We start from the raw sequence: 60,948 nt of genomic DNA, 5'->3' as shown, positions 1-60,948 counted from the left end.
AGTTCTACTTCCACCAGCCACATGGCGTGGTGCGGAGCTGTTGCTGTTGCTGTCTCTGGCCCAGGGCTAGAGAACCCCCTGGGACTGGCTTGTTGCATCTGTCAGTAGTTGATTCCTCTTTGCATGCACATGAGTGTGCAGGTGCTTGGGCCCATGATCACACATTCAAAGGCCAGAGTAGGACATTGGGTGTCCTCCTCTATGACTCTCTGACTCATTGCCTTGAGACAGAGTCTTTTGCTTAACCGGAAGCTCACCGGTTCAGTGGGTCTGGTCAGCTCATGCCCCTTGTTGCTGGGCATGTGGCCCAGTCTTGCCATCTGTTTAAACATTCACTTGTTATTGAAAGGTTATTGATTATGAATAAAACTTCAGTGAATATTCACACATAGGTCTTCACATAAACATAGATGCTTATGAATTCATGGGGGACACTCAAGAGAAAGGAATCCACAGAGCACCCCCTTCTAATGCTCTCAAAACCACCTCATCCTCTTGATTTTGCTTTTTGAACAGTACTGATTTTAAATGTAACTTTATCATATTTTAAAATGTATTATTGGAGGAGGCACGTGCATGCTATGGTACATGTGTGGAGACCAGATGACAACTTGCTTCATGTGGGTCTTGGGGATTGAACTAAGATTGTCAAGAACTTTTACAAGCTGAGCCATCACAGGGGTTTTGCACTTATACATCTTTAAGCAATCAATGGCTGTGCTTCTAATTATTCATATAGTATCATGTAGGGAAAAAAAAACAAAGTTTACCTGCACGTATCAGAAAACAAATGTATAGCAAACATCCTAGCTATGCATTGAATTACCTTCTAGGAAATGAAAACGTTTAAAACTTGTGTAGTGTAACACAAAAGCTTTCATTAACAGACAAAAAGCAAGAAATTTCCAGAGGAAATGTTTATTGGAATTTGTTTGTTCTGGCCATAAAAAGTTTATTTTATTTTAGAAAATGCGATTTTGACACAGTCTTTTAAATTATTGGCTACATAAAACAAATAAAAACAAAAACAACTTACATATGGTGTCATTGTTATTGCAGACAGTTTATATCTAAGCAAAAAACTATAACAGGACAAATCTTAGTTTACAATGATAGTCAACGGAGTACTGGAGGGAAGGCTCAGTGCATAAAGCACTTCCTGTGCGAGCATGGGAACCAGAGTGTGGACCCCCAGAGCCCACATAAAATCCAGGCACATGTAGCAGCCTTGGAAGCAGAGACAAGGAATCCCTGGCTAATCCCTGGCAAACTGGCTGATTGGACAGGCTGGGTTCAGCGAGAGACATTGCCTCAGTAAATGAAATGGAGAGGCAGAGAAGACATCTGAGAGCATCTTTGGGCCTCCATATGCAGACACACTCACACACATACATACACCAACACACATGTGAACACTTATACACACATGCACACACACCACACACATACATACACATGCAAAAAAGATAATATAAGAACGTTACAGTTAGTGTTTTTCACAGTAGAATTGTATACATAGACATGTGTGTACACACATACACCTTTGTGGAACACATGTAACATATAGGGAAACAAGGCAGAAAATCTCCGAATGATAAATAAATCAGATGCATTACCAAAATATGAACATCTTTAGTGGGATTCCATAGTAGATGGATTAATTATTTATCCCAAACAAATGAAAATTCTGCTCTAAAACATCATCTTTGTTTTGTAAGATATACTAAAGACACACATTATTATTATTATTATTTTGTGTGTGTATATGTGTATGTGTGTGCATATACAGGTGTATATGTGTACAGGTGTGTGCTTATACAGGTGTATTTGTGTATATGTGTGTACATGTGCAGGTATGTGTGTGTGTGTGTGTATGTGTGTGTGTGTGAGTGAATTAATGTTATGTTTTGTATAGTTCTATTAAGAAATTGTTCTTGAATGTAGGTTTGTAGGTTCGTAGGAAGGTTGAGAATAGTAATTATAATTTTGTATAGTTCTGTTTATGTTAGAATTATTATGTTAAGTTTGATGCAGTTGCATCAAGAGCTTTTTTCTTTTAAAATAGAAAGAAGAGGAACCTATTGTAGCCCACTAGTTTTCCTAGTGGCTGTACTCAGCAGGACTGCATGGGAGGTTGATTGGACCATGGGCCTGGGTACCAGGTGTTTGTAAGGGTCTAACTAGCAAGGGGGAGGTCTCTTGCTCCACTCCTTGGCATTGTTATAAATAGACCTTTGGAATAAAGCTCTGCGCTGGTGGATAAGGATTCAGGTCCACCTGAGGCTATCCTGTGTTCTCTCTCTGTTTTTCTCCCCCTCTATTTCTAACTAAGTCTCTTACCCCTCATTCCTCAAGAGTTCCTGGAGTAAATAAATGTGGGGGCTGGTCCCCCACAATTCATACACATTTGTTTGCTCCATTGGAGAAGTGTTCATTCCTTACGGAGCAGCCCACTGAAACCCACCATGGTCAAACTGAATGCCCCTTCCATGGTCATGGGTAAAGCAGCATTCTAGTTCTTCTTCCTGTGAGGCTGGGACAGCCCATCTTCTCATCCCTATCTCAGTGACCACAGGAAGTTTGGTCACAGCACATAGTAAGTGCCTAAACCATTGTCCACAACCCCGGGAACTCGATGGCCCAAGGCTGATGTCTAGTTCAGTTAGCTTTTTAAGGAAGCAGAGGTTTTGGCAGAAGATGGCCCATCCGGTGTCACAGACGCTGTTGTTGTAGCTCAGGTCAAGCTTCTGCAGCTCGGCTAAGTGGCCTGTCCGCATGGCTGAGGCTGGAAAATAAAATCACTCTAAATATAAGGATACTCTCTCCTGTGGCTGTCCCCCATTTCCAGTAACACACCTCTTCTGAGATTAGTAGCAATCGATAACTTACTTTTAGCTAGTGGTTTCGTTTGGGGCATCAGAAAGTATTTTAGTGAGTAACTTTATCTCCATGTATCCCATATACACCTCGAAAATAGACTCACCCCCTTTTCTAAGCCCCAACTGGAAGAATTTCATTTTTGCATTAGTTTAAGGTCTTTGCTCCACTGGACTCCCTGCCCTACTGCAGATATTTCCTAATTAAATGCACAGGATAATGACTCACTGGCTTTGACTAAGGACCATTTGGTGCACAGCCATCTTGCTGTTAAATGCTGACTAGTTATTCATTGGTTGTTAATTCTATCTAACTATCCATCCAACAATTATTTGACTGAGTACATTCATTTTGGAGGTGCTGGGAGTTGAGCCTAGGGTCTCAAACATGCCAGGTAAGTACTCTACTACTGAGTTATATCACCATCCCTAACAGTAAATCCAATGTACAAACTATTCTGTTCACTTTAGAGACTTCTGGTACACAAGACAGTTTTCTCTTTGAATAGCCTTTATCACATTGTGGCCTAAGAGAAGATGATGGTTCTGCAACAGGAAGTAGGCAAGCTACCCAAGGCAAACGGCACCTGTATCCCTCTTCAGCTGAACCAGGAGAGGGTTAGGAAGAAGAGATAAACGATGCAGAAACTTAGAACAAAGGATCTTGGGAGTCTTTCATCAAACCCACAGATCAATGGTTTGTGGAATATCCCTCTGACAGTCTCTATTGACGGCCACCATGGCCTGTCCTCCGCTCCATGCTCTTTCGGCCCATCATGAAGCCGATCTCATGGAAGGAAGCCCTTTTGGGGACCCCACCCCCACCGCCTCGGTCAGCTCATCTTGAGGGGTACTTGTGGCTCCAGAAATCAGGGAGCTGGTAGCAGAGTAGTGATGGGGGTTCCCAAAGCTAGATGGGAGACACCAGGCTTTCCATTGCTCCCAGATGGAGGTGAACACCAGGATTGTAATTTGAGGGGATATTGGGCTAAGGTACATTGCCGGGACTCTGATAACTTAAATTATTGCTTCTTTAATTCTCTTTCCATACTTCTAAACTGCCCTAGGGCAGGTGTCAGGTTTGTGCTACAGTACCTCTTTAAGCCTTCTCATGTCTATTTTTTTGACACAGAAAGAATGAACTTCACTCAAAGCCTTCAGCAAGCTTATATCTGTAATAATTGATACTCAGTTCAATTATGATGATGACAAGCTGTTTTCTTTCTCTTTCTTCCCTCCTCCCTTCCTTCCTTCTTTTCTTTCTTTCTTTCTTTCTTTCTTTCTTTCTTGCTTTCTTTCTTTCTTTCTTTCTTTCTTTCTTTCTTTCTTTCTTTCTTTCTTCCTTTCTCTCTCTCCACCTGGTCCCTCAGCCCCAGGTCCACCACCTGGTCCATCAGCTCCTGATCCACCACCTGGTCCCTCAGGCCCAGATCCACCACCTGGTCCCTCAGCCCCTGATCCACCACCTGGTCCCTCAGCCCCAGATCCACCACCTGGTCCCTCAGCCCCAGGTCCACCACCTGGTCCCTCAGCTCCAGGTCCACCACCTGGTCCCTCAACCCCAGGTCCACCACCTGGTCCCTCAACCCCAGGTCCACCACCTGGTCCCTCAACCACAGATCCACCACCTGGTCCCTCAGCCCCAGGTCCACGACCTGGTCCCTCAACCCCAGGTCCACCACCTGGTCCCTCAACCCCAGGTCCACCACCTGGTCCCTCAGCCCCTGATCCACCACCTCGTCCTTCAGCCCCAGATTCACCACCTGGTCCCTCAGCCCCAGGTCCACCACCTGGTCCCTCAGCTCCAGGTCCACCACCTGGCCCCTCAACCCCAGGTCCACCACCTGGTCCCTCAACCCCAGGTCCACCACCTGGTCCCTCAACCCCAGGTCCACCACCTGGTCCCTCAGCCCCTGATCCACCACCTGGTCCTTCAGCCAGATTCACCACCTGGTCCCTCAGCCCCAGGTCCACCACCTGGTCCCTCAGCTCCAGGTCCACCACCTGGCCCCTCAACCCCAGGTCCACCACCTGGTCCCTCAACCCCAGGTCCACCACCTGGTCCCTCAACCCCAGGTCCACCACCTGGCCCCTCAACCCCAGGTCCACCACCTGGTCCCTCAGCCCCTGATCCACCACCTGGTCCTTCAGCCCCAGATTCACCACCTGGTCCCTCAGCCCCAGGTCCACCACCTGGTCCCACAGCTCCAGGTCCACCACCTGGCCCCTCAACCCCAGGTCCACCACCTGGTCCCTCAACCCCAGGTCCACCACCTGGTCCCTCAGCCCCAGGTCCACCACCTGGCCCCTCAACCCCAGGTCCACCACCGGGTCCCGCAGCCCCAGATTCACCACCTGGTCCCTCAACCACAGATCCACCACCTGGTCCCTCAGCCCCAGATCCACCACCTGGTCCCTCAACCACAGATCCACCACCTGGTCCCTCAGCCCCAGATCCACCACCTGGCCCCTCAGCCCCAGGTCCACCACCTGGTCCCTCAGCTCCTGGTCCACCACCTGGTCCCTCAGCCCCAGGTCCACCACCTGGTCCCTCAGCTCCTGATCCACCACCTGGTCCCTCAGCCCCAGGTCCACCACCTGGCCCCTCAACCCCAGGTCCACCACCTGGTCCCTCAACCACAGATCCACCACCTGGTCCCTCAGCCCCAGATCCACCACCTGGCCCCTCAGCCCCAGGTCCACCACCTGTTCCCTCAGCTCCTGATCCACCACCTGGTCCCTCAACCCCAGGTCCACCACCTGGTCCCTCAGCCCCAGGTCCACCACCTGGTCCCTCAACCCCAGGTCCACCACCTGGCCCCTCAACCCCAGGTCCACCACCTGGTCCCTCAGCCCCTGATCCACCACCTGGTCCTTCAGCCCCAGATTCACCACCTGGTCCCTCAGCCCCAGGTCCACCACCTGGTCCCTCAGCTCCAGGTCCACCACCTGGCCCCTCAACCCCAGGTCCACCACCTGGTCCCTCAACCCCGGTCCACCACCTGGTCCCTCAGCACCAGGTCCACCACCTGGCCCCTCAACCCCAGGTCCACCACCGGGTCCCGCAGCCCCAGATTCACCACCTGGTCCCTCAACCACAGATCCACCACCTGGTCCCTCAGCCCCAGATCCACCACCTGGCCCCTCAGCCCCAGGTCCACCACCTGGTCCCTCAGCTCCTGATCCACCACCTGGTCCCTCAACCCCAGGTCCACCACCTGGTCCCTCAGCCCCAGGTCCACCACCTGGCCCCTCAACCCCAGGTCTACCACCTGGTCCCTCAATCCCAGGTCCACCACCTGGTCCCTCAACCCAGGTCCACCACCTGGTCCATCAGCCCCAGGTCCACCACCTGGTCCCTCAGCTCCTGGTCCACCACCTGGTCCCTCAGCCCCAGGTCCACCACCTGGTCCCTCAGCTCCTGGTCCACCACCTGGTCCCTCAGCCCCAGGTCCACCACCTGGTCCCTCAACCCCAGGTCCACCACCTGGTCCCTCAGCCCCAGGTCCACCACCTGGTCCCTCAGCCCCAGGTCCACCACCTGGTCCCTCAACCCCAGATCCACCACCTGGTCCCTCAGCCCCAGGTCCACCACCTGGTCCCTCAACCCCAGATCCACCACCTGACCCCTCAACCCCAGGTCCACCACCTGGTCCCTCAGCCCCAGGTCCACCACCTGGTCCCTCAGCCCCAGGTCCACCACCTGGTCCCTCAGCTCCAGGTCCACCACCTGGCCCCTCAACCCCAGGTCCACCACCTGGTCCCTCAACCCCAGGTCCACCACCTGGTCCCTCAACCCCAGGTCCACCACCTGGCCCCTCAACCCCAGGTCCACCACCTGGTCCCTCAGCCCCTGATCCACCACCTGGTCCTTCAGCCCCAGATTCACCACCTGGTCCCTCAGCCCCAGGTCCACCACCTGGTCCCTCAGCTCCAGGTCCACCACCTGGCCCCTCAACCCCAGGTCCACCACCTGGTCCCTCAACCCCAGGTCCACCACCTGGTCCCTCAGCCCCAGGTCCACCACCTGGCCCCTCAACCCCAGGTCCACCACCGGGTCCCGCAGCCCCAGATTCACCACCTGGTCCCTCAACCACAGATCCACCACCTGGTCCCTCAGCCCCAGATCCACCACCTGGTCCCTCAACCACAGATCCACCACCTGGTCCCTCAGCCCCAGATCCACCACCTGGCCCCTCAGCCCCAGGTCCACCACCTGGTCCCTCAGCTCCTGGTCCACCACCTGGTCCTTCAGCCCCAGGTCCACTACCTTGTCCCTCAGCTCCTGATCCACCACCTGGTCCCTCAGCCCCAGGTCCACCACCTGGCCCCTCAACCCCAGGTCCACCACCTGGTCCCTCAACCACAGATCCACCACCTGGTCCCTCAGCCCCAGATCCACCACCTGGCCCCTCAACCCCAGGTCCACCACCTGGTCCCTCAACCACAGATCCACCACCTGGTCCCTCAGCCCCAGGTCCACCACCTGGTCCCTCAGCCCCAGGTCCACCACCTGGCCCCTCAGCCCCAGGTCCACCACCTGGTCCCTCAGCTCCTGGTCCACCACCTGGTCCCTCAACCCCAGGTCCACCACCTGGTCCCTCAGCCCCTGATCCACCACCTGGTCCTTCAGCCCCAGATTCACCACCTGGTCCCTCAGCCCCAGGTCCACCACCTGGTCCCTCAGCTCCAGGTCCACCACCTGGCCCCTCAACCCCAGGTCCACCACCTGGTCCCTCAACCCCAGGTCCACCACCTGGTCCCTCAACCCCAGGTCCACCACCTGGTCCCTCAACCCCAGGTCCACCACCTGGTCCCTCAGCCCCTGATCCACCACCTGGTCCTTCAGCCCCAGATTCACCACCTGGTCCCTCAGCCCCAGGTCCACCACCTGGTCCCTCAGCTCCAGGTCCACCACCTGGCCCCTCAACCCCAGGTCCACCACCTGGTCCCTCAACCCCAGGTCCACCACCTGGTCCCTCAACCCCAGGTCCACCACCTGGCCCCTCAACCCCAGGTCCACCACCTGGTCCCTCAGCCCCTGATCCACCACCTGGTCCTTCAGCCCCAGATTCACCACCTGGTCCCTCAGCCCCAGGTCCACCACCTGGTCCCTCAGCTCCAGGTCCACCACCTGGCCCCTCAACCCCAGGTCCACCACCTGGTCCCTCAACCCCAGGTCCAAAACCTGGTCCCTCAGCCCCAGGTCCACCACCTGGCCCCTCAACCCCAGGTCCACCACCGGGTCCCGCAGCCCCAGATTCACCACCTGGTCCCTCAACCACAGATCCACCACCTGGTCCCTCAGCCCCAGATCCACCACCTGGTCCCTCAACCACAGATCCACCACCTGGTCCCTCAGCCCCAGATCCACCACCTGGCCCCTCAGCCCCAGGTCCACCACCTGGTCCCTCAGCTCCTGGTCCACCACCTGGTCCCTCAGCCCCAGGTCCACCACCTGGTCCCTCAGCTCCTGATCCACCACCTGGTCCCTCAGCCCCAGGTCCACCACCTGGCCCCTCAACCCCAGGTCCACGACCTGGTCCCTCAACCACAGATCCACCACCTGGTCCCTCAGCCCCAGATCCACCACCTGGCCCCTCAGCCCCAGGTCCACCACCTGGTCCCTCAGCTCCTGATCCACCACCTGGTCCCTCAACCCCAGGTCCACCACCTGGTCCCTCAGCCCCAGGTCCACCACCTGGCCCCTCAACCCCAGGTCTACCACCTGGTCCCTCAATCCCAGGTCCACCACCTGGTCCCTCAACCCCAGGTCCACCACCTGGTCCATCAGCCCCAGGTCCACCACCTGGTCCCTCAGCTCCTGGTCCACCACCTGGTCCCTCAGCCCCAGGTCCACCACCTGGTCCCTCAACCCCAGGTCCACCACCTGGTCCCTCAGCCCCAGGTCCACCACCTGGTCCCTCAACCCCAGGTCCACCACCTGGTCCCTCAACCCCAGATCCACCACCTGGTCCCTCAGCCCCAGGTCCACCACCTGGTCCCTCAACCCCAGATCCACCACCTGGCCCCTCAACCCCAGGTCCACCACCTGGTCCCTCAGCCCCAGGTTCACCACCTGGTCCCTCAGCCCCAGGTCCACCACCTGGTCCCTCAGCTCCAGGTCCACCACCTGGCCCCTCAACCCCAGGTCCACCACCTGGTCCTTCAACCCCAGGTCCACCACCTGGTCCCTCAACCCCAGGTCCACCACCTGGCCCCTCAACCCCAGGTCCACCACCTGGTCCCTCAGCCCCTGATCCACCACCTGGTCCCTCAGCCCCAGATCCACCACCTGGCCCCTCAACCCCAGGTCCACCACCGGGTCCCGCAGCCCCAGATTCACCACCTGGTCCCTCAACCACAGATCCACCACCTGGTCCCTCAGCCCCAGATCCACCACCTGGTCCCTCAACCACAGATCCACCACCTGGTCCCTCAGCCCCAGATCCACCACCTGGCCCCTCAGCCCCAGGTCCACCACCTGGTCCCTCAGCTCCTGGTCCACCACCTGGTCCCTCAGCCCCAGGTCCACCACCTGGTCCCTCAACCCCAGGTCCACCACCTGGTCCTTCAGCCCCAGGTCCACCACCGGGTCCCGCAGCCCCAGGTCCACCACCTGGTCCCTCAGCTCCTGATCCACCACCTGGTCCCTCAGCCCCAGGTCCACCACCTGGTCCCTCAGCCCCAGGTCCACCACCTGGTCCCTCAGCTCCTGATCCACCACCTGGTCCCTCAGCCCCAGGTCCACCACCTGGCCCCTCAACCCCAGGTCCACCACCTGGTCCCTCAACCACAGATCCACCACCTGGTCCCTCAGCCCCAGATCCACCACCTGGCCCCTCAGCCCCAGGTCCACCACCTGGTCCCTCAGCTCCTGATCCACCACCTGGTCCCTCAACCCCAGGTCCACCACCTGGTCCCTCAGCCCCAGGTCCACCACCTGGCCCCTCAACCCCAGGTCTACCACCTGGTCCCTCAATCCCAGGTCCACCACCTGGTCCCTCAGCTCCTGGTCCACCACCTGGCCCCTCAACCCCAGATTCACCACCTGGTCCCTCAGCCCCAGGTCCACCACCTGGTCCCTCAGCCCCAGGTCCACCACCTGGTCCCTCAGCCCCAGGTCCACCACCTGGTCCCTCAGCCCCAGGTCCACCACCTGGTCCCTCAGCCCCAGGTCCACCACCTGGTCCCTCAGCCCCAGGTCCACCACCTGGTCCCTCAACCCCAGGTCCACCACCTGGTCCCTCAGCCCCAGGTCCACCACCTGGTCCCTCAACCCCAGGTCCACCACCTGGTCCCTCAACCCCAGATCCACCACCTGGTCCCTCAGCCCCAGGTCCACCACCTGGTCCCTCAACCCCAGATCCACCACCTGGCCCCTCAACCCCAGGTCCACCACCTGGTCCCTCAGCCCCAGGTCCACCACCTGGTCCCTCAGCCCCAGATCCACCACCTGGTCCCTCAGCCCCAGGTCCACCACCTTGTCCCTCAACCCCAGATCCACCATCTGGCCCCTCAACCCCAGGTCCACCACCTGGCCCCTCAGCCTCAGGTCCACCACCTGGCCCCTCAACCCCAGGTCCACCACCTGGCCCCTCAACCCCAGGTCCACCACCTGGTCCCTCAGCCCCAGGTCCACCACCTGGTCCCTCAGCCTCAGGTCCACCACCGGGCCCCTGCTTTGTGCCAAGACTGTCCTGGGAGGGGTTAACACAAACCCAAGAGAACCAGATCTTCTGTCACCAGGGCACAGCTGCTCAGCCTCAGCACTCGGAGCGACCTTGACAGCTTCAGTGTTTGAAGAAGGAGCTCCAGGTTCCCACCAACACACTTGTTCCAAGAAAGGTTGAGTGTTTCCAGGGCAGGGAGGTGGACAGAAGCTTCGGCTAAAATTGTAATGATAAGAGCGTTAGTAACTTGGATCCCATGGGAGACCATAAGAGCTAGAGCAGTCTATGAATATGCCTAGGGCTGAAAAGGTTGTACTTGGGACCCTATTGGCAACATTAAGAAAGCTAGACTTAGTTAAATGGGATTTCCCATTAGCTGGGATTTCTTTTATTTCTTTTGTAGTTAAGAAGAAAAAAGGGTTAAGGAGCCCAGAAAGCTGGTCAGAATTTTCAGAGTACACCTGAATTGGTACCTATGCCAATGTTTGGTCCCAATGTTTGAAATTCAGAGATGGGGCCAAGCTTCTCTAAGACTCAAGCTGTATTTGTGTTTATTTCATGCAATTACCCAGTCAAAGTGTGGTGGTTTGAATGAAAAAGGTCCCCATAAGCTCATATATTCAAATGCTTGGTTCCCAGTTGGTGGAACTGTTTGGGAAGGACTAGGAGGCATGCCCTGTGGAAGGAGGTGTGTCATCGTGGGTGGGCTTTGAGGTTTCAAAAGCCCACACCAAGCCCAGTCTCTCTCCCTCTGCCTCCTGCTTATGAATCAGATCCAGGCTCTCAGCTACTGCCCCAGCACCATGACTGCCTCCTGCTTATGAATCAGATCCAGGCTCTCAGCTACTGCCCCAGCACCATGACTGCCTCCTGCTTATGAATCAGATCCAGGCTCTCAGCTACTGCCCCAGCACCATGACTGCCTCCTGCTGCTGCCACGCTCCTCACCATGATGGTCAGGGACTCACCTTTGAACCGAAAGCAAGCCCCAAATTAAATGCTCCCTTATATCCGTTGCCCTGGTCATGGTGTCTCTTCACAGACATAGAAAAGCAGCGAAGACACAGGAAAGGAACTAACACATTGGATGGAGTTTTTAAATGCTAATTAATTCTCAGATGGCTCCTAAGTGACAGTTAACCATAACAACGTATTCCCAAGCATAATAAGCATTTTTTAACTGTCTGATTTCTTTACAAAGTATTCAAGAGGAAATCCCACCCACTCATGGCACATAGGTCTATAATAAAGAAAAGTCAAATTTTCCAATTTTCTTATCAAAGTGATGTAGAATGTATATCAGCTTGAGTGGTAGACTTATGTCAGTAATGTGCTTCTGTGTCATAGTTGCCTTATTCTTTACTGATTATACAGCTGCAGTACAAGGAGCTGTCTCCGGAGACCTGCCATTTCTTCAACATTTTTTTCTAAAGCAATATAGAATTTTCTTAATAGGAGGTATAGTTATGAAACATCATATTGTTCCCAAAACCACTGTATTCTGTAATTTTTCCACATGAACATTAAGCAGTAGAATGTCTGTTTTGTGGGCCTACCTAATTATTTGGTGAATTACAGTCTCCCTTGAGAAGTCTGTTACGTACTAATAACTAAATGTAGAGAGTGCCGAAAATGTGCTTTAGGGAGGGACATTATACAACCATACAAATAAGTACATGAATTAGATCTGAGTCTTGAGACAGGTACTTGCTGTACAGCCCTGTGATCCTCCTGCCTCAGCGTCCTGGGTATTGGTGTTACAGACAGGCACCACACATCTTGCCTTAATTATAAATTTTGACAAAGGCTACAAAGAGGCTCCTAATTGAGCTGGTGACTGTGTTAAGGATCAATAGTCACACCTAGACCTGAAAATTGTGTGAGAACTACCAGGAAAGAGCAGAGCCTGGAAGTCAAATGTTCCAGAGATCAGAACAGGAGCAGCTGAGAACTCAGAGACACTGAAGAGTCAGCAGGAATCTGCCTGAGGCTGGGTCCAAGAGGTAGAGGGGTGCTGGGGCCGGCTCACCGGGCCCTTTTAGGTCACATTCAGGAACATGGGCTCCACCTGAGCTATTACAGGAACTGTCCTGGCCATTCTAAAACTGAGGAAACCCAATTTGCTTTTAAATGAAATTTACAGATTCTGCAATAATATAAACAAGTAACATTTGTTGAGCATTATGAGCCAGGCAGCTTTCCCAGAACTGTCTGTGCATTAAAGTCACTTGTTTTTTACAACCCTGTGATGTCCATGCAATTGTCACGTTTTTCTATTTGACAGATGAGGAAGTAAAAACGCTGAGATCTCGGGGACGTGCAGTCACACAGGCCACAAGATCCAGAGCCAGATCTGACTGCCAGTGTGTCGTCAGGTGAACTGAACACTCCCCCACAGGGTGATTGTAACCAACTTTAAGTCACTAATAGACAAATCAAGCACATCATAGACATTCTGTAGACATTCCAGGGCCCCATGCTAAAATCATCAAGTCTGAAAGGTTTACAGCCTGGCACAGGGCTGGCAGAAGTCCATAGAAAAGACCGAGTATGTGGGGCTGAAAGGAGAGCAAGGGTTCTCCAAATACAGACTTCTTTAAGTGGTTTTATTGATAGTTACTAGAAAATAACCTTATCATTAATAGGGCACGTTTATTTCCTTTAATTATGGACCTGTCTGCTCCATGGCACAATTTTAAAGGATTTTTTTAACTGGTATAATATGTAAAAGAGGATCCAAAGCAGGACTGTTTCCACCGTCATCCAAGAATCACCATGGAAACACACCTCTGGGTGTGCCTATGAGTGCGTTTGCAGAGATGTTAAGACACTCCTGAGGCGCATCCATCTCTCTGTCCCTTAGTGTGGCTGCCATGTGACTGTGCTGTATCTGTATCTGATCTCAAACGGTGCACAAAAACAGATGGCTTTCCCCTTACGCTGCTTTCACCAGGCATTTTGTCCCAACTTCGAATAAAGTGACTAATTCACACCCAAGTCCACAGTTCTAGCCATGTGCACACTTACAAAGAGTGTATTAGGTTTCTTGTTGTTTTAAATTTTTATTTGGGGAACAATCTGTATCTTCTTCAGTGGTTGATGCCAGAGAATATACCTTATGTTTCTAGGGAATGTGGTGGGGTTTTTGTTTTGTTTTGGATTGCTCTTTTAAATCTTGAATCAGGATAACACTTTAAAGACATTAATAATTACACAGTTCTTGAGACTGGTATATGTCCTCAGGAGCCAAGACTAGTCTAGTCATTCAGATTTCTGTTGCTGTAACAAAATGCCTCCGAAGGCTGGGCATGGTCGTACCTGCCTATAATGCCATCATGCAGGAGGATTGGGTGAAGAACGGAGATTCTGAGCCCAGCTTGAGTTACATAGTGTGACCTTGTGTCGAGGACAAGACAAAACAATCCAAGGGAAACAAAGGAGCAAAGATTTGGCTCTCTGACTTCAGGCTCTGATGACACAAAGTCTCTTGCTGAGGAGAGAGTGATGTAGCAGAGCTGCTTGCCTCATGACAGCCAAGAAACAGGAGAAAGCAGCAGGAACCGGGAGTGCTCCAGGATTCCTTTTCCTGATGGGACCACAGCTCCTACAGATCCCAGCACTTCCGAAAAACAGCCCACTCAACTCTGAGTCTGTCATTGTTGACACATTGATGAGGTAAGACACAACCCAGTCACCTCAGGACACCACTCCAGTGCCTAAACTACTTGTATTAATAATATAAATTATGACATCTACCAGTTTCCTTCTGTGAGTCTGGAATTCCTGAGAGGATATTTGCATGACTGAACCTCAGTGAAACCCTTGCTTGCAGGTTCCGATGAGTTCCACTAGAATAGATCACACACGTCACAATTCATTGCTGGAGTAGTCAAGTGTGCCCTGTGCAGTTCTACTGAGAAAGAACTCTTGGGAGACTGCACTTGGTTCCCTGGGGCTTTCCCTCACAAACATTTTCCTATCCTGGTTTTATTTTGTGTCCTTTCCCTGTAATAAATCTTTGCTATGAGTACAGCTATATGCTCAGACTTGAGTCTTCTTAGGAATCAATGAAACTGGAATACTGCTGGGGACCCCAGTACTGTATGCACAAAGTGCTGGTTTACCTGAGTGGTATGTTTGGGGATATTCCACAATGTCCCTTTACCTCTAAGCACCTCCTTCCACTTGCCAGCCATGATGGGAAGAAATTCCAAATCTGGTAGACCCTTGATATAGGCTAGGATAGAGGCATGGCCTTCAGGATTCCTAACAGCATAGGTGCCGTGGGGAATGAATGCTGAGTGGTCAGCTAGACTCAGACACTAATAATTGTGGTGATATATTGTATACCCGGTTATTACTCCTAGCCGCTTCTGGAGTCACATGACCATGCATGCACTGTCAGCAGTCAGGCAAAATGTTTAGTCACTTCAGGGCCTTATGTCCTACATAATCTGTGCACGACGTGGTCACATAATCTGCACGCAGCATGATCATGTAATCTATGCACATGCATGGCATTGCTACGTAAACCCATATACGCATGTGCAAGGTGACCTATAAAAGCAGGCTCTACCCGGTCCCTCTCGCCAGAGGTAGCATGCACCTCTCTCTCTCTCTCCCTCTCTTTCTCCTTCCCTCCCTCCCCCCCACCCTGCACCTTTCTTTTGGGTAGGCCTACCCACCTCCACCCTTTCCCTTCCCTAAAAAAAAACTTATAGTGGGTTCCATTGTACCTCATGTTTTCTCATGCCTGGTAAATAACGCCGACAAATAAATAACATACCCTAATAAAATTTGCCTGAAGATCAGAGGACAGAGCCAGCCACTAGATTAAACATAGAGGCCAGGCAGTGGTGGCACACACCTTTAATCCTAGCACTCGGGAGGCAGAGCTCTGTCTGGATCTCTGTGAGTTCAAAGCCACTTTAGACTACATGAGATTGACTCAGTCTAGGAGAGAAAACAGAGCCTGGCAATGGTGGCACACACCTTTAATCCCAGTACTTGGGAGTCACACGCCTTTAATCCCAGCACTAGGAAGGAAGTAATATGGCTGGGCCGAGAAAGGTATATAAGGTGTGAGGAGACAGGAACTAGAGCCCCTTTCTGCTGAGAACTCAAGCCTTTTTTAGCTAAAGGCCTTTTCGACTAGAGCCCTTTCAGCTAGAAAGCTTTCTGGCTGAAGCCGCTTTTCAGCTGGACCCCTTTTGACTGAGGACTCAGAGACATTATGTCAGAGGATTCGTGGAGTTGGTGAGGTGAGAAGTAGCCATGGCTTGTTCCTTTGTCTCTCTGATCTTTCAGCATTTACCCCAATATCTGGCTCCGGGATTTTTATTAAAAGACCATTTAGCAATTTGTGTTACAAACAATATCTCTTTCCATCAGACTCACAACATCCTCAATTCATGTTCCCTCTCAGCAAAATGACAAGTTACTGGACACAGACTTCCAGAGCTAGCTTCATATAATGTAAAGCAAAATGCTACTCGGAGCTTAGGCTGTAGCTTGGTTGGTAGAGTGCTTGCCTAACACACACAAAGTCCTGGGTTCTACCCTCAGTGCCACACAAACTGAGCATACTAGTGCATGCCTGTACTCCCAGGTCTGGGAGGCAGAGGCAGGAGGACCGGAAGTTCGAAGTCACTGTCAGCTAAATAGCAAGTTCAAGGCCAGCCTGGGCTTTATGAGATCCTGTCTCAAAAAATAATAAAAATAAAATAAATGCCATTGTCATTCATACAACTTTTAAGATTGAAAGACCCTAACCCTTCAGGCTTACACCCCTCATGCCCCAGGAGAATAAGGAACTAAAAAGAAAACTAGTTCCAAGGGCAACCTGACTCAGCGACTACTCAATCACACCTGTAACAATATAACAATGTAAAAAGATTTCTGTTAAGAGATGTGCTCAACTGTGACTGGGACAGTTGCAAGTGTTCCAGGAAGGACCACTGTGACCTTTGTGTAAACTCCACTCCCGCCCTGATACCCCCCTTGAGGTTTCAGGAAGAATGTACATGCGGACGTGACTGTACCCACTCTGTGATCAGGCCATGAAATTGTATGGGAATTGTAATCTTGTGGGTTTTGTGGGTTTTTCCTTTAAAAGCACCTATGTGACTACAGTAAGATGCGACTCTTGCTCTTGGGAGCAGAGGAGCTCTTCTATATAGAAGCTTAATAAATCCTCATGCTGTTGCATCAACTGGAGTGGAGTCTGGGTTCTTGGGGCGCCCACTTGAGACCCTAAACTTTGGGGTCCAACAAAGATCACTTTTAAGAGAAAACATTTCCTGAAAAAAAAAAAACAACAACAAATAAACAAACACCCAATTAGTCTTTAGTGACTAGTCCTTTTCTTGGAATGAAATTCATGGTGTATGTGTGTGTGTGGGGGGTCTCCCTCAGGTCATTGCCCGGTGCATGCTGGGAGCTAGGAAGCTCTCTTACCAAGGGCTGTGAAAGTCTCACTTTCCAAAGCACAACCATTGATCAGTAATGACTTCAGTGCCGGTAAAAATCGGAGCCTGCTGAGTAGGTTTTCAGAAGAGCCGCCCACCTTTCTGTTGGATGACAAATCCAGCTCTTGAAGGTTTGAGAGCAAAGGGATTATCTGAGCTGTGGAAATATCAACCATGACACATATGAGGCACTGTTTCACAGAGTCCTAGGAACATCTGGCTCCCACAGTCTTCCTAGCATGGCTTCTACTGAACTCATCTGTATGGCACTACCCTCCCTGAGACCCCCACACAGACTGTACCACAGGCAAATCAGCCTCTCTCCAGGTTGCTCTTCTGGCTTCTCTATTCCTGAGCCTCTCTGTGGACTAAAATGTAAAAGCAAAGGTTTAGGAGACTGAGTTCTAATCCTAGAACTGTGCAACTAGCTGGGCCTGGTGGTTCAAACCTGTAATCTTGGAATTCTGAGGAAAGGGGGGATTGGTTGTTCAAAGCCTACCTGATTAGCTTAGTGAAACCTTGTCTCAAAATAAAAGGCATAAAAGAGGACTGGGTGTAGAGCCCAGTGGTAGAGTAGTTGCTAGTGTGAGTAGGCCCAAACCCCAAGACCACAAAAACAATAATGGTAGCTAACCCTGTATGAGATCAGCACCAGCCAGCTTCTCTGGAGCTTGGTTTCATTAATCATAAAACAAGAGAATTACAAGAGAATTAGAGAAATAAAATGGCTTGCTCCTAATAGTTTCCTTTAGTGCTGGCACACATTAATGTTTGACATGGTCATTCTCTTCTCAGAATGTTAAGTGCCAGTAAAGACAAGTCATCACGTGCCTGCTGGTGGCAGCATTGGAGAGGGGGCCTACGGAGCCTGCTGAGTCAAAAGGAGCTTCAGGGATCATGGAGTTGGCCTGATCCTGCTGCCTTAAGAGGCATGCGTCATAGGTTTTTCAGATTATAGTTCATGGATTCTGGGACACTGTGAGCCTTTCAGTTCCCGAGAAACCGAGGCACTCCCTCAGGCAGAGAAACATTCAGGCCACCTTGTGATTCTATATGTTCCCTAGAAGTCAGTGAAGATATGTGACAGGACAATTGGTCTTAGACACGAATCTTGTGGACCCTGTATGGCTTGCAAACGTCATTGGATCCTGGCAACTACCACTGTGGTGATCCTGGCAATTGCCATTATATTCTGTTTCTGATAAAGGTATAAAAAATGATTGCTTGGAATAAACTTGTCACAGCCTCAGTCCTGCTGTGACCCCTCCAACCTGTACCTGGTCAAAGGTTCATCTCTCACCAGCCATATCAGGTAACCCTGGCCTGGTAAGTAAGTGCTGGAGCCACACGTAGCCAGAGTCTACTATCTTCCTGCTACTTGCCTGCTTCGAGGTCTCTCGGGGGGAATTACCAACACAGGAAACATTATCCTACGAGACCCATGGATAGCTTATCTCGTGGAGCCTTCCAGGGCCACCCAGGCACCTCTCAGTCACTGTCATGTCTTTAGTGGTTTGAATGAGGATGTCCCCCACAGGCTTAGATGTTTGAACATCTGTTTCCCAGTTGGCGGTGCTGTTTGGGGAGGTTTAGGAGGCGTGGTCTTACAGGAAGTATGCCAATAGAGGTAGGCTTTGAGGGTTTAAAGACTCTACACCATTTAGAGTTTTTTCTCTCTGCTTGTGTTTGAGGTTCCAGATGTACACCTCAGCTTTCTGCTCCTGCAGCCACACCTGCCACTTGCTGCCATGCCCCTGCTCCACTCTCGTGGATTCACTCTTAGACCCATGAAATCACAAGCCCAAGTAAACTCTTCCTTCTATAAGTTGTCTTTGTCGTGGTGTTTTCTCACAGCAACAGAAAAGAATAACTGTTACTTATCTTTCTCCCTGCACCCATGACTGCACACTCTTTTCTTGCTTACATATTTGTTTTCTTCCCTCACTGAAGGTGAGCACTGTGTGTGTGGAGACTACCTCATTCCCAGAGTGGGGGCCAGTATCTGAAACATCAAGACACAAAAGTGTGTATGAGAGAGGGGGTATGGGAAAAGAAAGAAAAGGAAGAGAAAGTAGGACTCATGGTCCCATTGGGGTAACCATTCCCTGGTTCCCTCCACAGCAATTGCGGATAGGTTTTGTTTTATTCCTGCCCTAGAAGACTGACACTCTGTCTGAATTTCCATGGGCCATGGTACAGAGCCTCACAACTGGAAGATTAATCAGCAGTTACTAGCTAAATAAGCAGTAATTCTTTGAAGTTATTTGCAGTGATAAATAAATGTTCAATTATTTAGCATCATAAGGTAGAAAATGGGATGCATGTTGTGGGGAACCCATGAAATCCTAAGTAAATATGTATAGTTGACACAAGAGCAGCCGTGTCAGGGACCCCAATGCCTCAATCCCACAGGAATGGCAAGGCCTTCCCCTGGTCCAAGTATGGATGTTGACAGTGTTTGCAGAAAGTATCAAACATAGTTTCCTCCTTGTGATGACTGTAGCCTGAGACTGCTCCCTACAGAGACTCCCTAGATTAGTTAATCCCTCCTCTCTCAGATGTGTGTAATAAACACCCTTCTTTCTCAGATGTATGTAATAAACACCCTCCTCTCTCAGATATATATATAATAAACAGCCTCCTCAGATGTGTGTAATAAACAGCCTCCTCACTCAGATATGTGTAATAAACATTCTCCTCTGTCAGCTGTGTGTAATAAACATTCTCCTCTGTCAGATGTGTGTAATAAACAGCCTCCTCTCTCAGATGTGTGTAATAAACACCCTCCTCTCTCAGATATATATATAATAAACAGCCTCCTCACTCAGATATGTGTAATAAACATTCTCCTCTGTCAGATGTGTATAATAAACATTCTCCTCTGTCAGATGTGTGTAATAAACAACGTCCTCTCTCGGATGTATATAATAAACATCCTCCTCTCTCAGATGTATGTAATAAACATTCTCCTCTGTCAGATGTATATAATAAACAGTCTCCTCAGATGTATGTAATAAACATTCTCCTTACTCAAATGTCTATAATAAGACCACCTCTTTATTCAGCTGTATATAATAAGCTCCCTCCATACTCAGCTGTATGCAATAAAACCCCTTCCTCATTCAGTGGTATATAATAAATGCACTGAGTTTCCAGGCTGTCAGTGTGTCTTCACTGACATGGCACACCAAAGCCATGGCCCACCTGATGTTAGCCTTTCTGTGTTTCTGTCTGCCATTCTTCATTCCCCAACACCCTAGTCAGATCAAGTCCAAAGCCATGCAAATCACAGCAGCATCTAACTTCCTTTTTTTAAAAAATCAAGCAGCAGAAGAACAATGCCATTTGCTGCGCTTCTTACATGATCATCAGCTGCCCGGATACTCTCCCATGTCCTAAACAAGGGGGCTATTCCTGTGCTGTGCCAGCAGCTGACAGTGAAGCTCCTCCAGCACATTTTCACCCCCTAAGAACAACAATGGAAGATGTGACATTCAGTGTTGTGAGTTCTGCCACAGGGATCTGGTAGCCAGGTAACTCAGTAGTGTCCCCTCAGCCTGTGATAGAAGGGATGAGGCTATTGCACAGTGCTCTGTGGAGAGTGAAAAGGAATTTTCCACTTAATGCCTTCATGAACACTTTGAACTTTTCACACTTTTCCAGATTGAGGGACAAGAGTCTGAGGAATAATTCAGCAGACGCCAAAGGTGGTTGCTAGACCTGAAATTTTATTTTTACTATTTTCCTTCCCCAAAGTGTATTTTAAAATCTGTATTATTATTATTTGTCATCCATTTGCATATTAAGCATGCCCTTAGTGGGAGACAGGAAATTGCGGGTACCTACACTTGAGCAATGGAGAGATTCGGGGTCAGACCCACTCCTACCTTGGAAGTCGCCCTCTGTCTGAAAACAGGAAGAGGAAAGCTCAAAGGCCACAGGACGCCAGGTGTGTCTGAGGACGGCGAGGCCTGAGCGGGGTTCAGGGAGATGAGGACTGGGGAACAAAGGCAGAGAGAAGGGGCAGGAAGACAACTGGGCTCTTGCAAAGGCATGCTCAGTGTCTTGAAGGTTCGGTATGGCCACATGTGGGCGGGGAGGAATAATTTCTGGTCTTCCCACTATGGGAAAGTGCATTTCCGTATTACAGGTAACACCCACAGAACTACACTGACGGTAGGAAACTAACCACTGCTCTTTGAAGTTGTGATGCCCACCCATTATGCACCACCAACAGCTGCTTTTCAGTAACTGCCTTTTCTCTAGTGTCTCGACGCTGTCATTTAAAAGCCACATTTTGGTGTTCTCTCTACAGACCTGTACATAATCAAGGTTGTGACACTAAGACACTTGTTTCTAAAAGGCAAGAGAAATTCAAATTTTTCCCCTTCAAGTACCAAATCTTGGATTCTTTAACATTTACTGGGTGTTCAGGGTACACACAAAACCCTGAAGACTTGGTCAGTGAATTCAAGCATCCACCCCAACTCTCTAACTTCTCAGGCATTTCCACAGGTTCTGCTCCACGGGGTGCACTTACTCAGTGATTCCACATCATGGGCTGTGAGTGAGCACTGGTGAAGATCTAGGATTTCTAGATGCTCCAGTAAGGCCAGCTGAGCAGGCACTTCTTCAAAGCCTCCGCCCAGCTCCTTGTTGCCGGAGAGATCCAGTGTCCTCAGCACATCCAAGGATGCAAAGGCACCATCTGCAAAGCAGGTTCCGACCCCTCCTGAAATCCGTACTGTGAGGTAGTGGGCAGGCGAGTGGGGAGGAAGAGGAACAGAGCCAAAGGGGTGGGGGTGGGGGTAACTGCAGAGTCCCTGCCAACTGGGCCTCAGCAGACCCAACAGAGACTTCACAAGCCCTCTCTCTAAGATCCAATTGGCTGCCATTAGTTCCTGTCTGAATCTCTGAGGACACTTGCCTACACCACCACCTACACTTGAGTGCTGACCTTAGATTTCCTCAGGCTGCCAGTTAGAAGGACACTGAAAACTCTGAAAGTCACAGGAAAAAACGGTATCATTCCCTATAACGAGGCCACCTCACACAGAGAGCAAGTGTTCCCATGGATACCACTAGGGACATTATTATTATTTTATCAGTATCAATACCTTCCGGGCACTGAACACAATAAAGCTGATGTCTTCAACAGCAATAATAAACCTACCCAGTGTCCAGCTCATACCTTAGATTTGCTGGCCTTTCAGAGCTAGTCAGTTTAAAAGCTTGTCTGTTCTGTGGTGTTCATCCTTGAGCCTTCCACCCGCTCAGACAGCCCAGCCTCTTCACCTCTTTTTACTTTTGATTTGAGATGCTTTCATTAAGTTGCCAGGGCTGGACTTGACCTTGTAACCTAACTTCCTTAGCCTTTAGAATCTCAGGTCTACACTCCCAAGCCTGACATAAGAGGGTCCTTTTATTTTGTTCTGTGTTTTTCTGTTTCTTTTTTGTAATAATAAAGTGTAAGTTTACTGTGAACAATTTCAAAAATAAATAAGGCTAGCATGCACTAAGGCCCTGGTTCAGTTCCCTGAACTGAAGCAAATAAACAAAGAACAAATAAATAAAAGAATGAATATTTAAGTTTATATGCTCTAATAGATTTTAAATAACATATATGTTATATGATACATTTAAATTTTTTCATTTATCTCTATTGTGTATGAGTGTGTGGGGGTGTGAGTGGGTGTGTGTGTGTGAGTGCCAAGGTATATATATGGAGATCAGAGAACACCATATGGAGTTGGTTCTCTCTTTCTACCATGGTCCTGGGATTCAAACTCGGGCAGCCGGCCTGAGCGTTTTTACCCAGTGAGTTGATTCACCGACCCTGACATATAATGCATTTTATACTTTACACGCATAATCTTAAATTTAACAATCGTCAACTCACCCAATATTCTGACACTCTTTGGGGATAATCCACAGGAATGCAACTTCAATACCTTCAGGCCTGAGGTACTTTTTAATCCTTGTGCTATGATGTCTAGACTACTGCCAATGTTTCTGTTAATGGAAAGATCAAATACTTCGAGTCTCTGCAGCTTAGGTAGCAAGTGACCTGAAAGGGAATAAATCCAAACAGGAAGAGTGTCCATGTGGAAGCCAGAGGTTAGCCTGAGGTCTGCTGCAGCTCCCTGTGCCCTGGGGACAAAGAGCACCTGCGGGCAGTCCCAGCTGCTAATCACAGGCATCTTTCCTACATTTTTCTGGGAAGAACTCTTATAAATTCCACTTACCCACAAACTCCGCATCCTGTGACGTGAGGGCACAGTCCGCAAGTTCAAGTGTTCGAATCTTGCTCCCTTTTCGGAATGTATGGAGAACCTGAGGCAACTTTCCTCCCACGTTGCTGTTCCAGGATAAACTCAATTCTTCAAGTGCAGGTATCATTTCAAGAGCGGCTCCTAAGTACCAAATATCCCATAATTCAGTGGGCGCTGGCTCAGAAAGGCAGAGACATCATTCACAACCAGGACTGCCAGTAATTAGGGAATATGGAAGCTGAGGCAGGTACTGTGTTTGCTGATGAGGAGCAAGGAGAAGAAAGGGACACAGGTCCTGCCCCTAACAACAGAGTGAGCGCCTCCATGTGCAAGCACAGCATTCTAGTCCTTCCAGAGCTCAGGAAGCCATGGCCCTGAGTGAACCACAGCTGTAAACAATTGACCCAGAGGCAGTGTCTTTGCCGGGCTGTTCTCTAGAAGTCAGGATCTATTGCGCACAACCCGTCTGCTCCCTCCACCCACTCTCCCTGGCATCAGACTGGGCACAGGTAGAAGAGAGGCAAGCCAGAAACCCAACACACTTGGACACCAAGACTGTAACGTGCACTGAACGTTAAAGAGAGGAAGCAGGGCTTCCCCTAGAGAAGAAGCAGAGCTAGGTGGCCAGCCACAGCCACAGTCACAGCCAGGGGGCTTAGAGGGGAGAGGGGGAAACTTTGCTCCTTCTTGCCTGAAACCATTTCATAGAGAAAACCACTGAGGTGGGACAGGAACCAACCAGAGGTGTGGGAGTCTTGAAACCCTCCCAAGGGACTAACAAGAGGAGACATTTGGCACTCATTTTGTTAACACAAATCTCTGAAGATAAGGGAATGACCAAAATAATTCATCAAAATAGAAAAAAGTAAATAAAGCAGCAAACATTTTAGTAAAGCATATGGGTAAGTAGTCTGACTTTTCACAAATGTTATCTTTTTTTTTCAGTGTATATTTAACTTAATTGAGGCTCTAATTCCAGCTAAATCAAGTTTTAGTTTAAAAAAACTCATTTTGATCAATTTTTTAAGGTGGGTTAGAAAAATAAAGGAGGTAAGTATTATTTTGGAATTTAAAAACAGATTAACTGCTATCTACTCCAATTCTTCCGTTTTATAGACGAGATTGTGAGACCCCGAGTGAGCTAGCATTACAATAGCCCCGTAAAAGCCGTGCAGGCGGGAGTCTGGTCAGTTTTGTTCCGTCCTTATCCACAATCTGGGGTGCAAGGCACGGAAGTCCCCAGCCGTGCTCTTGACCATCCACACATGCAGAGACAACACCGAATGTTTGCCCCTGAGGGGTCAGGACGACAAGATACTTCAAGGGAAGCCATGTTTTCTGTTTCCAAGTTTTCGATCTGTGTGTTTAAATGCGCGTGTGCTCTAGTGTGCGCATGTGCGTGCATGCGCACATACATGGGAAGCCATAGAATGACCTTTGGTGGTGTGCTTCAAGTGCCTCTGTCTTCCTCGGGGTTTTTTGTTTGTTTTGTTTTTGAAAAGAGGTCTCTCGCTGGAGCTTGCTGAGCTGGCTGGCTAGCAGGCTTCAGATCTGCCTGTCTCTGTCTCCATGGCACTGTGATTCTAAGCCTATGCCGCCACATTCAGCTTCCATGGGTTCTGAAGTTCAAACTTGGGTCCTCGTGTTCGCAAGACAAGCTTTTTATGAACGTAGCCATCTTCCCAGCCCCTGTTCTTTTATTGTTTTTCAAGTTGTCGTGCAGAGAGAAGTCCCATCTTAGGGGAGGCGTCACCTTACCCAGAGTTTGAACATCCTCAGTGGTGATTCCGCAGCCACGCAGCCTGAGGACTTTCAGCTTGCTGACCAGATGCATTTGCTCAGTGAACAAGTGGAGGGTCCCGCTGACAAAATCATTCCAGGAAATGTCCAGTTCCTCCAAGTCTGAGAGGGAAGGCAGCAAAACAGCTCAAGTGGGCAGAAGAAAATGCAGATCTGTGTGTGTGACTAGTGATTTGTAATAATCAGAACTCAGTGCCCATGTGCTCGGGATGTAATTTTGGATAATATGAAAATGCAGGGGGCAGGCATGTTGACATTTAGCAAAGCAGGGGTCTCTTGCTTGCAAGTGAGGAAATTGTCCCATTTATATTCCCATTTCTTGGGATATTTTCTATTTTTTGCCAGAAAGGGAAAAAAATTGCACTCTATAAACACAGTGATGTCTACACAAGATTCTATATAACTTTCTGTGTTATTGTTGAATGCTAAGGTAGAAATGGCAACTCTGTTTCTGCTCCACTACTACAGCTGCTACTGGTCTGTGAATACTGCTCTTTATATGTTGCTAAGCCCTCTGACACGCATCCCCTTGCTCTATCAGACCCTCAGAATGGAAGCTGGAGAATGTGCCGGGACCAGGTCAGCAGAGAAAAGGATTGTCTGCATGTTTTTATAGCTGGCTTTTTCTTTTGGGTCACCAACCAGCTACCAAATCATGACACAGAGACTTCTTATTAGTTATGAATGCTCGGCCTTATCTTCCTCTTATTTTAATCTGTTTCTCTTTATGTTTTGCCTCGGGGCTTTTTACCTTTCTTTCCTTCTGTATATCTTACTTTCACTGCTTCTTGTGTCTGGCTGGTGGCTGCCTGGCTTCTGGCCCCTGGTGTGTCCCTGTTTTTCTCCCTCACTCTCCCTTCTTTCTTCTCTCTCTCTCTTTTTTTTTCTAGATTTCTCCTCCTACTTGTTGTCTCTGCCCACCAACCCCACCTATCCCTCTCCTGCCCAGCTATTGGCCATTCAGCTTTTTACTTGATCAATCAGGTGCCTTAGGCAGGCAAGGTGAAACAGCAACACATCTTTATATAATTAAACAAATGCTGCATAAACAAATGCAACACATCTTTGCTTAGTTAAAATAATATTCCACAACACATTTTCTTTATTATCTTGATCACCCAGCCATCACTACCTTCTATTTATTGATTATTATTAATTTTGAGACAAAGTTTCCCTATGCAGCCCTAGCTGGCCTGGGATTTGCCATGTATCACAGAGATGCACTTGCCTCTGCCTCCAGCATGCTGGGATTAAAGGCCTGCACCCCCACCATGCTCAGCGCTAGCTTATGGTGTTGTTTTTACTCTTTGGAGGGACCCACCACCAGCTCCTAATTAAATCACACATGGAGGCTTATTCTTAATTATAAATGCCTTGTCTTAGCTTGGCTTATTTCTAGCCAGCTTTTCTTAACTTAAATTATCCCATCTATCTTTTGCCTCTGGGCTTTTCCTTTTCTATTCCTGTGTATCTTTCTTTGTTTCTCCATTGCTGGTTGTGTAGCTGGGTGGCTGGCCCCTGATGTCCTCCTCCCCTTCTGGCTTCTTCTTCTCTCCTCCCAGATTTCTCCTTCTGTATATTCTCTCTGCCTGCCAGCCCTGCCCATCTTTTCTCCTGCTCACTATTGTCCATTCAGCTCTTTATTAGACCATCAGGTGTTTTAGACAGGCACAGTAACACAGCTTCACAGAGATAACAGATGCAACATAAACAAAAGTAACACACCTTAAAATAATATTCTACGGGGTTGGTGATTTAGCTCAGTGGTAGAGCACAGTGCAAGGCCCTGGGTTCTGTCCTCAGCTCTGGGGGAAAAAATATTCTACAACAACCTTATACCTAAATGGACAGTGATGTGAGATTTTTGTGGGTTCAACTTTCTCTGAGGTTCTATCACAGCTTATTAAAGAGCAAAGTTACCCTCTGTGGAAAATTCTCAAAGGACATCTTTATCTTCAGGAACAGCAAGACTTGAGGGTAGAAGAGGCAAGGCACGCATGAATGCTGCAAGTCTGTCTGAGCGTTCAAAGGACAGCCTAGGACACAATGCACTGGGCTTCTGTGGTTTCAGGTCAAGAGAATCTGGAGTTACCAGTTCTGAAATGACAGCTCCAGCAAAAACCTCTTTCTTCTAGCAGCATTCAAAGCACTTTAGCCATTAATCCTGTTCATCGTGACCAAACTTTATACAGGATCAAACCACTGAATTCATCAGGCAAAATCAACAACAAAAATACAGGAAAAGAAAAATCTTGCTTTTCTGACACCAAACACTGAGTTGACTGCTGCTGACTGCTTTCGTTCCGTTTTTTTCTTATTATTTATTTTTTTTATTTAAAAGGTTTTTTTTTTCCATTTTCCATACCAACCACAGTTCTCCCTCCCTCCCCTCCTCTTACTCACTCCCCTCCCCATCTTCCCCCCATCCCACCCCAATCTGCTCCAATTTTTTTTGAGTTCATAAAGGAAGTCAGGCCTCCTTCCTGGCGACAACTTCATGAAGAAAATACAACTACTGTACTCAAAACACAGGCCAGTGGTAAAAACCAGCCTCCATCCGAGTCCCCGGAGGACTGGCTGAGACCTAGGATCTAAGGCTCAAAGAGCCCAGTTCTGTAGGTTTGGGTTGGTAGGCGTGGCTGCCTTCCCAGAGCTGCTCAAGCGGTTCTGATCCTTAGGTGCTGGCTTATAGTTGCCACTAAGAGTCCTATCCCAGGACTGTGGGCATGGCTCAGTGGGTAAAGACACTTTCCCATTCAACCTGAAGACTTAAATTTGATCTCAAAGTCCTGTGCTATAGAGAGAGGGAATGATTTTCTCAAGTGTCTTCTGACCAATACATATGAGATATGTCATGCACATCTGCATATGCCCACACACAATAAATAAATAAAATGATTAGTGTAACTTAAAAACGTTTTTTAAAGAACCCTGTCCCATAATGGCATAGATTTTAATTTAAATTAATTTTAAGTAATTAAAATAGTGTTATAGTCTAAATATCTGTGTTTCCTCCCCTCCCCCACGCACACATTGAAAGCTAATCCCCACTGTAATGCTACTAAGAGGTAGGATCTTGGGCTGGAGAATTAAGAGCCCTGCTGCTCTTCCAGAGGGCCCAAGCTCAATTCTCAGCAGCCCTGTGATGGCTCACAGCCACTTGTGACTCCAATTCCAGGGGTCCAATGCCCTCTTCTGCCACTGATAGCACACAATGCACAGACACACATGCAGGCAAAACACCCATACATGTAAAATAATAAAACAAAAAAAATTAAAGAGGACAGTATCTTCATCACGTAATTAATTCATGGAGGTGGAGCTCTCGTGAGCATAATCAGTGGCTATGGTGGTTTGAATGGGCGTCTGTAAGTCTCGGCATTTGGCCGTTTGCTGGTAGCCCTGTTTGGGGAAGCTCAGGCAGTGTGGCGTGGGTGAAGGAAATGTGTCCCTGGGCAGGCTTTGGCAGGCTTTGGGGTTTCAAAAGCCATGCTCTGTTTCCAGCGCACTCTGCTTCCTGTTTGCAGTTGGAGAGGTGCGCTCTTGGCGGCTGCTCCAGCCTGCATGTCTCCCTGCTGCCGGCTACCTCACTCCAAAGTTAAGGACTCTAACCTTTGGAGCCATAAGCCTAAAACAAACGCATCTCCCTATAACTAGCTTTGGTCAGTGTTTTATCACAGCAATAGAAAAGTAACTTCCAAAAGGAGCTAGCTTGAAGGAGTCTGCCCAGTCCACTCTGACAGGATACCACTAGATTACACCTGTGGAGTATGAGTGTGCTTAGACCTCACTAGAGTGGGTCATATTGATCTTGCACTTCCTAGATTCCAGCCAGACTGTTTCACTATTGCAGCCCATGTACGTTAAGACAAGTTGAGGACGGTAGTTGTTTTGTTTTACTCTTTGGTGCTGTGGGATGTCTCTCTGTATGCTGTGAATATGTGTTGCTCTCATTGGTTAATAAAAAGCTGACAGGCCAGTAGCTGGGCAGGAAACCCAAACTGAGAATGCTGGGAAGGAGACAGGCAGAGTCAGGAGTCACCAGCCAGACGCAGAGATGAGAATGCCGCACTGAGAAAAGGTACCAAGCCATGTGGCTAAACATAGATAAGAAGTATGTGTTAATTTAAGTGTAAGAGCTAGTCAGTAATAAGCCTGAGCTACCGGCTAAGCGTTTTTAAGTAATATTAAGTCTCCAAATCAATTATTTTGGAAGCTGCTGCCGGGTATTTGGGAATTACTGGCAGAACAGAAACTTCTGTCTACACTTTGGCTCTTTGAGGACCCACCACCCAGCTCACAACAATCACACAGAGACTTATTATACTTACAAATGCCCAGCCTTAGCTTGGCTTGTTTCTACCCAGCTTTTCTTAAGTTAAGTTATCCCATCTACTTTTTGCCTCTGGGTTTTTCCCTTTCTCTATTTCTATATATCTTTTCTTTCCTTCTTACTCCGTGTCTGGCTGTGTGGCTGTGTGGCCCCTGGCATTCTCCTCTCCTCCTTTTCTCTCTCTCCTCCTCCTCCTCCTTCTCTTTTTTCCTTCTATTTATTCTCTCTGTTTGGCAGCCCCTTCCTAGCTATTGGCCGTTCAGCTCTTTATTAGACAGTGTTTTACACAGGCAAAGTAACACAGCTTCAAAGAGACAAACAAATGCAACACAGCTTTGCATCATTAAACAAATATTCCACAGCATAAACAAATGTAACACATCCTCAACTAATATCCCACAAGAGAGGACACCTAATTCAGGTGCAGTTTTGGCATCTCTCTATTGGCAGACACACACAGTCTCATCAGGGGCTTATTTTAAGGTATCTGAGAAGCAGAATACAGGAGTGACATGGGAGGAGGGCTCCTGGCAACCCTGGGTATGCTATGGCAGCAAACGTGGTTACTTTTGTTTGTACAAGAGGTAAGCAGTGGTTGCTGGGAGTTATGCTTTTTGTCAATCAACAAGGCAATGCCCTTAACTTCTCTGCAGTATCTGGTGAGTTGATCATTTTGGGGAACAGATTTATCTCAAAGAGCAAGAAGCAATCACTACATAGGTAAAATTGCTCAGGAAGAAAAGAAATGAATTGATCTCCTCAGCTCAACTCACATCTGAGAAGCTTTAGGAAGGACCAATTTTTTTTAAAGGGAACCACCCACAGAAAGCTTTTATTTGTTCAAAGATATCATTACCTGTAGCCATGTGTTTTCTCCAGGTCCCAAGTTCCTCCAGTCCCACCCGGCCCTGAGGTCCTTCAGCCACTTATAAAATAATCATTCAGAGGCTTAATATTATTTACAAACTGTGTGGCCTATGGCTTTAGCCGCTTGCCATCTACTCCTTCATCTTAATCAACCCATTTCTATAAATCTATATGTTGCCACGTGGCCGTGGCGTTACCCATCTGCTGACATCTTGTTCTTCCAGCAGCGGGCTCATGACTCTCTGCCACTGCCTTTCTTCTTTCCTGTCTCTCTCCTTGGACTTCCTGCCTGCCTCTAAGCTGCCTTGCCCTAGGCCAAAGCAGCTTATTTATTAACCAACGGGAACAACATATATTCACAGTGTACAGAAAGACATCCCCCAGCAAATACCTTTTGCAGTAAAACAAGAAACAACCCCAACAACTTCAGTACTTTCAAAACCAACAAACCAACCTTGATTCTCATTAGACTATAAGGTAGTTTGTTCTGTTTTGTTTCACAATAGTGAGTTAATAGATCCCAGGCTGGCTTGAAACTTCCTGAAGAGCCAAAGATGACCTTGAACTTCTCCTTTGCCACCACCTCCCAAGAGCTGGAACTACAGGTGCGTGCGGAGCTAGGGTGGAAATCAGGGCTTCAAGAAAGCTAGATAAATGCTCTCTTAACTAAGCTATATCACAGTCCTTAGCATGAGTTTGTTTGCTTTCTAAATAAACAGTGTTTTGCTGTTTTCTGAGACCACGTGAGAGACCTCAGTGTGCCACGTGGGTCACTATGCGAGAGACCTCAGTGTGCCGTGTGGGTCACTATGCGAGAGACCTCAGTGTGCCGTGTGGGTCACTATGCGAGAGACCTCAGTGTGCCGTGTGGGTCACTATGCGAGAGACCTCAGTGTGCCGTGTGGGTCACTATGTGAGAGACCTCAGTGTGCCACGTGGGTCACTATGTGAGAGACCTCAGTGTGCCGCGTGGGTCACTATGTGAGAGACCTCAGTGTGCCGCGTGGGTCACTATGTGAGAGACCTCAGTGTGCTGCGTGGGTCACTATGTGTGTTTTGACTGCTCTTGATGAAAAGGCCTTACATTCTCATACAAAGCAGCATCATACAGACCTGCTTCCTTCGCGGTTGCTGCTGTTAATCCGCAGGTGTTGAAGTCGAGACACCTGTCCGCAGCCTTCCTGCACGGCTTCTTCAGGAACCAGTCACTTTCTTTCATACTCGACTTCCATTCCATTTCTAAACCAAGAGGCATAGTTATGTAAAACCCAAAGAATTTGCTTTTGACAACAGTTAAAAATATAAATGATCATGATCCAGTGTGGAAAGAGATGGGTACCAGCCCTGAGTTCGTTCCCTTAGGAAACTTCCCAAGGTGAGAGATGCTGACCTGGAACAATCATTGGCCCCTGTTCCTGCTCCCAGGTGTTCAGATACTGCACCCGAGAGCCTGAGGCAGTCAGTGGACTTCCTCTCCTGGCCAGCCCGGGCTTCTCAGCTTCAGTACTGAGTTGTGCACTGAGCAGCTTGGGCTAGCATTTCAGAGGTGTGCTGTTTGAAGAACATCCATCTCTCTGGCCAATTCGATATAGGTAACTCCCAAAACCAACCAGTGAAGAATGGCGGGTACAGATATCATTATCAAGGTCCAGGAGACCTTGGGGAGTGAGGGGAAGATGTGCAGGTCAGTTTCCAGACACAGACCATTCAGCTGCAAACACGGGATGCAGAGAGCAGTTCCTGAGAGAGCTGTGGCATTTTTTCCACTGCCAGGGGTTGCCTTGAGAAGCCTCTGTGTCCTCCTCACTATTAGGGAGATCTTTGCACCACCCTACCAAGTTCTTCTGTAACAACACCATGCTAAAATAATATGTGTGTATGTGTGTATGTGTGTATATGTGTATATATATGTGTGAGCATATATACATAATAGCAAAAGTCAGTGACCTTACCAAACACTGATTACATACCAATTCTTCATGTATTTGCATGTAATACCACTTAAGGCACACAATGTACTTCTGTCATAACAAAAGAACATGAACATACTGATGATGGCCTTAACGTGGTTTTGTTAAGTGAAAATGTATAATTTTAGAGAGGTACACATAGCACATTGAAATCCAATACAATTTTAAGTCCTAAATATACACATATTTTTACTCACCCTAACTAAAAAGTGTAAAGCCAGCCAGGTGTGGTGACACTTATCTGTAATCCCATCCCTTGGAAGGATGAACCTGGAGGATTGCTATGAGTTCGAGGCCAATTTGGTGTCTACAGTGAGTTCTGGGCCGGCCAGGACTGCATAGCAAGGCCGTGTCTTAAAACACAAAGAAAAGTTGTAAGGCCACATCACTGAGGATGAATGCATTTTATGTTAGTGGGAGCTAGTTATCAGAAGTTTAGACTAAAGGGGTTGAGGTAACCAAATTCCACTTAGCTATGTTGTCTATGACCTGACGTTCTATTAAGAAACCCACTGTACAGGTGACACACTTCTATTAAGGTGGATGGTGTTGCCACAACATACCAGTAGGGGGCAGCACCACACATCATTTCACATCTTCCCTGAGGCCTGTTAAGTTTTATCATGGTTCATGGGAGCAGAGGTATTTGGGGGAAGTCTGGTAGAGTGGAGATGTAGGAAAAACACAAATCCCATGCTCAGCCAATTCAGATTTTAGATAAACAAGGAATTGTTTTTAGTATGCCTCATGATTGCACATAATTTATCAGGCAATTTTAATTTTGAGTAGGGCAGGAAATGAAGAGGGACTTTTGTAAATACCCTGCCAGCAAGTACAGAGCATTTTATCCAAACTCAACCCAGAAATCATTTAAATTATTTCAGAGATTGGAGACCTAGAGAACTAACATCTAACAGCAAGAAGCAGGGGCAGCATTTGAACTCAGAACTGTTTGCTCTAAAGTCCACTGTGTGCTCTATGTATTTGTGTTTGTGGCTCCTGTGTTTTAAGTGTGTGTGTGTGTGTGTGTGTGTGTGTGTGTGTGTGTGTGTGTGTTCAGACAGGGCTTATCTGTGTATCTGCCTTGGCTGTCCTGGAACTCACTCTGTAGCCCAGGCTGGCCTTGAAATCACAGAGATCTGCCTGACTCTGCCTCCCAAGTGCTGGAATTAAAGGCGTGCGCCACCACCTCCCAGCTTTTATATTACAACTTATTGCTTTCTCTCTTTAGTTCTTTTTTAGATTCATTTATTTTCATTATTTTATGAATATGTATGTTCTGTCCGCATGTGTGTCTGTGTACCACATGCATGCCTGGTGCCCATGGAGGTGGTGATCTTCTATGTGGTGCTGGGAATCGAACCTGGGTCCTTTGTCAGGCCAACAAATGCTTTTAACCACTGAGCCAACTCTCTACCCCTTCTCTGTCTAGTTTTTAAGGGCTTGGGTTTTTGTTTTGTTTTATTTCCTGTTGGGTCCAGTTTATAATCATCCTTATAAATTCTAGCCTTACCAAAGTCTTTTTTTCCCTCAAGCCACTGTTCTGCTGATCCTTCTCTTTACTGTCAAATGTCTGAAAGTGTTGCTTACCAGCCCAAACTCTTCACCACAATTGCCAATTGGTCTTTACCAGCTGCCACACTCACCTGTCCAAATCATTTCTTAAAAGCCACCAACAATGACCTCTGAACTAAGAGATTTAGAAATCTCTTCTCAGTTCAGCAAACATGTGAGCACCCGACACCCCTGAGGTAGCACTGGTTCAGATCCCGAGTCCATCAGATAGATGCACAGCTCAGCTCACTTCCTTGAGCCTCGGTTTACTCACCTACAGAACAGACATATTTCATGCCTGACTTGTTTCTCGGGACCAGGGTGATATAAACTCTGGGGAATCCCAGGGACAGGGGACCTGAGAGAGAACTAGTAAATACTTGTACAGTGAAAAATGATTTATATGATCTTCACAGTTCCTTAAAAAGCCAAATAACTCAGTATGATAAATCTCTATCAAAACACCAAAATGAGTGCCTCTTTATGAGTGGCCCTCGGCATCTCAACACAGTGTGCATTTCAACTTTGGTTAGTCTTTGGCCCTTTCTAAACAGTATCTCTTAGGTCACATTCATGTGTCAAACAGAGCGGCCTGTGCTCAGTGGAGGCTCATTGGAATCTTTTCCTGTTTTATGATCTGAACAAAGCTGCAAGTTTTCACGTGAGTCTGTGGGCTCGGCAGTGCCTTCCCAGGATGCTCCCTGATCGTAAATCTGTTCGCTGCTTTCTTCTGTTCACAATAGGAACCAGGGGCTTTCCTGGAACTTGGTATTTGTGGGTAACAGGAGGTAGTTCAGGGAAGCAAGATAACAAGCCCCTGAGCTCAAAGAGCTGCCTGCTCATGAAGGAGACTTACAAAGAAGAAAGCAGTTCAAAGACAGCACGTATGGATATGAACCCCGGTGCGGAGACTCTGGCACAGTGGGTAGGGGCTCTTGGGAACGTAGTAGGCTTTTGTTCTGTTTTATTTTATTACATCTATCTATCTATCTATCTATCTATCTATCTATCTATCTATCTATCTATTTATTTGGGGGAAGGGAACTTATGCGAGCCACAGCACAAATGTAGAAATCAAAGGACAATGTGCGGGAGTCAGTTGTCTCTTCTTCCATCATGTGGGCCCTGGGCATCAGGTTTGACAGCAAGAGCTTTCACCTGCTGGGCCGGCCTGCAGCCCAAGGCACGTTGGGGCTGCTGTAAACTGTAAGGGCGGCCAGCCAGCTGGGCGGATGTGACAGAAGGGAAGGGGGAGACACAGGGAGAGCACTCTGGGCACATGCTACTTGGGGAGACCAGGACAAGGCAGGAAATTTCATGTCATTTAAGCAGTCAGGAGTAGAGGAGGGATGCGTGGCTGTTGGGAGGTCAAGAGAAGGGCAGGGGTCCTGAGGAGCTGGCTACACGAAAATCGATGCCTGGGAGCACCGACTTTCTTTTCAGGGCAGAGAGACTTAGCCGAAGCATTTTAAGCAGGCAAGTGACACATGCCTCCTAGTTAAGAAGCAGCGTGATGGAAGGTTGGCAAGAAAGCAAGCATGGGGGAGGGGCGGTGAGGAAGTGGCAGTTGGCCAAGCAAGTGAGAGGGGACCTGGGAGGGCAGCGGAGCTCAGAAGGCAGGTGCCAGAGTCAGAGGAACCAGGAGCTCTGGGGAGAAGCAGTGGGGTGGAGAAGCTGGGTGTGACTTGGATGGCCAGTGTCGCAGCAGAGACCACTGATCTGAGTGGCCGGTACTCCCTAATGGCTTTCCAGAACCCCGGCCATGCTTTAGAACCAACATGAGGGAGCTCCTGACAGGCAGGCCCCTTTTCAAAGGAGTATGAGAACTTTCTCTTTCTCAAGATAAATGTCTAAAGTATATTTAATTTATATACTGGTAAAACAGTTGTGTTTAGTATTTGATGCCAAACAATCCTAGGATAATAAGGGTAGTTCAAAAACAACAAATGACCTCCTGGACAGCTGCACTGTAAGCAACAGCTTCATCAGGGCTAATGCTCATAGTCGGTTCTTTTACACTGAAGCAGTCTTGCAGAGGCTTCTGAATCTTAGGGATTCTGATAGAACCACCCACCAGGACAATATCATGGATCTTTGACTTGTCTAGTTTGGCACCTTGAAGGCCTTTTCTACAGGATCCATGGTGCCATGGAGTAGGTTCAAAGTCAATTCTTCAAACCCAGCTTGGGTAATGGAGGTATAGAAGTCAATTCCCTCACAGAGAGACTCAACCTCAGTACTGGCCTGGGTGCTGGAGAAGAGGGTACACTTAGCCATGCACAAGCAGTGTATAGATCTCTGATCTCACTGATCTCTGATCTCACTGATGTCCTTCTTGTTCTTCTGTTTAAACTCAGCAATAAAATGGTTGACCATTTTGTTGTCAGTCTTCTCCACTCAAGTATATATTTCCATCTGTAAATTTGACTTCAAACATTCCATTGTTAACAGTGAGGACTGACACATCAAACATACCACCCCCAAAGGAAAGGCCAGCACATTCTTCTCAGCTCCAACCTTCCTGTTGGAGCTACAATCAATAGCAGCAGCAGCCGGTTCATTGATAATTCTAAGCACATTAAGGCCAGCAGTAGTTCATCATCTTTAATTGTCCATCATTGAGAGTCACTGAAGTCAGCCTGCATGGTGACTACAGCCGTGGTAACAGGCTTCCCAGGATAGGTTTCTGTGATTTCCTTTATCTTTGTGATCTTTGTCAGAACCAGAGAGGACACCTCCTCCGGAAAGAAACACCTTGTCTCCCCTTTGTACTCTACTTGGACCTTGGGCCTGCTTGCATCATTCACCATCATAAAAGGCCAATACTTTATGTCAGACTGAATAGCAGCAGCATCAAACCTACATTCAATCAGACATTTGACATCAAAAACTGTGTTGGGGGGGGTTCATTGAAACCTTATTTTTCACAGCACCCTCAGTTAATAATTATCTGTAAAAGCAATCACATTTGGTATAATTCAGTTACTCTGGCCATTGGCAATTATTTCCATCTTTCTCTGCTGGAAGACACCCACACAGGAGCAGGTGGTGCCATGATCCATGGCAACTGCAGGTCCCTCAGACACAGTTCCTTGCATGTAGGCCTAGCTGTGCTGGTGATGAGACCATACACATCCCCAGAAGCTGTCACCATGTTTAATGAGCCCTGACAATATTTTGAAAGCTACATGCATGTAACATGACTTTGGAGAGGTCTCTATAATATTCTCACTATTATAATCCCTGTTCTAGGAATGTGTATTCAAAATGGCTGAAATGCAACGAAACAGGGAATGGGAAACCCAAGGCTTCACTGAAGGGAAGCTGCTCGTTAATCAGTATCATGTTTGTGTGTGTGCACCGTAGTATTCTACAGTGCAACGACTTTTCTTCTGAACTTCGTATAGCAGGGTGGGAACTGAGCAAACAAGAGCACATTTAAAAGGGAGGGTGGAGACCCCTGTGAACAAAGGAGGAGTTTGTGGGCACCTCAGCTGGGAGAGACGTCCCCTTGACTAGTTTCCTAGTTGTCTTTGCTGACTTCTCAATCTGGGGTTGATTCACCTGGAGCCTCCCTTGTGGTGGCGGTCTGTCTGTGGTTTCCGGAAAAGCTATTCTCTCAAGTGCATCTGTTTATGTGTTGCCTTTATTTACTCATCCTATGTGGCCAATTTTATTCAGCTCTCTATTCAAGTGCCACCAAAACAGACTCCTTTAGTCCAGATCCATGTTTTCAGCAGCCCATCCACCATGCCCCATGTCCTTGGCTTGCTTTATCCTTCCTCTCACAATTAAATGTAATTAACCTGTAATTAAAGTTGCATTAGGTTCTTTGTTTATGTAAGGTCCCGTTTAATGGAGCAATGGTTGTCATACAGTAGGCACTCCACAAATGTTTGCTGGTGGTTCAGTGGTTAAGAGCACTTGATACTCTTAAAGAGAACCAGGTTCAGCTCCAGCACCCTCATGATGGTTCAGAACTGTCTTAGTTAGGGTTTCTATTGCTGTGACAAGACACCATGACCATGGCAACTTATAAAGAAAAATATTTAATTTGAGTTGGCTTACAGTTCAGAGGTTTAGGCTGTTATCGTCATGGCAGGTAGCATGGCAGCAGGCAGGCAGACATGGTGCTGGAGAAGGAGCTGAGAGTTCTACATCTGGATCTGCAGGCAGCAGTGAGAGAACTGACCTGAGCTTCTGAGACATCACAAGCCCACCCTGACAGTGACACACTTCCTCCAACAAGGCCACTCCTACCCCAATAAGGCCACACCTCCTGACAAGAATTTGGATGAAATGATTAGATCAGGGAGTAGTGATGCCCACCTGTAACTCCAGCTGCTCGGGAGACTGAGGCAGGAGGATCACTTGAACACAAGAGTTTGAGGTAAGTCTGGGCACCATTGTAAGACCCTATCTCAAAAAAGTCAATCTGTGAGAAGAATGTAGGAGCTGGAAGAAGGGGAGAAGAGCTGGGAAAGACATCTTCTATTAGTCAGGATCCCACAGCGGCTCTGACACAGGTACAGGTCAGCAATAAGAAGGGCCAATCAGGCGTCAGAAGAGGATGGAGGAGGGGCGAAAGGACCCTACCACTCACTGCTGAACTTTCTGCTATTAATAGATTCAGGGCGGTGGTTGCTCCTTTCACTAGTGTGTCTGCTGGTGACCTCACCAGGCTCTAGGGCACGCTTCTCACCCAAGGGTCACACAGATGGTCAGGGATAAACAGAAAGGGCCACAAAACCAAACCAAAGGTCACGAATCTGTGACAAGGACTGAGAGGAGTGAGAGGGTTACCATAGGGATGAAGGAAAGGGGGAGGGGTTATGATAGGGATGAAGGAAAGGGGGAGGGGTTATGATAGGAATGAAGGAAAGGGGGAGGGGTTATGACAGGAATGAAGGAAAGGGGGAGGGGTTATGATAGGAATGAAGGAAAGGGGGAGGGGTTTATGACAGGAATGAAGGAAAGGGGGAGGGGTTATGACAGGAATGAAGGAAGGGGGAGGGGTTATGATAGAGATGAAGGAAAGGGGGAGGGGTTATGACAGGAATGAAGGAAGGGGGAGGGGTTATGATAGAGATGAAGGAAAGGGGGAGGGGTTTATGACAGGAATGAAGGAAGGGGGAGGGGTTATGATAGGAATGAAGGAAAGGGGGAGGGGGTTATGATAGGGATGCGAAGGAACTAAACGAGGGTGGAATCAAGATTGATCAGAATGCATTTTTTACTTGCATAAAATCTCCAAGTAATAAAATTTACTTTAAAAAAAGGAAAAATCATTTGTGTCTTAATGAGAAGTCATTAAGGAGTCTCGGTGAGCCTTCTGTGGTATGATATCGTCTTTTAAAATATAAAATAAAAATATAAACTGCCGGGCGGTGGTGGCACACGCCTTTAATCCCAGCACTCGGGAGGCAGAGCCAGGCGGATCTCTGTGAGTTCGAGGCCAGCCTGGGCTACCAAGTGAGTCCCAGGAAAGGCGCAAAGCTGCACAGAGAAACCCTGTCTCGAAAAACCAAAAAAAAAATATATATATATATATAAACTAAAGCATTTAATCAAGTAATAAGTACATGCCACAGAGACTAACGTGAATGTTGTTTTAATCTACTCTAGCAAAGAAAATTATTCTAAAAAATAAAGAAGTATTGGGAGCTGGAGAGATGGCTCAGTGGTTAAAAGCACTGCTGTGCTTGTAGAGGACCTCTTCCGTCCTGTGGACAGCACATGGACAGCTCATGTGCACACACATACATGCAGGCAGTATGCCCAAACACAGAAAAGGACAAACCTTAAAAAAACAAAGATAATGAACAAGCAGCAGACTGAGTTCGCCAGTGTCCAGCTTGGACACTGGCCAGCAGCAGCCCCCAGAAGGGGGGCTTTCTTCCTCATTTCACCCAGGGTCGAGTTGAATGTGGCCTTTCTGAAAGAGACGGCTTCCTGATGCTTTCTGTTTTCAAGGATTTCTGAGAGGAAACAGACCATCAAGCCTGTAAAACATGTTTACCTTCTCTCAACCTTTCTCTTCTGTTTTCACTGTTGTTAATAATTAATATAAAAATAAGAAAGGTATATGACCCAGGATCCGGGAACCAATAGGTGGGTATCAGATACAAACCCAAACAGATTTGAATGTGCAACTCTGCCCTACTTTATTGTGTGACACGTAGATCTGTAAACACCACCGTGGCTAGGAAGTCAAGTGTGTCAACACATTTTACACGACTGATCTGATTACAGTTTCCTTGTAAAAACTGTTGGTGCAGAAGGCTTCCCCACACCTCTAAGTAGGGCTGGTCACTTGCAAAGCTGTCCCTAGGGTGACCTACCCTTTTCTCCTTGTCTACGGTTCCTTTTGTCCTTGTCTGTCACACTGTCTCCATCCTTGTCCTGCACCACCACCCCTTGGAAAACATTCGGGTAGTAATGAATTAATTCATTTTTGACCATTTTTTAAACTTCCACGAGACAATTGCTGTTCTAGACAAATGAGGTTCAGTGATGAACAAGACACAACTCTTCTTCTCGGCGAACTCTAAACCTTCACATCCATGATTACATGGGACCAGGCTATCAAGAAGGGGAGACAGAGAAAAGGAACTTGCAGGGGAGCTTAGCCTTCCTTAAAGACAGGTTCTGCACAGTGAGCAACAGTGCCTGGGTGTTAACTACAAAGCGGAGATCAATAAAGCTGGAGAAAAGGGAGAGACAGGTGTATTGGGCGACGATGAAGTGGAGACATAAACCTGAAAAGCAAAACAGTGACATTCTAAAATATCTCAGATAAGCTTGGATTTTTTTGTTTAGGTGTCTGTATCAAAGGAGAAAAAAAATCCCGAAGAATATCTGTGTGGGTGTAGATGTCTTTATGTCTCTGCCTGCCTAGTGTTGGGGTTAAAAGGTGTGTACAGCCCACCCCACCCCTACCTGTTAAGTGTCCTTTAAAAACACTCTGTGGTTCTTTCCCTGTAAAAGAGCTTTTCTGTGATATTATGTTCCAGAATGGCCCAAGGAGCAGTTTACATAGGGATCTCTCTAAACTGACCTTAGAGAGTCTGTCTGGAGGAAGGCCACTGCCCTGTGCTCACAGAGGGCTGTTTTGAGAGTCACAACTAGACCCCCCCCCTTCTTTTTAAAAACAAGGTGTCACTGTGTAGCTCTGGATGCCCTCAAACTCAGAAATACCCACTGCCCATCTCCTGAATGGTGGGATTAAAGGTATGCACCACTGCACCTGGCGCTTCCTTTTTCCTGTTTAGGTTAGAGCAGCCTTTAGCCTGATATACCCAGAAACAGCCATGGAAGCAGGCAATTGCTCCCGACCACGGCTCTACAACCTCACAGCCCACCAGAGTCCCGTGGGTTAGGTAAGAAACAGGCAGGAAGGACTTTCAGAGACCGATTCCTAAATCCAGCCACAGCCTCTGCACTACAATCTCCCTGTCCACATCTTCCCCCCGGGGTTTTCCAGTCCTAAGGCTTACCTCCAAGCTCATCTTCATGGGTTTCACCTTTGGAGGATTTATGCAGGGCTGCTTTCTGGAGAGCTGGCTCAGAAAATGGTTTCAGTTTTTTCTCTTCCTAAACTCCCCAGGTCTTTAGGGAAATTGCCAGATGGTGGAACCAGGGCTCGGCCATTTGATCAAATGGACCCCACCCAGTTGAGGAGGCTTGCCAGGCTGTCCCAGGATGGAAACACACCTAGGAGCAGAGGGCCAGGGAAGGCCAGCGAACAGGAGAGGAAATCAAAGGACAGAAGAGCCAGACTCAACAGCTGGGAGGCCAGCAAGGCATTGAGGAAGGAGGCCCGTGAACACGGGAGGAGCTGTGGGGCCAAGCAGGCAAGCAGCTGCTGTGTCTTAGCACACCGCCCTGGAGCGGCAAGTCGCCGCACTCACACCTTTTTTTTTTTTTTTTTTTTTTAAACAAAAATGTGTCTGGGAAAACTCATGGCTGTGTTTTCACTTTCAACTTGACAGTGCTGATTCAGTAGTTACTTTCAATGTCTAATATGTTGTTGGCAGGTTAAGATTATTTTCCATGAAATCCCAAAAAGAATTAATATTTGATATATTTCCCTTGTATAGGATGTTTGTATCTCATTACTTTTGAAAAGATAAGGAGTAATTTTCCTTGCTGTCTTTTCTTTACATTTGGACTTAACATATTACGTAATTTTGGGGGGAGAGGGCTTCTAAGGGCTTGTTTTGACCCAGTATTTCAAAGAGCATTGTGTTTTCATTGTTGCTTATCAAATAGAAATTCATTTTTCCCCTCTTCAAAACATATTCTATTAAAAAGAAAGTAAATCTAGTTGCCTGTAAGGACATGGTGAGCCTTGAGAATATTCTGCCAAGGAGAAAACCAGTCACAGCAAGACAGATGCTTTATGTGGCAGCTTACATCAAGTTTCTAAAAGAGTCAAATCCATGCAAACAGGAGGCTCTGTCTATCAGGAACCAAATAGCAGGATCGTGGTGAGGAAAGAGATGTCAGTGTGGAGGCTCAGGTCAGCAAAATGGGCACAACAGTCTGAATATACTTAACACCATTGAGCTGTACACTTGAAATGCTCACTATGGTAGATTAGGTTGTTTCCATTGTCCACCCATCAGCTGACAGACATGTTGGCTATTTCCACTTCCTGGCTCTCACGAGTAAAGCAGCAATGAACGTGGATGAGTGAGCATCTCTGTGGTAATGGAGTCCCTGGGTTGGGACTCTCCACACTAACTGCCACAGTGGCTGCAATCATTGGCACTCCCACCAACAGTGAATAAGGATTCCCCTCTCCCCACATCCACACCAGCATGGTGTCATTTGTTTTCTGACTGGGGTAAAATGAAATCTCAAGGTAGTTTTAATCTGCATTTTTCCTGATAGATAATGATGTTGAACATTTTAAGAAATGTCTCTTAGCCATTTGTAATTCTTCTTCTGAGTGCTCACCATTCACTTCTTAGCTCACTTTTAAAGTGGGTTGCTTATTTTCTTGATGTTTAGTTTTTATACAACGTGATTTTATTCAGCAATAAAGAAAACGAAATGATGAAAATTGCAGGCAAATGGATGGAGCTGGAACTAACCATTCTAAGTGAGATAATGCAGACCCACCAAGACAAATGCCACATTCTCTCTGATATGTGGATCCTAGTTTTGAATCTTTAGATATGTGTGTTTAAAAAAGAGAAATTTCCTATAGACGAGGAAGAGGCAGTGATAATCAAGGTGCTGTGTTGGTTCTGGAATCTTTCCCTTTGCTGTGCTGACAGCTACCTTCCTCCTGTGTCTTTACATCCATACTGAAATCTCTGCATCTCCCCCTCTTTCTGTAAAGTCCTTTCGAATTAGGATCCTACCTTTATTGCCTCAAGACCTCAATTGATTCCCTATGAAGACTACTATACTTCTAATACAGTCACATTGGGAGGGTAGAACTTCAATATGTATGAATTTAAGGGGTACAAAGGACCTGGTGTCTACAGTGTGTCTATAGTATGTCACTATAGACACAAGTCAACCCGCAATGTGCAGCTCACAACCACAATGTGTAATTACAGCTCTAGGAGGTCTAAAGACCTCTTCCTGCCTCTGCAGATACACACACACACACACACACACACACACACACACACACACACACACATATACATACATACACACAAATGTACATAACACAAAAATTTTCAAAGTAAATATTTTTACAAAGTGAATCCTTAAGTCCAGCACACCACCATGGTGAGGAGACTCTACTTCTTGGGAAAAGGAGTATCAAAAACTTTTGTGGACATTTAAAAACTGCCCTAAAATATAATGAGGGCTAGTGTCTTAGTTAGGGTTTCTGTTGCTGTGAAGAGACACCATGACCACAGTAACTCTTATAAAGTAAAACATCTGTTTGTGGTGGTTTACAGTTTCAGAGGTTCAGTCCATGATCATCATGGCAGGGAGCACGGCAGTATGCAGGCAGACATGGTGCTGAAGGAGGAGCTGAAAGTCCTACATCTTGTAAGCAACAGGAAGTCGGCTAAGACATTGGGAGGTAGCTTGAGCATAGGAAACCTCAAAGTCTGCCCCCACAGTGACACACTTCCTCCAACAAGGCCACACCTCCTAATAGTGCCACTCCCTGTTAGATTATGGGGGCCAATTACACTCAAACTACCACAGCTTAAGGAAGTAATAAAGCAAGAAATCCACAGAGTCTGCTTAAAGGGCAAAGGAATTTATTAAGAAAGGAAAACTCACAAGACAGAACAGAGGAATTGTCACAGGGTCCTGGAAAGGTGAGGCATGGTCCCATGTTGTTCTTCTGCCTGAGACTGTCCCAGCATCCAAGTCCCATGAGGGAGCAGAGAGCAGCCTAGCATGTGCCAGGTCTTAAGAGTAGCCCCAAGTCAAGTCCCAGGTTATAGATATGTAGGAAGTTACTTGCTACCTCTCTAGAAGTGGTGCTTCAAGGCCTTCGACAGAACAGCTATCCATTACATCTCCCCCTTTTGTCTGAATAAGGAAGTTCTAACCTAATACAAAACTATACACAAAAGGAACAATTATTAAGTATTGTCCAGGAGAGAGGAAAGGTAATAACATAAAAAAATAGAAATACAACCAGCAAGAACAGCATCAAACAAGAGACACATACTAAAATCCAAAAATGTCTAGATCATAGATAAATGGCATGTTACAGAGATTACTCCAATAGCTGTCCTATCCTACCAAGAATCTAACTTTGGTATCTGAAATATTCTTACCTAAGATATGAGAGAATTATAACTGTAACTATCTAGTCTTCAACCCCATCAAAGACCTGAGAAGGAAAATAATATTACCTGAGAAAACAGGAAGGGCAAACAAGCAATTTCCAAAAAAGAGACAGCTGGCAGCCTGGACAATCACTTAAAGATTCTCAGCACCGTTGGGGCATCCATTTTGGCTACAGCCCTAGAATATCTGACAGACCATTTTCAGAAGCAGGAATTTTGAAAGACCATCTTACCCTGTCTTGGCAGAGTTCAGTAGTGGATTTTCCTTGTGTCCCGCTCATCCAGAAAGGACAGCATTCGTACTGCCAGTGGTCGAGGCAAGGGCAGTTCTTTGCCCAGCAGGCCATTATGTGGCAAGAAGAAGACAAACTTCCAAACTGAGTGTCCTAGAAGCCCAACATTCTCTCGGGATCAGATCAGTGCTGCCAGGAGCAGATGTGTGTCTCAATGTCCAGAAAAGTCTAAGTTCTTAAAACATTTTAAATGCCATATTCTGTGGTCTTTGAAGTGTTTGAAGATTACCTACCTAATTGAAATATATCTATGTATACCTAGAAAACTTAACTAACATGACTATAAGTTTGATTATCATAGATGACTAATTATTAATCTGTATTTCTTAATTATATAATTTTAAATGAGTTGCATAAACATAATACCTTAAACTAGAGTAGAAATATACACAGTATACAAAACTGACTTTAAATTTGTTTCAATAAACTAAAATCCATAGCAATGTAAAACATTTTAAACAAGATGTTGCTCTTTAAAAGTAGATTTAATAATCTACCCTTTCATTCTATCATATCTATATTCCCTTTTCTTCTTTACAAAGAGATTGCACTTATAATCAATCCACTTTAAATAAAAATAAACAATCATAAACAATATTTTGGGGAAGTTGGGCATAGCTTCCCATACTATTTCCTGTTGACTGGGGGCAATGGCAATCTTATGGGGATCCTGAGAAAATTAAGAATTATAGTTAAATCTTGGCTGTAGTAGTCTGTGAGGCTGTATCGACCTTTCGGGGGTCTTCACTGATCAAACCATATTAGCCTGGAAGCAATTCATAGGTTCTCATCTTCTGTGGAAACAAAAGCAGAACCTCTTTTCAAAAGCAACATATCCTTAGACATAAATTTTGAAGTCAAGATATCTTTAAAATTTATATATTGGTTTAACTTAGTAGGGGCTACTAAGTTAAATGTCTCTCTCTAGCTAAAAATCCCCAAAATAATATAATACACAGTATTCAGATTCTTTGTGTAATTTCCATCCTTATATGGCTTAACTTTTATATTATTTTTACTGTCTCTTTAAGGATTTTATTTTTTAAAACTACTCATTTCTTTATATAACTGTCTTTATTTATTTTTTCTCTCTCTTCTAAGCTTATATATATTTTTATATACATTGTAAACCATTTAAAGGTTTATTCCATCTGAATCTGTCTTACTGTGTATCTATAATCCTTTTCTGACCAGGAGAGATTTTAAACTGCTAAGCTGTGTGGCAACTTTGGCTGTTGACTCTACCCCATTCGGCTTTCCAACATGGTGGAGGTACGTTTACTGCCAGCTCTGGGAGCCTTGTTCACTGCCAACTCTGGGAAGTAGTGGGTCTATGCCTCCATCAAGAAGCATATGGCCCAGACCCCCCCCCCTTTTTTTTTGTCTTTACTAGCAAAAGCTAAATCCACCATGCAGTGTGCTGCATGGCTTGGAGAAGCCTCAGTGCACCACAGCAGGAATCCACCATGGTGTGCTCAAGCTTGAATGCCAGAACATCTTTGTACAGCAGCATCTCTGTACTGCGGCCCCCATGAGACGTATGAACTAGGAAGCTGCTCTTAGCTCCATTTTAGTAAGTTCTCTCAGGTTTTAGGTGGAAACTCTTGCCCTCACATTTGGGTGCCAAATGTAGATAGAAGTTTTTCTGGTCCTGCCCAGCCCCGCCGTTGGGATGAATCTCTCCCACCCGTGGTCCCACAGCTGCTTATAAAATAATCACTTGGAGGCTTATATTAATTACAAACTCTGTGGCCTATGGCTTCAGCTTCTTGCTAGCTAGCTCTTTCATCTTAAATTAACCCATTCCTATTAATCTATATGTTGCCACGTGGCTGTGGTGTTTCAGGTGTGCTGACATCTTGTTGCTCCTTGGGCAGAAGGCTCATGTCTCTCCCGACTCTTTCCTTTTTCTATGTCTCTGCTTGGATTTCTCATCTGGCTGTAATCTTTATTGCCACAGGCCAAAACAGTTTTATTTATTTTCTACATCCCACAGCAAAGTAAAACATACAAAAGGAAGACAGAGAGAAACCACACTCTATATATTTGGATTCCCTAAAACAAAAACCTAAAGCAAACACTGAAACCTATAACTCATGAAAACATTAATGAAACAAACAAAAACCCTAATAACTCACATGCTGAGCTAACACATTGTATGACTAAGAAAATTTATCTGTAATTGATAACACCAAGACATGTTTAGCTAGTAAAACTAATAAGTCTGAAAGAGAGAGAGAGAGAGAGAGAGAGAGAGAGAGAGGAGAGAGAGAGAGAGAGAGAGAGAGAGCTAAATGGCTATTGCTAAGGCAAAGGAATCCAGCCTCCATCAGATTTTCCGACAGCAGCTAATATTTATTTTAGAGAGAGGACTGTTACCAGGATTAAGGTCTGTCAGCTTGTCATACCATTGGCTAAGTCAAGAAACAATGCTGAGGGAAGGAAGGGGTAATTTTATATGAATTCAGCCCAGGGAGAAGGAATAGGAGATCTCCAGAGTCTTCAGTCTCCAGCACAGGATTGGAAATGGGCAACTGCGGATCTAAACCCAATTTTCAGACAGTTCAGAGTGTCTACTGCAAAATTTATCCAAATTAGGGCTGTCTCACATCATAGGACATGGTTTGAGCTTCCTCACCCAGGGGTTTTGAGCCCTGTACTCTGCCCCTCCCTCTTCCCTGTTCTGTCTGTCTGTCTACCTGCCTCTCATATCTCCACTCTGAGACAGCCTTTCACTTTTTCACTCACCGCATCCCCACTAAAACCTCTTACACTAACTCTGTTGTTCCTGTGTGTTCTCTTAGTAGCACGCCTTGGCAGGACCTGCTGAATGGTACCCACTTTGCCTTCTTACTCGCTAGGCTTTCCTGGCATTTGGTCTGGCCACGCTGGGATTCTACCCCCAGCAGATCTGTTCTCTTTGTTTCTGCCTGCTCTCGCATGCCCAACTGCATGAATGTCCCATCCCTGCTTTGGTTACAACATGGGAGTCAGAGCCAGACAGGGCAGCTGCTTTGTGCCCAGCACATGCCTGTTCTCCCTCACAGGGTCTGCTGATCTGGCCCTCAACAGGGTATGTACGGATCATTTGTCTGTGACTGAATCTAATTCCAAATTTTAGAGTCTGATTCTTCCTATGTTACTTTCCACATGGACACATGTGTGCTGATCTGGCTCCTGCAGCCTACTGCACCTACATGGATATCTCCTCTCCTGCTCTCTCCCCTCCCCCAGCAGCCTGGTGGAGCCACAGCTCAAGTTCTGGCTCTTTTGGCCTGCAGACCTACATGGACACCTTCCATATCTTCTGCTCCTTCCTGGCTTTTTCTCACCTTGCAGTCAGACTGCAGACCCTCTTGGAACTTATAGGAACACACTTGCACAGTGTTCCAATTTGTTTCTCTCTCTCTCTCTCTCTCTCTCTCTCTCTCTCTCTCTCTCTCTCTCTCTCCCTCCACAGAGTCAGATTTTGTTACAACAGCATGGCCTCAATACAAATCAATGGCCAAAATTGGCAAACTTGTGATTTCCAAATTCTCACAAATCCTCAACAACTGCTACTGCCACAGACAAAGGGTCTTATACCTAAACTTACTCTGCTACACTTCCAAAGCCTCTTACCTCTAAGGCTCTACTTCCTCACTCCTAAAAATCTTTTATTCCTGTGGTTTCTTGCATGCTGCTCTATACTGTAAACTCTTATTTCAGGATTTGTAAGTTGCTCATCTGGCGAGGTTTAAAATCTATATAATTTATAACAAAGTCTGTTTCCCACAGAAAGTTTTGTCTCACTGTTAGAAAAGTCCTGTCTGTTTCATATGTATGTGTGGCTCTGTGCCTGTATGTTTTCTTGTGACATGGGAGCCACACAGAATTACTTCAGGCTCAGTTGGGTGTGTGAATGTATGTGGTCACTGCATGATTGTTTCTGACTGGTCTTGCATGCCTGAGTTTACATGTTCCGTGTGTCTTTGTGATAGCTCAGCTGTTACTATTGCAACTAACTGCCTGGGCTCAGAATCTGCCTCTGGGATTTCTTCCCACTGAATCTATTGTAATGAGAAATTCATATGTCATTTGGGAATAAGTAATATTAAAGTTATTTTATGCTGTTCTACCTTATTTAAAAAAAAAAGAAAAGGGAATTGGGTATGGTTAAAAATCTGTAACAAAATGTTAACTTAAAACTTGTAATTCCAATTTGGAACTGCTCTGGGAAACAACAATTTGTGGAGTCTTTTTGTTTCTCTTTTATTGATTTCAGCCCTCAGTTTGCTATTTCTTGCCATCTACTCCTCTTGGGTGTGCTTACTTCTTTTTGTTCTAGAGCTTTCAGGTGTGCTGTTAAGTTGTTACTATGAGATCTCTCTATTTTTTTTTTTTTTTTTTTTTGGTTTTTCGAGACAGGGTTTCTCCGTAGTTTTGCGCCTTTCCTGGAACTTACTTGGTAGACCAGGCTGGCCTTGAACTCACAGAGATCCGCCTGCCTCTGCCTCCCGAGTGCTGGGATTAAAGGCGTGCACCACCACCGCCCGGCCGAGATCTCTCCATTTTTTTACGTAGCACTTAGTGCTATGAATTTTCCTGTTAGCACCACTTTCATTGTGTCTCATGAGTTTGGTTATGTTGTGTATTTATTGTCATTGAATTCTAGAAAGTCTTTAATATCTGTCCTTTTTCTGTCTGGACTCATTCAGTAGGGAGTTGTTCAGTTTCCATGAGTTTGTAAGCTTTCTCTTGTTTCTGCTGTTGATATCTAACTTTAATCCCTGGTGGTCTGATAGGATGCAGGGAGTTATTTCAATTTTCTTGTATTAAGACTTGCTTTGTGTCCCAGTATGTGAACAATTTTGGAGAAAGTTCTGTGAGATGCTGATAAGAAGATATATTCTTTTGTGTTTGGGTGGAATGTTTTGTAAATATCTGTTAGGTTCACTTGGTTTATAATGTCAGTTAGCTTCAGCCTTTCTTTGTTTAATTTTTGTCTAGATGACCTGTCCATTGATAAGAGTGGTGGTATTGAAGTCTCCCACTATCAGTCTGTGAGGATCAATGTGTGATTTAAGCTGTAGTAGTGTTTCTTTTATAAACTTGGGTGCCCTTGTATTTGGAGCATAGATGTTAAGAATTAAAATGTCCTTCTGATAGATTTTTACTTCAAAGAGTATGAAGTGTCCTTCCCGATCTCTTTTGATTAATTTTGGCTTGAAATCTATTTTGTTAGATATTAAAATGGTTGCACCAGCTTGCTTCTTAGGTCTATTTGCTTAGAATATCTTTTTCCAAACCTTTACCTTGAAGTAATGTCTATCCTTAATGTTGCAGAAGGATGGATTCTATTTTTGCATTCATTCTGTTAGCCTGTGTCTTTTTATTGGGAAATTGAGACCATTGATATTGAGAGATATCAATGACCAATAATCATTAATCCTGTTATTTTGTTGTTATTGTTGTTGTTGGTGGTGGTGATGGTTGTGTGTGTGTTTCCATTCTTTTGGTTTTGGTGGTGTGAGATTATTTCCTGTGTTTTCATGGGCATTATTAAACTCTTTGGTTTGTAGTTTTTCTTCTAGCATCTTCAGAAGGGTTGGATTTGTAGGTACATATTGTTTAAATTTGACTTTATCATGTTTTATACGCAGTCTTACTGGCTATTGTAATCTGGGGGCGGGGGGGGGGGGGGGAGCATCTATGGTGCAGCACATATCTGATCAGGCCCTTCTGACTTTTAGAATCTCCATTGAGAAGTCAGGTGTAATTCTAATAGGTCTGCCTTTATATGTTATTTGGTCTTTTTCCTTTGCAACTTTTAATATTCTTTATTCTGTATGTTTAATGTTTTGATTATTATGTAGAGAGGAGACTTCCTTTTTTATCCAATTTATTTGTTGTTCTGTATGTTTCTTTTATCTTTATAGGCATCTCCTTATTTAGGTTAAGAAAATTTTCCTCTATGATTTTTTTGAAAATATTTTCTGGGCCTTTGAGTTGGGAATCCTCTCCTTCTATTCCTATTTTTCTTAGGTTTTGTCTTTTCATAATGTCCTAGGTTTATATTTGTATTTTTATATATATATATATATATATATATATATATATATATATATATATATATATTTGTGTCAGTAATTTTTTAGATTTAAAATCTTCTTTGATGTATATATTTCTTCTATCTTTTTTTATATTTATTTATTTATTATGTATACAGAAGAGGGCGCCAGATCTCATTACAGATAGTTGTGAGCCACCATGTGGGTGCTGGGAATTGAACTCAGGACCTCTGGAAGAGCAGCTGGTGCTCTTAACCTCTGAGCCATCTCTCCACCCTCTTCTGTTATATCTTTAAGGCCTGAGCTTCTCTCTTCCATCCCTTGTATTCTGTTGGTGATGATTATGTCTGTAGTTCCTGCTCACTTACCTCGATTTTCCATCTCCAGGATTCCTTCAGCTTGTATTATCTTTATTTCTTCTATTTCCATTTTTAGGTCTTGAACTGTTTTATTCATTTCCTTCCACTGTTTGTCTTTTCTTGGCTTTCTTTAAGAGATTTGCTTATTTCCTCTAATTGTTTGTCTTTTCCTTGAATACTTTAAGAGATTTATTCACTTCTTCTATAAGGACCTCTATCATCTTCAGAAAGTTGGTTTCAAGGCCTTTTTCCTTGTGTTTTAACTGTGTTGGAATATTCTAGGCTTGCTGTAGTAGGATGGCTGAGCTCTGATTGTGACATATTGCCCTGCTATTGACTGTGTTCTTACACTGGCATCTAGACATCTGGGTTTGGGGTGATTATAGGTCTAGGTGCTGATTTCTGGGTTTGTCTTTGTTGGATGTGTGTTTTTCTCCTTGGTTTCTGTTTCTTCTCTTGTCTTCTGGCCTGTGTGGTCTGTGGCTGAGCAGGGGGTCTCTCCATGATTTGGGGGCTGAACTTCTGGTTGCTGGCATGGTCTTTTGTCAAGCAGAGAGTCTCTGCCCAAGTTGAGGGCATGAGTTCTGGTGGCCTGCGTGGCCTCTGACCCAGCAGGGCATCTCTGCCTGAGTTGGAGGCTGGTACATGGTGATGAGGAGGGAAGGAGAATTAGGGCTAGTGTTGGGGTGGGGCACAGAGATAGCAGCAGAGGTCTTTGGGCAGGTGGCCCACTTGGAGTTCTGGTGACCTGTGTGGCCTCTGGTACAGGAGGGAGTCTGCCTAGGATATGGAGATGAGATGGGGGAGAGGGACTGGGGGTAGTGTTGGAAGGGGGACACCAAGAGAGTGGAGGATGTCCCTGGATGGTAGTCTACCTGGTCTTCTAGCAGGCATGGCTTGTGTTTGGACTTAGTATGTCTCTTGGAGTTGGAGGCTGGGACCCAGCCACAACAGAGGGAGGGAAACTAAGGACTGGGTTTGTTAGAAACTGGTATTCTGGCAGGAATGGCCTGTGGTTGGGCAGCAGGTGTCTCCAAGTGATTTAATTAAGCAAAAAATTCCTCACAAGTATACGTAGCCACTTGAGTCTTAGTAAATTCCAGATGTAGTTAAGTTGACAACCAAGAATAGCCACTGCTGTGGGATGGTCTGTATGTCAAGTGTGTTGTTGATTGGTCAATAAATAAATCACTGATTGGCCATTGGCTAGGCAGGAAGTATAGGTGGGACAAGGAGGAGAATAAAGCTGGGAAGTGGAAGGCTGAGTGAGGGAGACACTGCCAGCCGCCATGATGAGAAACAGCATATGAAGATGCCAGTAAGCCACGAGCCACATGGCAAGGTATAGATTTATGGAAATGGATTAATTTAAGCTGTAAGAACAGTTAGCAAAAAGCCTGCCAGGGTCATACAGTTGTAACCAATATAAGTCTCTGTGTTTACTTGGTTGGGTCTGAGCGTCTGTGGTGGTATTTTACTTGTACTGAAATGTGATTTTAATTGTATGTTAATAAATAAAGTTGTCTGGGGGTCAGAGCTATTAGAGTCATAGCAAGTGCATGGCGGCGGTGGCGCACGCCTTTAAGGACCTGGAGGGCGGTACATTCAGGCAGTGACGAGGCAGTCACATGTTTGGGTTTACAACCAATGAGAAGGCAGAACAGGAAGACTTTAAAGACAGACACACAGGAAGTAGGTCCTTTTCGGAGAGCTCTCTTGGCTGGAGAGGATCCCTGAATCAGGAAGGGTGAGGCTCTTAGCTCTGACCTCTTGGCTTTCTTCTCTGAATTGGCTCTGTGTTTCTTATTTTATAAGACCGTTGGTTACATCTACATTTGGCGCCCAACGTGACAAGAATCCATTAAAAACCGCTTAACTTGGCTTGGCGGCAGGTCAGGTTTCCCGCCAGGGCGGCCGGCAGGTCCGGTCTCCCGCCAGGGCGGCAGGCAGGTCCTGTTTCCCGCCAGGGCAGCCAGCTCCCTAGCCCGGGCCCAGGTCGGCTTGGCCTCAGGCCAGACTAACTTTGAGCTACTTGCTTAAAGCCGGTGCTACAGACAATTCAGGCCTGCCCTGCCGAACAGGGCCCCTGCCTGTAAAGCCAACACACGTGGTTGGAGCTTAAGGTAGCCAGAGCCAAGGCTTGACTAGGCTCAAGCGGGGAACACGTGGCTGGATTCAAGTTCTTAGGCAGAACTTGTGGCTACGGTTCTTGCGTGTTCTCTCTCTCTCTCTCTCTCTCTCTCTCTCTCTCTCTCTCTCTCTCTGGATTCACACCTCGGACACTAGGAGGCTGTTTTGAAATTCCCTTGGATTGGTACTGTTCTATGAGGACTTGGTAAGTCACTTAACATATCGAATATTTTAAAGGAAACTATTTAAAAGAGAAATTTTTTCCACATTTAAAAAAAAATGGGTTTTCTGTGTTCATTGGAAGAAAATTGGGCTTTGTTTGCAATTTTAGACAGTCTGACAATGGAACAGCTATATGAGAAGATTAATGTTGACCGAATTATGCTTTTTATTACTATGCTTATTCTCATTTTACTATTTAAAAAGATAGTCAATTTAAGTTCCAGGATGACAGCTTTAGAAAAACTTGATAAACCTGTAAAAACTCAGACAGAAGAAACTAACAGTGAAGTTGCTTCAAGATTGGATCATAGGGTTACAGAAAGAAAGCCTGTGTTCACACAGTCACCTTTAGTTTGTCCAGTAACCATACAGCAGTTGCCTGATCAAATGACTACACAAAATATTTGGGCTCCAATTGAAATGTTAGATTTACGAAGGTTTAAGGAGGCAATAGTATCTTATGGCATGCATTCCCCGTATGTAAAGCAAATGTTAAACTCTTGGTCAACATATAATAGGATTGTACCACAGGATTGACGGGAGCTGGCACAAGCTGTTCTTGAACCCAGTCAAAGGCTACAGTGGCTAACTTGGTTCAAGGATGAAGCTAAAAACATAGAAAAACAGTGGAGGGATAAAGGAATACAAGTCTGCCAGGATCAGCTTATTGGAGAAGGTCAATATGCTTCAGCACAAGCAAAATGTTTATATGATGTCCAAACCCTAATTTTATGTCGAACAGCAGCCTTGAATGCATGGGACAGAGTTGAGGAACCAGGAAAAAAAAACTGAGTCATTTACAAAGGTTGTACAAGGCCCAAAAGAATCTTTCACAGATTTTTTACAAAGACTGGCTTCAGCAGTAAAGAGAATGGTCCCGGATTCAGAAGCTAGTAAGATAATAATTGAGTCTTTGGCCTTTGAGAATGCGAATGCAGCATGCAAAACAATAATCAGGCCGTTAAAGGCAAGATCTGCACCTTTGGAAGATTGGATTAGAGACATGGTTAATGTTGAAGCTCATGACCATGATGATATGTGGGTAGGAGAAGCAATTTCAAGAGGTTTGAGGAATGTTAGATGTTTTGGATGTGGAAAGCAAGGACATTTGAAAAGGGACTGTAAACAGGTCATTCCTAGAAACAATGTTTCTTCAAGGAACAATGGCAACAGACTGCCCCTTCCTTCAGGAGTATGCAGAAGGTGTGGTAAGGGAAAACACTGGACCAACGAATGTAGATCAACAAGGGACAGAAAGGGTAATCCTTTGCCTCAGTCTTCAGGAAACTCCCAGAGGGGCCTCATGCAGGCCCCAATAGCAAATCCAGTTCAAACCTTTCCTGCAGTCGTAGAGGAAACCCCTACTCAGAACAATTAAATAACCAAATGCCTATTGGAATAAGTCATGCTGGTCAGGATGATGAAACAGAGAGAATAGAAAATTCAGGAGAAAACATAAAGAAAATTTTTTGGCAAACTTCTATTAATGAACAAAGACCAAAATTATCGATAAAAATAAATGGTGTTTTGTTGTCTGGTCTGGTAGACACAGGTGCGGACGTTACCATAATTGCACCAGAATTTTGGCATCCAACTTGGCCTCTTCAGGAGGTAAACATTCAACTGTTAGGAATTGGGACATTATCTCAGGTGAAACAGAGTGCAAGATGGCTCGAATGTATAGGTCCAGAAGGACAGAGAGCAAAATTAAAACCATATGTGGCTAACATAGCTATGAACCTGTGGGGTCGAGACTTGTTACAACAATGGAATACTCAGATTAACATCCCACCAATCTCAGAAACAAATCATAAACTAGCACATGTTTCTGAGAGAAATATTACAAGGCAATATTCTGAATGGTCACCAGCCATCCATATTATACAAGAACAGGGCACAACAACTGATGATCTTCCAAAGACATCAACAGCTCTACCTTTAAAATGGTTAACAGACAAGCCTGTATGGGTCCAGCAATGGCCTTTAACAACAGAGAAACTCCAGGCTTTACAAGAGCTGGTAGAAGAACAGTTAAATGCTGAGCATATTGAAGAATCAACCAGCCCTTGGAATTCTTCTGTATTTGTTATTAAGAAGAAATCTGGTAAATGGAGAATGGTAACAGACGTTAGAGCAATTAACAAAGTAATTCAGCCAATGGGCTCTTTACAATCTGGAATTCCTTTGCCTACTCTGTTACCAAAAGGATGGCCTCTCATAGTTATTGATTTAAAAGACTGTTTCTTTTCAATACCCTTACAAGAAAAAGACAGAGAAAGATTTGCTTTCACAGTGCCTACTTACAATAATTCTCAACCGGTTAAAAGATTTCAATGGAGAGTCCTCCCACAGGGAATGTTGAATAGCCCAACTCTGTGCCAATATTTTGTACAACAGCCATTGGAAGTGATATGTAAAAAATTTCCTAAATCTATAATTTATCATTATATGGATGATATTTTACTAGCTGACTCAAATGCAGATACTTTAGAAAGAATGTTTGAAGAAGTAAAGAAAATTTTGCCTTGCTGGGGATTACAAATTGCTCCTGAAAAGATACAAAGAGGAGATTCTATTAATTATTTAGGATATAAAATAGAGCTACAAAAAATTAGACCCCAAAAGGTGCAAATTAGGAGAGATAGACTACAGACTCTTAATGACTTTCAAAGATTATTTGGAGACATTTCTCATCTAAGAACTATTGTTGGGGTAAAAAATGATGAACTGCATAATTTGTTCAAAACCTTAGAATGTGACAAGGACTTAAATAGTCCAAGAGAATTATCACCTGAAGCTGAGAAAGAATTGGCCTTGGTAGAAAAGAAAGTACATGAAGGACACGTGGATCGTATTGATCCAAAGCTGGATTGCATTTTGGTTATTTTACCTTCTAGGCATTCTCCAACAGGAATATTAATGCAGAGGGAAGATATTATATTAGAATGGATATTTTTACCAAATAAACCAAATAAAAAATTAAAAACTTATGTGGAAAAAAATCTCTGACTTGATTTGGAAAGGAAAATTGAGACTTCGTCAATTAGCAGGAATAGACCCAGCAGAAATTGTCGTACCTTTAACTAAGGAGGATATTGAAAAATTATGGACAGAAAGTGAACCTTGGCAAAGAGCTTGCAGTAATTTTTTGGGAGAAATTAACAGCAAATATCCCAAAAGCGATAGAATTGATCTTATAAAGAGAGCTGATTGGATCTTGCCTCGAATTGTACGGGAAAAGCCCATATCTGGAGTTCGTACATTTTATACAGATGCCAATAAACAAGGAAAGGCAGGTTACAAATCAGAAAATTTAAGTAAAGTGGTTCAAAGTCCTTATAATTCAGTTCAAAAATCAGAATTGTATGCTATTCTGTTGGTATTAATGGATTTTTCAGAACCTCTCAACATAGTAACCGACTCTCAGTATGCTGAAAGAGTAGTATTACATATTGAGACTGCAGAATTTATCCCTGATGCTTCAGAATTAACTTCACTATTTATTCAATTACAAGATACAATCAGAAAAAGGAGTCATCCTTTATATATAACTCACATTCGATCCCATACTGGTCTGCCAGGCCCTCTAGCACAAGGCAATGATGAGATTGATAAATTATTGATAGGAAATGTGCTGGAGGCCTCAGAATTTCATAAAAAACATCATGTCAATAGTAAGGTTTAAAAAAGGATTTTTCCATAACCTGGCAACAAGCCAAAGAAATAGTAAAGAAATGTCCTACTTGTTGCTTCTACAATCAAACGCCATTACCAGCTGGATGTAACCCAAAAGGTACTCAAAGGAATGAAATCTGGCAGATGGATGTGTTTCACTTTGCAGAATTTGGAAAACTGAAATATGTACACCACACTATCGATACTTATTCAGGATTTCAGTGGGCAACTGCTTTGAGTTCTGAAAAAGCTGATTCTGTAATCACTCATTTGCTCGAAGTTATGGCCATCATGGGTATACCTGCACAAATCAAAACTGATAATGCTCCATCATATGTCTCTATTAAAATGAAACAGTTTTTTGCTTATTACAATATAAAGCATATTACAGGCATACCACATAATCCTACAGGTCAAGCAATTGTAGAAAGATCAAACAGAACTCTAAAGGATATGCTAAATAAACAAAAAGGGGTAACAAAACCCCCCAGAAACAGACTGCATAATGCTCTATTAACTTTGAATTTTCTTAATGCCAATGAGAAAGGAACAACAGCTGCAGAGAGACATTGGATAATAGAAAAAACTACAGAATTAAATCAGCCTATATACTTTAAGGATGTGCTGACCTCAGAATGGAAACCAGGGTATGTGTTACGTTGGGGACGAGGTTTTGCTTTTGTTTCTACAGGAGAAGATAAACTGTGGGTACCATCAAAATTGATAAAGGTTCGATTTGAACAAGAGAAACCTCTTAATTAGAGGAGGTGATAGTTCTTCAACAAGCATGAACATCCAATTTAAACTAACTTATACCAGTAACACATGTCTTTTCATTTAATCAGATAATAACTTGCCAAAAGGGAACATCCCCAAAATTAGTCTTGGGGAAAGGTTTTTGTTTTTGTCTTTTAGAATAAATGAAGGTTAAGGAATCTGAAGAACAATGGACAAATGAGACAACTGAAGAAAAGGGACAAATCATCTATCCCAGGAAACAGAGTGAAACGGCATATGGGTATATATTATCTAAAAAATTTTATATCTTCCTAAATGTTTGTTTCTGCTTTTCTCTAAAAATTTAACACTATTGGTCTTCTAATAGTCCCAGTTCAATTAAAATTTAAAGCTGACTTTGGAGTTGGAGAATGGCTCTCTCCTTCTTTAAACTCAAGCATGTTGTTAAAAGGAAAATGCAAACTCCCTGTATCATGCCAGAATAAAAGAGCCATCTTCTGCTATGGGACAGGAGAAAAGCCAAATTAACTAAGGGACTATTCTATTACTAATCTCAACTCTTTGATTCTATTCTGATTCTTTAAAACTTTTCTTAAAGTATAAATTTTATATCAAAATTTACAAGATTAATATATATAGATATATAGATATATATACATTTTAACCTTTGTTAAGATATGAATGGTCATATAGAGTATTAATTAATTCTAGAAAAAAGGCTTCAATTAGCTGCATATATATGTCTTTGTGTTCGAGTCTCTTATCAGTTTTCTGCAGGAAATCACGGCCAGGCCTAACATCAACTGAAGTCTCCAGGAAGAAGTTGGGGCCCCACAACAACAACAATTCCACGTGGACAATAATAACATCATTAAGCTGACAAACATCATCTACAGATCAGCTTTGAACTACAAAGAGCAATTTTGAGATGACTAGCTGAGATGATCCAGTCTCAAAGACTACTTGAATAAGGACTTGAGATAAACCCTGAACTTTGGCATTATACACAGACTGGATAATGAAGGATATGGTTACTTTTCCTAGAATTTGACAATTAACCTAAATTTTTTCTTTTAGGATAAAGATAACTTCGCCCATACCCAGCAGGAAGCAATTTTAAGAATACGATGCCCACATTCCCAAAGAGGTGGTGTGGGGCAGGTGGTTTTTTGGTCTTTTTAATGGGTTTTGGGTCTGGGATAATTTTCATTGTTTAGGGGAGTTGGCTACAAGTTGTTGTCAAGGGTTAGGAAAAAGGCTAAGCAAAGGAGATTAGATTTAAGGTTCTTGTTTAAAAAAAAGAGAAAGAAAGAAGAAGAAAAAGACAATTACTAGTTTTAAATACTTTACATTGGATTGGATTGGTTTATATTGTATACAAATTATATATATTGAAATTGATATTGTTAGAAAATGCTATATGTATATTTCTAATTGTACTTATACTGTTCATTTAACAATGCAATTTTCTGATCCTTGAATGTTATTATTACCAACTATTAGTATATAAAGAAATGAAAGTTAGTAGTTAGACATTACAATAGAACTTGTAGTCATATTAGATATGTTTTAAAAATTGAGCAGATATATTTTAGACAGGTCATCTTCAAACCCTTCAGAGATCTACAGAATATGGCATTTAAAATGTTTTAATAACTTAGAAAAATTTTCTTTTTTGTTATGATTATGAGACATGTCGGCTCCTGGCAGTACCAATCTACTTCAGAGAAAATATGGGCATTGAAGAAACTGCATATGGAGTTAACTTTCATTGTGGCAAAAGTTAGCCACTGGACAACAAAGTATCCTTGAATCAACTGCTGACAAAATGGACAGACAGGACATGAAACAAAGGACTACTGATTCTTGCCAAAACAAGTGTGGTTATGGCTTTATCAAAAGGCATCTTCTGAGGCCAGGACAATATGGCACCATCCCTGAAATGGCCTTCGCAATTCGGAAAAGGTACAGTGCCCTTTTCTTCGAAGGCAGCTGAATAGGCAGTGGGCCGATGGCTTCTGATGTGCAATGAAACAGCAGCTGAAACAGTTATTCTTGAAGAGTAACTAAGCTCATGCCTCGCAATAGTAAACTGGCATTTGACAGAGGGATGTGGAGAAGAACGGGATGCTGAGATGAAGCCATATATACACAGCCAAGAAGAATGGACAGCTGAATTAAAAAACCATCAACAATTTCCAGAATTTAAAATCCTGAATCATGGCATGACACTAGTGGAATTCAGGTGTTTCTGGTACATGGACTGCTCTCACCCAATGTGAGGTTGAACTGTTGACCTTGTGTACATCCTACTTCACAAATGAGTCTGTCAGATATGCTAAGCCTATAGGCTGAAGATGATGCCCCAACACTGTGGAGAAACCTCAGGTGACTGTCCAAGCAGCTGGCTGTTTCTGTCAACTCACAAATTTTTTGGAAGTTGCTTGCATGCACTTTCTGTTTTTATTTTTGTTAGCTAATATTATTTCCTTCTTGGGTCTCTGAGGGAGTTGAAGATTAGGTAGTTATAGTTGAAGGTTAGTTAGTTATAGTTGAAGATTAATTAGGATAGAAAGTGAATTAGATACATTTTGGACTTAACAAAATAGGATATATAATGAAATTATTTTCTCTGAATTTGTCAAATACAAATGGACTAGACATTGTTTAGACATTTATTACTTGTATATATTGTATATAGTCATTGTACTTTTGTATATAGTTTTTCTTTTGTTAGTTATAACCTTTTTCTTTTTTTTCCTTTTTATTAAAATAGAAAAGGGGAAATGTGGTGGTATTTTACTTGTACTGAAATGTGATTTTAATTGTATGTTAATAAATAAAGTTGTCTGGGGGTCAGAGCTATTAGAGTCATAGCAAGTGCATGGCGG

The 60,948-nt window shown here is 45.3% G+C and overlaps 1 protein-coding gene and 1 pseudogene across 1 annotated transcript; both read right to left on the bottom strand.

Moving 5' to 3' along the window:
* Window positions 1-977: 977 nt before the first annotated feature.
* On the bottom strand, window positions 978-31,543 carry Lrrc31 (leucine rich repeat containing 31). The gene is made up of 8 exons (XM_052731025.1): window positions 31,402-31,543; window positions 25,047-25,190; window positions 23,262-23,429; window positions 22,916-23,083; window positions 21,557-21,724; window positions 17,006-17,173; window positions 10,598-10,765; window positions 978-2,785 (listed from the first exon to the last, which is right to left on the bottom strand). Exons 1-8 carry the CDS (start codon window positions 31,541-31,543, stop codon window positions 2,439-2,441), a joined length of 1,473 nt encoding a protein of 490 aa, XP_052586985.1. The 3' UTR covers window positions 978-2,438.
* Window positions 31,544-35,745: 4,202 nt separating this feature from the next.
* LOC128105900 (heat shock cognate 71 kDa protein-like) lies at window positions 35,746-36,910 on the bottom strand (annotated as a pseudogene).
* Between the last annotated feature and the right edge of the window lie 24,038 nt (window positions 36,911-60,948).

This window comes from Peromyscus californicus, unplaced genomic scaffold (assembly GCF_007827085.1).
Source record: "Peromyscus californicus insignis strain IS unplaced genomic scaffold, ASM782708v3 Scaffold_9__1_contigs__length_137607984, whole genome shotgun sequence".
In the NCBI taxonomy this organism is placed as follows: domain Eukaryota; kingdom Metazoa; phylum Chordata; class Mammalia; order Rodentia; family Cricetidae; genus Peromyscus; species Peromyscus californicus.
Note: the sequence above shows the minus strand (reverse complement) of the source record. Positions and strands in the feature narration are given on the sequence as shown.

Coding starts and splice junctions, on each gene's coding strand:
- Lrrc31 (XM_052731025.1), bottom strand. CDS start 31,543: ATGCCTCTTGGTTTAGAAATGGAATGGAAGTCGAGTATGAAAGAAAGT. Junction 23,430..25,046: donor TGAGGATGTTCAAACTCTGG/GTAAGGTGACGC, acceptor TTTGGTACTTAG/GAGCCGCTCTTGAAATGATA. Junction 2,786..10,597: donor AGAAGATCTGGTTCTCTTGG/GTTTGTGTTAAC, acceptor TTTATTTTCCAG/CCTCAGCCATGCGGACAGGC.